This window comes from Peromyscus maniculatus, chromosome 17 (assembly GCF_049852395.1).
Source record: "Peromyscus maniculatus bairdii isolate BWxNUB_F1_BW_parent chromosome 17, HU_Pman_BW_mat_3.1, whole genome shotgun sequence".
NCBI lineage: Eukaryota > Metazoa > Chordata > Mammalia > Rodentia > Cricetidae > Peromyscus > Peromyscus maniculatus.
The window spans coordinates 45,518,227-45,588,581 of NC_134868.1; the positions used below are offsets into that span (position 1 = coordinate 45,518,227).

General features: G+C 50.4%; 2 protein-coding genes across 3 annotated transcripts; one reads left to right on the top strand and one right to left on the bottom strand.

The window, feature by feature from the left end:
* Window positions 1–8,991: 8,991 nt before the first annotated feature.
* Brf2 (BRF2 general transcription factor IIIB subunit) lies at window positions 8,992–13,679 on the top strand. Its single transcript, XM_006982921.4, has 4 exons — window positions 8,992–9,241; window positions 10,158–10,217; window positions 11,141–11,462; window positions 12,416–13,679. The coding sequence occupies exons 1-4, from the start codon at window positions 9,088–9,090 to the stop codon at window positions 13,161–13,163; spliced, it is 1,284 nt and encodes a 427-aa protein (XP_006982983.1). The 5' UTR covers window positions 8,992–9,087; the 3' UTR covers window positions 13,164–13,679.
* Window positions 13,582–58,288, bottom strand: Adgra2 (adhesion G protein-coupled receptor A2). 2 transcript variants are annotated; one of them, XM_042263028.2, is made up of 20 exons: window positions 57,615–58,288; window positions 41,575–41,646; window positions 28,741–28,812; window positions 28,373–28,444; window positions 28,082–28,153; window positions 27,518–27,681; window positions 26,777–26,990; window positions 25,812–25,976; window positions 25,035–25,233; window positions 23,988–24,137; window positions 23,669–23,830; window positions 22,642–22,869; window positions 22,211–22,427; window positions 19,863–20,062; window positions 18,389–18,516; window positions 17,735–17,858; window positions 17,056–17,201; window positions 16,500–16,589; window positions 16,138–16,271; window positions 13,582–16,032 (listed from the first exon to the last, which is right to left on the bottom strand). In XM_042263028.2, exons 1-20 carry the CDS (start codon window positions 57,887–57,889, stop codon window positions 14,999–15,001), a joined length of 3,918 nt encoding a protein of 1,305 aa, XP_042118962.1. In that variant the 5' UTR covers window positions 57,890–58,288; the 3' UTR covers window positions 13,582–14,998. The 2 variants fall into 2 exon arrangements, with proteins under 2 accessions (XP_042118962.1, XP_006982984.1); XM_006982922.3 differs by having other exon boundaries at window positions 13,582–16,271.
* Between the last annotated feature and the right edge of the window lie 12,067 nt (window positions 58,289–70,355).

Sequence of the window (70,355 nt, forward strand, 5' to 3'; positions counted from 1 at the left end):
TTCTCTGGTCTCCACATCTAAAATGTGGCTCATGTGTGCCTGTATGTACAGACACTAATAAATAATTTGTAAACAAATGCTTGATTGTCAGCTGTGGCACTCTTGAGAGGTGGTGGAAGTGTTAGGAGGATGATAGAGTGAAAATAATTTAGGTCATTGAGGATGTAGGGAACTCTACCCCTTCTGAGGTCTCTTTCCTGGCCACCATGAAGGATCAGCAAATCTCTATCATGTGTCCCAGCCATATATGCTGCTGCAACATAAACCCAGAGCAGAAGAGCCAACCAGCCTTGCATGAAAACCTGAGATGGGAAACCCAAATAAACCCACCTTTTCAGTTGATCCCACTGGGTTCTTTGCTCCCGTGGTGGGAATATAACAAAACCACCCAGTACCTGTTTGAACAAAATGTACCTCGTGAACATGACCATGATTTGCAATAATTTGCAACATGCACTGATAAGGATTCAGAGGGAGACACCCCCCACCCACTGCCAACTAACAACCAACCACTCACCAAGAGCCTGGTCCTTTCTGACACAGCTTATGACTGCCACCTATGGGCTAAAAAGGGGACCTGCTGGGGGAGGGCCCCTGGCCTCAGCCCACCTTGAAAAACATTTGCAGAGTTGCCCATCCTTCAAACCCAAAGTGTCAACACACAGCCTTCCATAGTCCTTGAGCTTAATGACCAGGCAAATGGATCTTGTGTTTGGGGCTTCCTTTTTGGTGCCATCTTGAGGATCCCCGAGATCTCTCCTCCTGGAGCATCCTGACCATCATTCAGTTCTGACCTAAAACTGGCTTATTTGGCCCAGCATCTCCCACAATCAAAATCTGTGGTGATATATTGTGTACCCTAATAAAGTTATCTGGGGATCACAGGACAGAGCCAGCCACTAGATTAGACATAGAGGCCAGACAGTGGTGGCACACACCCTTAATCCTGTCACTGGAGAGGCAGAGATCCTGGATCTCTGTAAATTCAAGGCCACCCTGGAAACAAAGCCAGGCAGTGGTGACACACACCTTTAATCCCAGGACTTGAGATCTGCCTTTGTTTGGGAAGGACATAAACCTTTAATCCCAGGAAGTAAAATGGCAGGACACAGAAAGGTATATAAGGAATGAGGAAACAGGAACTTGCTGTCTTGAGGCTGAGGATTTTGGAGAGGTAAGAACGTGACTGACTTGTTCTGTTTCTCTGGTCTTATAGCTTTGACCCCAATATCTGGCTCTGGATTTTTTGTTTGTTTTGTTTTAATAAGACCTCAAGGGTACATGTTCTCAGCTTTTTAATTCTCTGTTCTGTCACACAGAAACATGTATCCTGAGCTCTGGAAAGGGTCACATTGGTGACAGAGTTGTGCCCCCCCCCCCCAGAGTTAGTTGAGGAGAGAAAGCTGCATTTGCCCTTGCGTGGGATGAGTGCTGGGTGAGGTAGCATGTACCTATAGTCGCAACTACTCGAGAACGTTCCAGGACTTCTGCAGGGATTGCTGCAGCCAGGGCTCTTGAGACCTCCTAACCTATCTGACTTTGTGGATTAGAAAGGGAGTCAGCAAACTGGCTTGACGCCTGTGTGTATACAGCTTTTAAGCCATGAGAGACTTGTACGTTGATATGATGAATGAAAGAAAAATCAAAATGATAGTATTCCATAATACAGAAATGACGTGAAATTCAAACTGTAGTGTTCCTAGATGGGAGATTCATGAGGTAGAGCCAAACTTATTTATGTCCATGGTTATTTATGTCTTTGGTATTTTCACTTTATAATAGCAGGGTCAGGTAGTTTCAGCACAGTCCAATTTATTTGTCTTTGAAAACCAAAATATTTGCTCTCTGGCCTTTTATAGGACACGCTTGTCACCCTCTGTTCGAGAATCACTGTGGGGCAAGGAGATAACGTTCTTTGATTCTAGGAGAATTAGGGAAAGAGCTCAAACCGGGGAAGTGGGGTGCACATAACATCAGTCCTCTCAGAGACTTTGCATAAGACCAGATAATCCATAGTTTCCAGGAAGCGAAGATCCTGAGGAGTGTCTAGTACTCCTGCAGAGTGCAGCAAAGTGAGTCGGAATGACCACTTCATATCCATCACATGTCATCGGGGAGTGGGGGCACACTGATAACTCCAGCAGAGGCAGACGGATGATGAATTAGAGATCAGCTTGGGCTATAAGGGTTTGTCTCAAAATAATAAAAGAAATTTTCAAAAAAGATAAGAAAAGATGTCTTTGGTCTTGGATGTTCAAGAAGTTGGGCATATTATTCTTCAGCCCAGTACAGTCTGTGTGTGTGTGTGTGTGTGTGTGTGTGTGTGTGTGTGTGTGTGTGTGTGCGCGCGCGCGCGCGCGCGCGCGCGCGCGCACATACAGAAAGGTGACTAAGACCCAGGAGAGTTGTGCCCATACTCTGCACTATGGCTGCCTTGTCAGTGAGTATTGGAGAATGAATGTTCACTAAAGAACTCGGGTGACGGAAAAGGAAATCCAGTCAGAATGGCTCTGAAGCCTGATGGAACGGCTAGGCTTGGGGTGACAGTGAGAATCCTCAGAGTGAAACCGGCCCAGCCACAACGTTGCAGTCCAGAGAGCTGAGAGGAGTTAGTCCAGCTGGGGTTGAGTTACAAACCTCACTGGTGACTCACGCTAGATTAGAAGGGTCTAAAAATGATATGATCTGAGGAATTCCATCTATTTAGTGCTTCTCCCGGGCCCACCCAGCACAACTATTCACAGCAATTGAACCTTCATACCCAGTGTTAGCCCTCCCCAAGACGATCCAGCCTCAGAAATCTGCCGTCAAGGGGAGGTCAGCCAGACTAACAGTGTGCTAGAATGGATGGTTCTAGCCTGGGCTTGGGGTGTGGGGGTGGAGGGGATTCCTTGTCTCTAAACCAGCCTCTCCTTGAGCCTTTTCCTCTTCAGTCTCCCTTCCGGAAAAAGCCCAAAGTCAAAATTGGCATTGCACACATGGACCATGCCCGGAATGTCTTCTCAGCAGTCTCTCTGGGCTGTGCCTGGAGCTACCTCTCCACGTCTCCCTCGCCAGTAGCTCTAAACCAGCCCGTGTGGCATTCTACCCAGGAGTGCCTCAGATAAAACAGGGCACTGGGTGGCCAGTCGCTCTCCAAGGAGTCTGTGAGAGAAAGCACGGAGAATGCTGTGCCCCGAGCCCTTATGACGCAAATAGTTCCAAACACATCAACTCCTGAGGAAATGGAGAATCACTAGGCATACTCCACTGGGCAGAGTACGACCTGGATCTGTCTGAGAAGTCTATCCTGTCAATGCAGGTGTCCTTTATCTGTGTCCATTCTTCCGGCTCTACAGTTGTAAAGGGAGGCTTTATTATAACACTGCGCTTCCTCCTTGCATTATGGAGGAAGTGGAACATCCAGGTCCTGTAAAAGTTTTCCTCTCCTCTTTAAATGCACTGAAGTTCAAGAGCTGTGTACACTAAAGGGTGCGAGCAACCTGATATGGTTCTGTATAGTAATTCAAGAATGCCTTCTTAGCAGAAGCAGTGGCACATGCCTGTAATCCAGCACTCCAGAAACTGAGGCAGGAAGATTAAGAGCTGGAAGTCAGCCTGGGCTACACAATAAGACCCTGTCTCAAAATTTAAAAAACAGGAGGCTGAATAGATGGCTCAGTGGTTAAGAGCACTGGCTGCTCTTCGAGAGAACCCAGATTCAATTCCCAGCACCCACATGGCAGCTCACAGCTATCTGTAACTCCAGTCCAGTTCCAAGGGATCCAACATCCTCAGGCAGGCAAACCAATATACATGAAATAAAAATAAATCATTAAATTTTTTTGTTGTTGTTTTGTTTTTCAAGACAGGGTTTCTCTGTAGCTTTTGGAGCCTATCCTGGAACTTGCTCTGTAGACCAGGCTGGCCTTGAACTCACAGAGATTCACTTGCCTCTGCCTCCCAAGTGCTGGGATTAAAGGTGTGTGCCACCATTGCCCAGCTAGAGTGTATTTTCTTTAAGATTTATTTATTATTTACATTTTAAGGTTTATTATGTATACAGTGTTCTGTCTGCATGTACGCCTGCAGGCCAGAAGAGGGCACCAGATCTCATTCTAGATGGTTTGAGCCACAATGTGGTTGCTAGGAATTGAACTCGAGAATCTCTTTTTTTTTTTTTTTTTTTTTTTTTTAAAGACTTGTTTACTTATTATATATACAGTGTTCTGCCTGCATGTACGCCTGCAGGCCAGAAGAGGGCACCAGATCTCATTCCAGATGGTTGTGAGCCACCATGTGAATGCTGGGAATTGAACTCAGGACCTTTGGAAGAACAGCCAGTGCTCTTAACCTCTGAGCCATCTCTCCAGCCTAAAAGATTTTCAAAGCCATTCTTTGCCAGGCGGTGGTGGTACACACCTTTAACCCTAGCACTTAGGAGGAGGAAGCAGGTGCATCTCTGAGTTCGAGGCCAGCCTGGTCTACAGAGGGAGTTCCAGGACAGCCAGGGCTACACAGGGAAACCCTGTCTTGAAAAACCAACAACAACAACAAACAAAAACCTACAATTATTTCTAATGTTAATTGTGTTGCTCTTAGAGATCTGAATAAAAGTGTCAACTGTACTGTCTGAAACTGGTAGATGTCCTGAGGTGTATGAATGTGTACACGTGCCAGGGTGTTGGACAACCGGAAATAAGTCCTCACTCCATAATTGACACACGTGAAGACAGGAGGGGACTTCGAATGCTAAGGCCATCAGTGACTATTATGCAGGAGTCCTCTTCTTTTATGGGCTGGAGCCCCCAGGAAAAGAAGCATGCCTTTTGCTGGGCAGTGGTGGCACACACCTTTAATCCCAGCACTCGGGAGACAGAGCCAGGCAGATCTCTGTGAGTTTGAGGCCAGCCTGGTCTACAGAATGAGATCCAGGACAGGCACCAAAACTACATGGAAAAATCCTATCTCAAAAAACAAAACAAACAACAACTGGATGTGGGCCAGGCAGTGGTGGCACACAAGGGTCACACGCCTTTAATCCCAGCACTCAGGAGGAGGCAGGTGGATCTCTGTGAGTTTGAGGACAGTCTGATCTACAGAGAAAGTTCCACGACAGCTTCACACACATGTGCATGCACACCAGCATGACCACAAATAAGTAAATAAAGTTGTGCTAAACACAGGTTGTTTAAAAATAAAATAAAAGGAGCCAAGCCGGGTGTGATGGCATAAGACTGTGATCCCAGGACTTGAGAGGTGGAGGCAGAAGTATCAGAAGTTCAGGGTCATGTTCAGCCACAAGGTTTAGACCTAGTCTAGACTCCATGAGACCCTGTCTCAAAAATAAAATAATGGGGCCAGTGAATGGCTCAGCAGGCAAAGATACTTTCACACCAAGCCAAATGACCTAAATTCAATCCCTAAATCTCCCACCAGGTGGTGGCACACGCCTTTAATCCCAGCATTTGGGAGGCAGAGACAGGTGGATCTCTGTGAGTTTGAGGCCAGTCTGGTCTACAGATGGAGTTCCAGGACAGGCTCCAAAGTTACAGAGAAACCCTGTCTCAAAAAAACAAAACAAAACAAAAACAAAATCCCTGAATCTCACATGGGAACCAACACCCACAATTTGTCCTCTGACCTCCACGTTTATGCATTGGCATGCATGTACACACACACACACACACACACACACACACACACACACACACACACACACGGCAGTTTTTTTTTTTAGAAGACAGGATCTATCTATGATGCCCAAGATAGTATCTAAGTGTGTGTGTGTGTGTGTGTGTGTGTGTGTGTGTGTGTGTGTGTTATAAAGGAGCAAACCCAGGTTGCTGACAGGCAAGTATTCCATCACTGAGCTAGCCCTGAAAGTCTTTACTTTGAGTGAGTGCAATTAAGACTTATTTATAAGCTAGTATGTAATCTCAGAGATGGGAGATATGGCTCAGCAGTGAAGAGCACATACTGTTCTTGCAAAAGATCAGAGTCCCAGCACTGACATCAAGTAGCTCCCAACTACCTGTAACTCCAGTTACAGAGGATCAGATACCCTCTTCTGCATTCCAGGCAGTTGCACGAACATGCACCTGCACACACATGTGCACGAACCTACTTGAACACACACAAATACATGTGCATAATTTAAAAATCAAATCTTAAAAAAGAAAACACTCTCAACCAGGTGTGGTGACATATGCCTGTAATCCCTGCACTTTGGAGCTAGTGGCAGCAGGGTCCAAAATTCAAGGTCATCCTTGGCTACACAGTTCATTTGAGGTCATGCTGTAATACATAGGATCCTGTATTTTTCAAGTTTTATTTTATTTTTATTTATGTGTGTGTGTGTGTGTGTGTGTGTGAGAGAGAGAGAGAGAGAGAGAGAGAGAGAGACAGAGACAGAGAGAGACAGAGAGAGAGAGAGACAGAGAGAGAGAGAGAGAGAGACTGACTATGGGTGCCCTTGGAGGCCAGCTAGAGTTACAAGCAGTTGTGAGATGCCCAATGTGGGTGCTAGGAAGCCAACTCAGATCCTCTGGAGTAGTGTCAATTACTCCTAACCACTGAGCCAGTTCTCCAGCCCTATGGGAATCCTACTTTAAAATAAAAAGTTTGGAGAGATGTCTCAGTGGTTAAGAATGCTTGCTGCATTTACCAAGGACCTGAATTTAATTCCCAGAGCCCATGTCTGGCAGTTCACAACTGCCGGCAACTCCAGCTCCAAGGGGTGTGAAACCCTCTTCTGGCCTCCAAGGGTACCCACATAGGTTGCAAATATATACACACAGATACATTTGTATGGTTAATTTGTATGGTTAATTAATTGCATCAATCCATTCTGAAGTGCAGAGCCGTCATGGCCCAAACTTCCCAAAGACCTCACCTGCCAGCACTATTTCAATGGGGACTAAGTTCCCTGCACAGATGTGTGGAACAATGGCACCAACACACTAAGCACACTTAATTTGTAATTCAGTTTCTATGATGGTATCGCTGGGAGCATTATTTTACTCAGGATTCTTTGATCTATATGAAACTATGAAGTCTGGAGTCCAAATCTTAGGGGATCTAAATGCTCAAGGTTTTATTTTATCTTTTTATTGGTTTATTTTGATTGTTTTTTTTGAGACAAGTTTTCATGTAGGCCAGGCTTGTTTCTAACTCTTGATCCTCCTGCCTCCACTTCCCAAGTTCTGCGACTGCAAGCATGTGCCACTCTTAGCTTAAAGTTCAAGATTTTTTTCCCCTTTTCTTTCTTTAAAAATTTTTTTTTGCCAGACGGTGGTGGCACACGCCTTTAATCCCAGCACTCAAGAGGCAGAGCCAAGCGGATCTCTGTGAGTTCGAGGCCAGCCTGGTCTACAAAGCATGTTCCAGGAAAGGCACCAAAAAACTACACAGAGAAACCCTGTCTCCAAAAACAAAACAAACAAAAAAATTTTTAGAGAGGGTCTATCTAGCCCTAGTGGGCCTGGAACTCACTATTGTACATCCAGTTGCCCTTGGACTCACAGAGCTCTGCCTGCCTTTGCCTCCTGAGTGCTAGAATTAAAGGTGTGTGCCACCAGGACAGCTCAAAGTTCAAGGTTTTAAACAGATCTGAATCTGCCTGTATCCTCCAGTTTGCCAAAAGCCTCACGACTCCATATTACTTCATCCAAAGATACCTGATGAGCGCTGAAGTTGAAAGAAGAGAGGAGCAGGAGAAGGGCAGAGAGGAGAGAGAAAACATGCCTACCAACGAGTGTATTTTCTTCCCTTAAAAAAGAAATGTAGGCCAAATGTGGTGGCACATGCCTTTAATTCCAGCACTCAGGCAGTAGAGAGAGGCAAGCAGATTTCTGTGAGTTTGAGGCCAACCTGGCCTAGATAGTGAATTCCAGGACAGCCAGAGCTAAGTAGAGACCCTGTCTCAAAACAAACAAACAACAAACAAAACAAAACCCTAACAACTTAAAATGTATTCTTACCCAGCTGCTAGCTTCTACCATTCCAGAATCTAGAATGTCAGATAGCATCTGAAACCCATAGGAGAGGTTTACCCATTACCCCCTAGCATGCCCACCTGTGGCCCCCACCTTTGTATCTGGTGAATAATTTGATATATGGCTTTGTTTGTACTTGAATTTGTTCCTGGGTGCTAATCCTCCTTTTTGGCTCTAGAATAAACTTTGGCTTATCCTCTTTAAGGTGAGAACTATGGGAGGGGGGTGTTTGTTTGTTGTATATTACTCTCTAAAGACATCTAAGTCTACCACTCAAGATTTTAATTCAACGATCTCATTTTTTATTTATTTAGAGACAGGTTCTTACTATGTTGTTCTGGCTGAGCTGAACTGATATGTAGACCAGGCTGGCCTCAAACTCTTTGTCTCCCAAAAGCTAGGATTAAAGGAGTATGCCACCACACCCTTTTCATTTATTTGTGACAAAGCCTCTTGTAGCCCAGACTGGTCTCCAGCTTGTTGTATAGAAGAGGATGACCTTGAACTCCTCATCCTCCCGCCTCCATCTCCCAAGCACTAGAATTATAGGTGTGTGTACCACCCTGTCCGGCCCAATTCCCTTATTTTATAGTTGAAAACAAACAAAACAAACAAAAAATAGAGTTTAAAAGACAGAAGACTCTGGGTAGCCTTTAATCCCAGCACTCGGAGGCAGACCCAGGCATATCTATGTGAGTTCGAGGCCAGCCTGGTCTACAGCGCGAGCTCCAGGACAGGCGCCAAAACTACACAGAGAAACTCTGTCTCGAAAAACCAAAAACAGAAAATAAATTAAATAATATAAATAAAATAGTGTTTCGCAGACAGCGATTCCTTATCTCTGGCATGTGTCAACTCCCAACGCGGCTCAATCTCAAGACACCAGAGAACCCGAGACACAGTTAAGGCCAGGAACCTTCCTTTCTCACTCATGTTTCTACCCGGGTCCACCAACGAGATCGGAAGGGGCGTGCCGCCACGGGGGCGGAGCCAACCACTAGCCGGTGGTCCAGCTGACCGGAAGAGGAAGGTGCAGTCGGAATCAGGGCCCCTCCAGTTAGTTATACCTTCTTAGGGGTGGGTGTCCCGGCGGTGTGTGGCCGATGGTGAGATGCCGAGCGGCAGCCGCTGCCCGGACTGCGGCTCCTCTGAGCTCGTGGAAGACTCACATTATTCTCAGAGCCAGCTGGTGTGCTGCGACTGCGGCTGTGTGGTCACCGAAGGGGTCCTTACGACCACCTTCAGCGACGAGGGCAACCTCAGAGGTACTGGTGGAGCCTGCCCTGGGGATAGCCTGGGGCGGGGGAGTGCTTAAACCCACATTCCCAGCTCCCTCCCCCACCCCGCGCGCCTTTTTTTTATTTATTTATTTATTTATTTTTTTTTGGTCATGTGCACAGTTAAATGTGGGAGAAGCTCGCTCCAAGTAAATTAGCTGGAGGAGGTTGCTAGTCATCTGTGTTCCCCAATACCTACTGTGGTGTCTGGCGTTTAGTGGGTATACTGGATTGTGGATGAGTGAGACCTAATCAGTGTTGAAGGCTGGCTGGTAAATTATTTGGAAATACAACACGAACCATTACCCCATGGTAGTTTGTAGCACCAACTGGCAAAATGCACCTCCGTTCCTACCGCGCCATTGCTTAGTAGTTCTCAACCTATGGGTCTCGACCTTTTTGGGAGCTCGAAGGACCCTTTCACGGGTCTTGTAGCCGAAGACCATCCTGCATCTCAGTTATTTGCATTATAATTCATAAAACTAGCAAAATTACAGTTATGACGTAGCAACGAAACTAATTTTAGCGTTAGGGGTCACTACAGTGTGAGGAACTGTATTAAAAAGGGTCACAGCATTAGGAGGTTGGGAACCACTGGGCTAGTCCTTGACTAGTGCAGCCCGCGAAATGGGATGTACCAGAGAAATAACTTGGAAAATTGGAATCACCAGCGCTGCTTTATATAGTTCTGTACTGTCTGTCGCTGGATTTGGTGCTACTGAAGACATAAAAAGCCTTTACTTTTACATGGATGGGTATCTTCTCTGAGATGAGAAGTAGATACATAATAATTTGAAATCTCCCTGGTCTGATGTGGTCAGGGGGCAAGGAGATGAATGAATGGAGGCCAGCTGTGCTATTTGTTTTTCTTTGTTGTTGTTGTTGTTTTTGTTTTTTTTTACAGAAGTGACATATTCTCGAAGCACAGGGGAAAATGAACAAGTTAGTCGCAGCCAGCAACGAGGTGAGAAGCAACCTTTTTCCTTAAATTTCAGCTTTGCTTTTATTTACGCGACTCTTCAATGTTTGGTTTTCATATTTGTATGGGTGTTCTAATTGCATGTATGTGTGTGCAGCATGTGCATGCCTGGTGCCCATCGAGTCAGAAGAGGGTGTTGGATCACATGGAACTGGAGTTATAGGTGGTTGTGAACTGCCATGTGGGTGCTGGGAACTGAACCCCAGGACCTCTGCTAGAGCGGCCAGTGCTCTTAACGGCTGTGCCATCTCTCCAGCCCAGAGAATCAGCTTTTTATGATACGGTGGCTTTAAGGAAAATTGTCTTGATGTCTGAGTCCATCTGTGTGTTCTTGTTTTCGGCATTACTGGTCTAAGATAGGCTAGAAGAGAGCAATAGCTGATGTGGTGTAGGCCTACACTCCCAGCACTCAGGACACGTGAGGCAGGAGGATAGACTTGGAGGTCAGCCCAGCTACATCGTGTGTCTTAAAAACTAAAAGGAATTGTGGTAGATGAAAGTTTGGGTCTGCACAGGGCTTAATGTAGCCTCAAGGAGCCTGGGTAAAGCTTGGCTTTGGAGCTAAGGGGTAGGTTGGTGATAGAGTATGCACCTATCATATGTAAGGCTTGGGGTTCAATCCCTGGTACCAAAACAAATGAGAAACTGCCCTGTCCATAAGTCAAAATAACTCATAGAAGGTGGTGGGTTGAGTGTGACCTTTCCACAGATGTTCTCTAGGGATAAAGAGCTTGCCCAGTATGCCTGAGGATCTCGAGTCTAGCTCCAGCACCATAAAACACATGGCCACATCAAGTGTTCTGTTAGTACAGGAGGGCGTATTATTTGTGCATCTGCTATATAGGGCAAGTTTAACAGACCTGAATTAAGCCCTAGCTGACCTCTCTGCTTGCTGTGTGTTTTCCTAGACCTCCGTCGGGTGAGAGACCTGTGCCGGATTCTGAAGCTGCCCCCCACGTTCGAGGATACAGCAGTCTCCTACTATCAAAAGGCCTATAAGCTGTCTGGCATCCGCGCTGCGAGGCTACAGAAGAAGGAAGTGTTAGTCGGATGCTGTGTTCTAATCACCTGCCGGCAACATAACTGGCCCCTCACCATGGGAACCATCTGCACCCTATTGTACGCAGATCTGGATATGTTTTCCGGCACCTACATGCAGATCGTGAAGCTTTTGGGGCTGGATGTGCCATCTCTGTGCCTGGCAGACCTGGTGAAGTCCTATTGCAGCAGGTACTTGTTTGTCTAGGAGGAAAGGCTGGGTAGGGAGGTGCCCTGGCAGATGCATGCCTTCACCAGAGCCTGTCTCAAAGGGGGTGGGGGGTCTTTCCTTCCCATTTCACGCTTACCACCGAGATCAATACCATTTGTACTTTTCTAGAACGCTGTAATCTTCCAGTCTCCTTTCCATCACAGGATTGGGATAATGTTTTTTAAAAAAATCCTTAGCCAGCCTTGGCATAGGGCCACTGAGTTGCCTGACTCCTGCTTTATGAATGGCGATCGTTCGAGTTACGTGCAGGGGCCATGTGTCACTGTATGTAGTGGCAGGGTCACCTCTATATCGAGTCCAAAGATACTAGTCAATAGTAGAACAAGGTTCGAAGCTGAGGTTTTAGTAAGATTCTTAGCTGTTTGGTTTTAGACAGTCTCGCACAGCCCAGGCTGGCCTAACAAGCATACTTTAAAACAAAACCAAACCACAAAATGGCTGACCAAGTATGGTAGCACATACCCTTAATCCCAGCACTTGGGTGGCTGAAGCAAGAGTTATCTGGAGTTCTAGACCAGCCTGGATTTCATGATGAGACCCTGTGTTAAAAAAAACCAAACCAACCAACCCCAAACAGTAATGGTTGAAACTTGGTCATATCCTGAGTAGATGCATATAATGGTACACTTTCTATGTAATGGTACACATTCTATGTAATGGTACACTTTCTATGTAATGGTACACGTTCCATGGAGTAAATGAGGACACTGGAATTGTGCCCTAGGAAGGTGCTCAGCTATGTTAGCGCCCTTTACCTGGCACGTTTCCCGCCCCTCTTTCTCAGTGCCTCTCTCCCCAGTGACCTTGACTGTCCCTAGGACAGAACAGCTTCCCCATCCACCTTGGGTAGACTGCCCTTCTCTCCCTGGAAGAACACCCGTCATTCCCTTGACCTTCCTTCTGGTTCTTCCAGCTTCAAACTGTTCCAGGCTAACCCATCCATGCCAGCCAAGTATGTGGAGGACAAAGACAAGATGCTGTCTCGAACCTTGCAGCTGGTGGAGCTGGCAAATGAGACGTGGCTCGTGACGGGGCGGCACCCCTTGCCTATCATCACTGCAGCCACCTTCCTGGCGTGGCAGTCTCTGCGGCCCTCGGGCCGACTGACATGTTCTCTTGCCCAGTTTTGTAAGTTGGCAAATGTGGATCTGCCCTACCCGGCTGCCTCCCGCCTGCAGGAGCTCCTGGCTGTGCTGCTCCGGATGGCCAGCCAGCTGGCCTGGCTGCAAGTGCTGAAGCTCGATAAGCGGACCGTGGTGAAACACATCGGCGACCTTCTCCAGCACCGCCACATGCTGGTCCGCATGGCCTTTCGAGATGGACCATCGGAAGTGGAGACCCACAAGCAAGAGCAGCGGGGGCAGGCACAGCGAGAGGAGGCGGGGGATGGTACCTGTGATTTGCCCAAGAGGAAACGCCCTGCCAGCCCCGCGCCTCTCCTCCCACCCTGTATGTTGAAGCCTCCCAAACGGACCCACCCCCCGCCCCCCGTTTCTGTAGTGACCGGAGACGAGAACATTTCCGACAGCGAAATCGAGCAATATTTGCGCACCCCTCAGGAAGTCAGAGACTTTGAGAGAGCCCAAGCTGCTGGCCAGGGAGCCACGAGTGTCCTTACCCGCACTGATGCACATTCTTCAAGGCGCATTCAAAAATTCTGACTACAGTTTGTTAATAGGCCTGCCGTGCTGCCAGAAGTAAATGTAGATGCCCTTGGGATATTCCTTTCTTATTTAAAGGAACCAAGAGGAGCAGTTAATTGGACCCAACGCCCTAGAGAAGTTGGGAGGCTTGTGGAATGTCTATAGGTGGGAAAGCCTGTCCTTGGTGCAGGCAGGCAAGCTGGCCGTCTCCAGTCTGGGATGGATCCCTCCTAAGACTGCTGAAGATCCGCCCAGCTCTCTTCTGCCTCGATGTGAAGTAAACATTGCTGTTAAAGAGCTGGCAATCCTCATGGTGTCAACCGTCACATGAGCAGGAGCCGCGACTCCTGGCCCAGGCTCAGTTAGGTTCTAGTGGTCTCACACTTTCATAAGCTCTGCTACATCATTAACAAAAGGACCATGGGTGGACTAAGGCTGTCGCTCAAAGGGCTTTGCAAGACTTTAATATATTAAAACAGAGAGGCATCTGCTAGAAAACATTCTGTTGTATAAAACCAGAACTTTTAAAACAGATTTTCTTTGGCACTTTGTCGTCTCCCCCCCCCCCTCCCCGGCATATTGCAAAAAGCTCTCCAGTGCTAAGGCGTCGGCAGGGTATGTAAACAGCAGCCAGCATGTGTGGTAGAGTAATACAAAGCTTCCCTCTAATATTGTCTGTGCAGCAAGCATAAATAATGGGACCCATCTCAAGGAGTGTGGATTCTCCCCCACTGTGTTCTCCCACCTGACCAGACCTGGGTACCCTACTGCTTCAAAAGGCCCAAGGTTTCCTCTCCTTCCATGTGATTCTAGTAGAAGGCATTTTAAGCTGGGGGAAAATGGTTGCTGGGGTTTTTATCGAGTAGTGAAAGCAGACTCTTGGGCAGCCAGGACCCAGGTACTGCCTCCGAGTCTGGTCAGGTTTCAGTGAGTTGGGAGATGGTTTGGCATTTTAGGCTTCTAACTGGAGTTAGAAATCGGATTATCACCATGGCTTGGCCACAGAAGCCTCATGGAGGCATTTTTTCCTCAGTCCCTTGGAGATGGACAGCTGAGAGCAGGCAGTGGGTGTTGTAATTGAGCAGCTAAGTGGACCCACTCTTGAGACAGGTGGTGCCCGGATCCAAATAGCAGCTCCCTCGCCTTGAGGCTTTAGGCACCTGGCGGCATCACTTTCTCAGGTGCTCAGGGTTCAGGTTTTGTTCTGGAAGACTTGTGTACCACCCCCTAGGGATCATGTCTCCCTAACTGGGCACCTCTCTCCCACCTGCCCCCTGTCCCACGGGACTTAGCTGACCTCTAGAGTTGCCTACACACTGCCCCTCCCCCTTGCATAGTTGATCTGAAAAGGCAGCACCTGTTACTCCCCCGGCAGGGCACCTGGCTCACCTGCTAGGATGGTTTCCCAGGCCAAAACTGGGCGAGAGGCCTGGGATCTTGGCAGTCACACGGTGCCTCCTGAGGCTGGTGAGGAAAAGGCAGTTCCCAGGTTTCCTGCGCCTACCTGGGCTGTGCTTTTCCACTCCGTTTGCGGGTCACCCCACAGACCGACGGAACTTTTACCCCCTACCTGGAAGGGCACACCAAAAACTTTGACCATCAAAACTGGTCTAAACTGATGTCTGGGATTGTCTGTCGCTACTGCCGAGGGGATAGTCCACCAGACAACCGGCAAGCATCTGCCTCTCCCTTCCCCAGCCCCGGTAACTAAAGATGGTGAGCCCAGGAGCAGCCACGGGCACGGCCACCTCAAACCTGCACATAGGTAGACAGCTTGGACCGCCCAGGAGGATCTGGGAATAAACAAGCCAGCCGGTGTGGCCGGCCCATCCTAAATCTGGCCCGCCTCTGCCCTAGACAGTGGTCTCGCTCTTCCAGAGGCCGGTCTTCATGCAGCCTCCCGCCATGGCCTCTGCACCGGTCACACTGGAATCCTCGTACTTGCCCCCCTTGGGGGCGCCGTTCAGACTGCTGGTGTTGAGCGGGTACGAGCGGCGCTTGCTCTCCCGCTCCAGTGCGCTGCCGCTGCCCTTGAGGTTGTCCCGGCTGGCGCAGCGGCGCTGCCCGGGGCGCCCCGTCTCCGAGGTCGGCGCTGCGCTGGTGTCGCTGCCCTCCGACGGCGTGAGCATGGGCTCACCCTCGAGTGGGAGGCCGTCGCCGGGGCTATTGCGGCTGCTGCCGGGGTAGCTGTCGGAGGGGCTGTTGTGCAAGCTGCCGCTCTCACTGGACAGCAGCTCGGGAGCTCCCGGGGACGCGCCCGCGCGCAGCGCCTTGAGCCGGCTCTTGCCGCCAGTCTCTCCGGCTCGGTGCCCCTTGGCCCGACTCTTGTGTACTCGGCGTCCGTGGTGCAGGTTGTTATGGTGCCGGGGAGCTAGGCTGCCACGGGCGCCCGTGGGCTCTGGCTCTCCATCCCCGCGGGCAGCCACGCCGGCCTCGCACACCTGACTCTGGGCTACCTGCAGGTTGGTGAGTTTGCACGGGGGCGGCGGCGCGCGGCCACTGCTGCCACTTGGGGAGGACTTGAGGGAGGCTGGTCCCTCCCCCAGCACTGGGGATCCCTCGTCCGCAGCCGTCGGCAGGGCCCGGGGTGGGGCGTGGGAGGCCGAGGGTGAAGCAGGAGGGCAGCAGGCGCGCCAGGAAGCCCGGACATCCCTACGCCTGGCACAGTGGTGCGTGAAGACAAAGAGGCCCAGAGCCGAAGCTGCCACACCATAGAGACAGCTACACACCACTCCGGGCAGCCAGCGCTGAGACACGGCCAAGGCGCCACAGGCCCACATAGCCAGGTACAGGAAATGCGTGGTCATCAGCGCCCCCAGCTGGACTCCCGGAGAATAGACGCCATCACCAACCTCGGGGGGCGCAGGTGTCCCTCCCCCTGCGCTAACTGTAGCCAAAAGGGAACCAGAGTCACTCAGGAGGACGCCACTGCTCCTGAGCCTGGTGGAACCCCTCAGGTCTTCCCCTGGCTCCGGAGAGAGCCTACTGTTACCCTGCTTAGGATTCTGGGCCACGTGACCCCGTAAGTGCAGGCCCGCACACAAGAAGTAGATCCAGGTGACGGGCAGAATCAACGCCACCGGTATGTAGAAGGCACCAAGGCTCGGACGCCACACCAGCCAGCAACTAGGGGGAGACAGAGGTATAGTGGATGAAGGGTTTGGAGAGCCCTGGAGGCGGGGCCCAGGCTGGGTGGTTGATGAGGTAGGACGTGGGAAGTAGAGAGGTGAGGCAGGACCTGGCTTAGTCGGCATGCAGGGGGCGCTCTGGCTGGGTGGAACAGCGGGCCGGGGGCTGGTGTGGAGGTTGGGGCAGGCAGATGGGGATGATGGGGCAGGAGGGAGAGGCGCTCACTAGGGACTGTGGTCCCGGTAGTTGTGGATGTTGACCGCAGCGGTGATGCCGCAGATTATGAGGGGGATCCCTCCAGCAATCAAATAGAACCTGGGGGAGGGCGGGGTTTGAAGGTCAGAGAAATGGAGCGCTGGAGGTAAGAGAACCAGGTGCTCGGAGCCCTTGAATTGAATGTCTCTATCATCTCCTCTGTCCTCTTAAAATCTGTGTGACTTGGGGAGGTGGGGGGAGGGCAGGGATGTAAGGCCTCCTAAGGGAAGGGCAGCTTCTTCAGAACTTGGCCAAGAACTGTGCTCTGAGGGGCAAGAGCCGAAATTGTTCTCTCCAACCTTAAACAGTCCAAGGGAGGGATGTCACGAAGGTTTTTAGGATTCCCACCCAATGCCCTTTGGTGTCAACTCCTTTCCCTATCCTTATCACGCCTGAGAAGCTTGTCTCTAGCCTCTGGAGAGAGATCTCCGGGGATCCTGTACCCGCCCCCAGACACCCCAGCTTTGCTACGCCTATTATTGGGTCTTGAGGCCCCTCCCCATAGCCGAGAGCTGAGCGCACTCACCGGAGCATGGGGCGAGGACCAGGCGGGGCCGCATCCCCTTCTTCTGGAGGGGGTGCCCTCCAAGTGAGCTCCTTGTGGAGGACACGAGCCTTTACCCCCATCCAGAGCAGCGTGGACAAGGACGAGTAGTGCAGAGTGATGCCCACCTACAAGGTCAAGGCACTGAGGCTTGGGACCTGAGCTGCTGACTGGGCTACACCCTGGAACGTCAATGGCCGTGTATGTTCCCACTCTGCCCATGTCTCCAGCATCCCACCCAGGTACTCATCATTCTGGTCCCTGCTGGCGCCCTCTCTGCTTCCAGCAGGGGCTTGCGCTCTCTCTCTCTCTCTCTCTCTCTCTCTCTCTCTCTCTCTCTCTCTCTCTCTCTCTCTCTCTCTCCTCTCTCTCTCTCACCCCAGGGGTTCTCCAGGACCCAGACACAGCAGTCTGGCTGACACATGACCGCTCCTCCACTAGGATGCCCCCCGCTCTCCACTTTGAAACTCCATCTCCAGCGTTTTTGGAGCTAGTCTGACCATTCATTCCTGTGACTCTACACATCACCCCCTTCCCAACCCTACAAGGCTCGCGCAGAGAACAGAGGAGCTGGGGGCTGTGTCCATAAACCTTATTCTTCTTGCTCTGCCCCCTCTTCCTCTGAAGTCACTCAGTTTGGAGTGCCCCATCCCCTTCTTACCGCTTGGCACACCATTTGGTAGTTGGTGAGAGTGATGCCCCCCACGAAGACAGCAGAGGTCATGGCCATGTGGAAACACAGATTCAACAGCATGTGCCAACCCTTCCGGGACACGTGGATGGAGCTGCCCCAGAAAGAGTCTTTATTAATGAGCTGTCCAACCCCCCCCCCTACAGCAGCAGTTCTCAACCTGTGGGTCCAGACCCCTGACCCTTTCACAGGGGTTATTTATCAAAGATTCTGCCTATCAGGTATTTACATTATGATTCGTATCAGTACAGTTATGAAGTAGCAATGAAGTAATTTTATGGTTGGGGAGGGGTCACCATAACATGAGGAACTGTATTAAAGAGTCTCAGCATTAGGGTGGTTGAAAACCGCTACCCTACAGTGTCTTAAGACCACTGGGAGAGCCAAAAAAGAGAACGCAAATGATCTATGGGTATGTGCATAAATGTGCTCCAGGCCATGGGAAAGACGTCCTTAATCCCCCCCACTTCCACTTCCTCACCCCCAAAATGTGCTCTTCAACCCCAGAGCCTAGCCAGGTCATGTGGACCTGCCTGAAGAAGAAACTTCTGCCAGCCTGTGGGGAGCCTCCCCCCACCCCCACCCCCCGGCCCCACACTCCCTCCTCCCTGGAGCAGTGCTCACCTGTGGTTAAGGATGTAGGTGATGATGGTGGAGAAAAGGCAGAGCAGCAGCAAGGCCGTGCAGGGGTAGACAACGGGATGCAACCCAGCTCCAGAACCTCCTACCTCCCGAGGGAATGCACTCAGCTCCTGGGAAGGGGTGTGTGTGAGAGGGCTGAGCAGACCCTGTCTGTCCCTAAGCCACTGTCCCTTATATTGACAACTGCCTGTCTTGGACCTGCATACCTGGATGCTTTAGTCCATTTGGTAGATAGAATACAAGTATGAAGACAGTCACTCAAGAAGCTGGCCTCAAGAAACACTGACGGCTTCCCTTCTAGCGTTCTGCTTTTCTAGGGAAATTCTTTTTAGATGCCCAGTGGAAAACTCAAAGACGGGGGCTAGAGAGATGGCTCCGCGGTTAAGAACACTGGCTGCTCTTCCAGAGGACCCAGGTTCAATTCCCAGCACCCACATGGCAGCTCACAACCACCTGTAACTCCAGTTCCAGGGGATGTGACACCCTGACACAGATATACATACAGGCGAAACACCAATGCACATAAGATAAAAAGAAATAAATCACTTTCTAAAAGTTCAGATGAGCTAAGAGGAAGACGGCTGTCTGCGATGAACGTCTGCTCAGTATCAACAAAAGCTGGATGAGGAATGGGATAAGGGAGCGGATGACTACACATGTTCCCAGGTTGCTTTTCTTGATTTTTTTTTGGGGGGGGGGGTATTCAAGACAGGGTTTCTGTGTGTAGCCCTGGCTACTCCTGGAACTCCCTTTATAGACCAGACTGGCCTTGAACTCACAGAGATCCACCTGCCTCTGCCTCCTGGGTGCTGGGATTAAAGGCGTGCATCACCACCGCCTGGCACCAGGTTGCTTTTTAAGTACAATTCAGGTCAAAATAGGTATGGTGATGCATGCCTATTATCTCAGCACTTGGCTGCTTGGAGGCAAGAAGATAAGCAATTCGAGGCAGGTCATTGTCAGCTTGGGCTGGGCTACAAGAAACCCTGTCTCAAAAAACCAAACCAACCAAACAAAATAGGCCCTGAGGGCCAAGCTAGATGGCCCCAGATCCATCCTGAAAGATGGAAGAGGCAGGAACGAGGGTCATTTCCCATGAACTTTGCCATCAACAAAGGACAAGGCTGCTGTCCTTCCTGTATTTTCTTGTAGCTCCAAGTGATCAAAGTACCACAGTCCCTATCTCCTACGCATGTTCCCTTGCCTCCCTGCATCTCTGCGCGCGCGCACGCGTGCACACACACACACACACACACACACACTCTCACACACACACCCACACACTCATACTCCCCACATACACACTCCCCCTTCCTCTCTCTCACACAGACTCACATACACTCACTCCCCCCCAACACACTCATATCCCCCCCCTCTCTCTCTCTCACACACACACACACACACACACACACACAAATACACACACACACACTCACACACACACCATTATACACACCATGAGCACAGCCACGTTGCCCAAATGCTGGCAGTACAGCGAGCTGACATTGGGCTGGCTGAAGCGGAGCTTGCAGCCTTCGGAACTCCAGCCCCCGGGCCCCTCCTGGTTCCACCAAGCTGCCATGGGGTCAGCGCCTTCAGCCCAGTGCCGCAGTGAAACAGCCACCGGCTCGGTCAGGTTTCCCACGCCGCAGCCACCTGCAGGGGACAGGGAAGTCCACACAGACACACGAGGCTGTGAGGAAGGCTGCCGAGAGAGTGGCGAAGCAGAGCAATTGTCGCGGTGATCAGAGCATGCAGGGATCCTGCTGACCTGGGGACAGAGCTAGATATGGTGTAGGTGACAGTCTACCCAGGGAGTGGGGTCGGGGACGGGACAGGTGAAACCATTTGCCAGGTCTCCCCACCCTAGGTGCCCAGTGAGGTGTGACATTGGCTGCACTGCTAACCCAGAGGGCAGGACAAGCCAAGTGAGGAGGGATCCCTGGAAGGAACAGTTGGCATCTGGAAAGAGGGGTGGATGAGGTCAGGAGAAAGCCTGAGGAAGGAATTAAGCAGAGCTACTACGTGGGAGAAAGTGCCTGTGACGTGGATCATACAGCCCCCACCCTACTTCCACATCGCTCCATCAAAACAGTTATTAACCCATGGGGTTGACAAAGTGGAGTGAACCCTTCCTCTGATGACGTATCATCCAGGTCTCAGAGACACTTGAGTTTTCCAGGCAGGCCTCCCTGGCCCCTAACTAGGTTCAAAAGAGCACCGTGACTCCACAGTCCAGGCACCTTGCCCTGCCTCGCACGTCTAATGACTTGGTCAGCGCCTGTCAGCTGAGGTGCGCACTCTTCTTAAGGGCGAGGACCCAACTGCCTGGTGTTCAAGCATATCTCGGCCCAGCAGAGACTGACACACGCTAAGTCCTTAACAAGCGTTCCCACCCAGACTGGAAAGAGCCCATTTTAGGAACAGGAGAGGAGCCCAGGGTAGTGACGGCAACAGCTTCATGGCACACAGGACCCCGCATGGCGTGTAAAAGAAGGTAGATATTATAAACCCGTGATGCTCGAAGGGGCTCTGGTGGGGTGCACAGTGGTATTTTCAGAAGGTAAACTGGGTGTGTTCTGTGTCTAGGATATACAGTGTGGGTCCTACAGTAGATGGAGATTGCCTGGTGAGCAAGCCCAGAGTTTGGAAGGTGGAAGGAAAGAGAGATTCAGAAAGATACGTGTGGGCAGGTAGTAGAAGAAGAACTGTTCCGGATGGGACGGACCAACCAAGGACAGGGTTACAGTGATCCGCTCAGCTCCCGGGGACCAGACCGCAAACAAGGCAGTGTATCCTCCTCTCCTGCTCGGGTCTCTACCCTCGATGCTGTGTCTGGAAGTCCTGACTACCTCTTGGGATTTATTGGGCCAGTCCCACCTCTGACCCCGACGCCACAGCTGTCTTGTCTTTTAGGACACTTCTCTCCAGAGCTGCTGGCCTCGCAGTCTTAGGAGCCTCTGGCTGGGGTAGCTCTGGGGGTGTTATTCGAGTATTCCACTACTCGAGAAGCAGCAGCCATTGTGGGGGGCAGGCCATGGCCTTCATGTTTTCCTCCTTTTTTTTTTTTTTTTAGATTTATTTATTTATTTATTTATTTTTTTTTTTTTTTTTTTTTTTGGTTTTTCGAGACAGGGTTTCTCTGTGTAGCTTTGCGCCTTTCCTGGAGCTCACTTGGTAGCCCAGGCTGGCCTCGAACTCACAGAGATCCACCTGGCTCTGCCTCCCGAGTGCTGGGATTAAAGGCGTGCGCCACCAACGCCCGGCGTAGATTTATTTATTAAGTATACAGTGTTCTGCCTGCTTGTATCCCTGCAGGCCAAACGAGTGCACCAGATCTCATTACAGATGGTTGTGAGCCACCATGTGGTTGCTGGGACTTGAACTCGGGACCTCTGGAAGAACAACCAGTGCTCTTAACCTCTGAGCCATCTTTCCAGCCCCCATGTCTTCCTCCTTATAACAGCAAAGGTAGTGCTCATGTAGTATGGCTGACCCAGCCTGGGGCCCATGGGTGCAGTAGGTCTGGGGTTTGGCGTGAAGGGAAGGAATTGAGGCCTTGTGCTCACAAGCTTTCTGATTTGTCATATGCTTAGGATATAAAAGTGTCCTATGTCTGGGATATAAAACCATGTACCCCAAATCCTGTTCTCCACCAACCCCTTCCTTTACAGGCCATCTCCACTCCCACCCTCCTTGAGGCACTCTTGAGGTTTCTGCTATCCTCTGCCGACTGTACCAGGGCAGGAGGGAGCCACGAATACAGAAGGAGCCAGACAGACATACAGGAAGGGAGTCCCTTACTGGTTCCTGCAAATAGGACCGGGGTGGCCACACCACGCCTCTTGCCAGGCCCAGCTGCTCCAGGACGGGAAGCGTTGCCACGGCTGCGGAAAAGACGGCCATTTCTGAAGACCAGCAGTTGCAGGGTGCAATCTGGAGGGACTGGGGGAGCCAGGGCAGCCGGAAGGGTTGAGAACAGGCTGGGGGGCAGCTGGATGGAGGCCAGGGCCACGCTATTCTGAGGGGACATAGGAGGTCCTCAGAGATACTCAGCACCCCTGGGTTTTGATGTCTCCCAGTCCCTTCCTGTCTCCTGCCTTGTCCCTCTTCCCACCTTTTATTACCCCTCCTTCACAGCCCCCTCCACCGGGAGACACCTGTATATCTCAGCACCACCCTCCTCAGCTTCTGGCCCCCGCCCCCACCCCCCCTTCCCTTCCCCTGGTGCCCACCTTGATGTGGAAGGATGACAGAGAAATGTTGGGTCTCCCCGTGGTGCAGCGGAAGCGGAGCTGTTGATCCTCCGCTAAGGGCTCCGGCTCCAGCGGGACATCCTGGCCAGGGCCACCGGGCTGTGCAGCCAACATGCCTCCCTCCCTCCTCTGGAAGGCCGTGCAGGTCAGGCCCACATAGCTGTGAGGCTTGATGAGGTAGGCCTCTAAGGCCACGTTCCTTGAGTTCTGGGGACAGAGAACTCCGTCACCCGATATTTGAGACATAGTGGTCCTCTGCCCAAGACCACACAGGTCCGCGCTTCAGGTCTGCTTCAGCCACGCCCCTTACCCTGTATGGCTCACTGTCTTTTCAAAGCATGGAAAGTCTTACATATGCCATGGAGTCACCCACATGCGCATGCACGCACACACACACACACACACACACACGCACGCACACACCTCGCAGACACAGGCCTGCTCCTTCCCTTGGAGATATTATTGCTCTCACCCACTCCCTAGCTTCCACCTGCTGATTATGCCGCCCCACCTCAGCTGTCAAGCAGGGTCCATGTCTATGACTGCCCCTCCCATATGTCCCCGAGTATCTAGCACAATGTCTTACCCATAATGCTCTACTATGGGGCTGTACATTCTACCAGCTTAGAAAGGTCACCGGCCCCTCGGTGACCTTTCCAACACCCCCCATCCCCCTGAAAGTGCTGTCCACACTGAGACAAAGCCTCCCTTTTCCCTGCACTCAATCCCAGTCAGCTCCTCTTTACTTCCATCCGCTTAACCCCCCCCCCAACTCAGTTCCCAACCAGAAAGGCTCACACCACAGTGTGGATCTCAGCTACCTTTGCGCCTCCCTGACAGTTCACAGCTGAGTTGTGCTTGCCACCATGTTACCAGAGCCTGATGTATGTCCCGGCAAGCACTTTCTGTCTGAGGGTCACAAAAACTGGCCCCAGTCCACTCTCAGGCCCCTCCCCCGAGGGCTAGCCCCTGAAGAATTCCCCCCCCCCATGCCAAGCTACGGTACCACAGAGATGTGCTGGGCATGGGGGCTGAGGGCAGCTCCTCCGATGCGCTCCAGGGCACCCACAATGCCGCTGCAGGCTTTATCTTCTCGCTGCGCCAGCCACAAAAGGTGCTCATCCACCAGCATCAGGTTGCTGGCCATGTCCACCATCACCTCCACCAGCTGAGGGAGGGAGGGAGGGAGGCAGGACAGTCGTCACTGAGGGCAGCAGTGGTATTTAGGACCCAGGGCTGGTGTGTATGTGAAGCCTGAGATGAGGGGAGGATGGCTGGGGGCGGGGGTGGGGGCGGGGGGTGGCAGAGGAGAAGTTGAATCTCACCTCTTTGATCTGGTCAACATAACCCAAAAATTTCTGGATCATCTGAGCCACGTAGACTACGTCCATCATGTCTGAAAAGCTGGCAGCCTCAGCTGTGTACACCCGGAGCTGGTGGGCCAGGGTCAACGCATTGGAGGCGTTGATGGGCATCTGGGGGACATTGGGGGGAAAAGAAGGTCAGTCTGGCTTCCTTCTGTCTCAGAACCTAGGGCTGCAGGGCAGGAGAGGAGCCAATACCATCTACGGAGACCACGAGGATCAAAAGTGCACAGGAGTTCCTCTCCTACTCATACCACAACTCTAGGCTACTCAAGCCTAAGCATCATTCTATCCCAAGGGTGATGAAGGTGTACATGACTGTGATGGTGGATAGAGCAGATAGAGTAAGGTACAGGCCTGGCCCCTGGAAAAGACAAGCTGGAGGACACCCAGGGGAAAGGGTGCCAGCCCATGGGCCTTGTTGTACCCACTTCTCTCTCTCTCTCTCTCTCTCTCTCTCTCTCTCTCTCTCTCTCTCTCTCTATCTCTATCTCTATCTCTATCTCTATCTCTCTATCTCTCTATCTCTCTATCTCTATCTATCTACCTACCTATCTATCATCTATCTGTCTATCTGTCTGTATCTATCATCTATCTATCAATCTATCTATCCATCCCATCCATCCATCCATCCCATCCATCCATCCACCCACCCACCCACCCACTCTCCCACCCACCTATCTACCTACCTACCTACCTACCCACCTATCTATCTACCTACCTACCTATCTATCTATTTTTGAGACAGGGTCTCACTATGTAACTCTGGCTGTCCTGGAACTCACTACATAGACCAGACTGGCCTTGAACTCACAGACACCCACCTGCCTCTGCTTCCTAAAAGGTGTGCACAACCATGCCTGACAGCTGTACCCCCCCCCCCTTTTAATGCACCTCTGAGAACAGAGGTGCAGCCTCCCCCCCCCCATGAGGTATCAGGCTCCATCCCAGCCAATTCCAGGAATCAAAGTTAGGGGCGGGGGGGGGGGGGGTTTGCCCCAGCCTCACCAGCACAAAGGTGTAGAGCACCCGAGTGATGTCATTGGTGTACAGGCAGTGGGAGTAATCCCCGGGCTCCCAGCGGCCAGCTCGGTCACACCTGCGTGAGGCTCGGGTACCTGGGGCTCCCCCACTCAAGGGCACAGAGGTGAAGGGGTACTGTAAGCAGGACTGGTAAGCCGTGATGCCGGCCAAGGTTCGTGGCCACCTAGAAGTAGATGGAGGAAGCTGCCATGACCAAGCCTCCTTGAGACCAATGCCATCCCCTCCCAACCTCAACCCAGGACTATGACACCAGACCCCCCCCCCCCCCGGGGCTTGGTGAAGGGTTCAGTCAAGACTGTCCTGGCAGCCATCGTGGGGCTCTCAACTTCTGCTTTCTCTGTTTGTTCTCACAACGATACTGCAGACAATATATGGGGGTGCCACGCAGGGATCTGGGTTCACAGATGAGCTCTGCTGTTTATGGGACCAGTCGCTGATCTTCTCTGGGCTCTGGCATTCCCAGCTCTACACTATGGGGAAGAATACCTGCCCTTCATACAGAGAGGGCCTTTGGAGCGTTAAGATGTGACACTGTTTGGAGGAACCTTCTGCATACTAAAGTGGGAGGAAGCAATTAAAAGATGTTCGTCCTCTTGAGGGCTAACAGCAAGGCTGTGAGCTAAATAAGAAAAGGCAGTCATTGGGACTCGGAAGAAGGCCAATGGGAGTCACTTGTGCTCTCCGAGGGAGGGTGCAGATGCCGGGGTGGGGTCCGGGGCAGCCATTTATAAAGCAGACAACCTGAAGTCCCCGCGGTTGTTGGTCACACGCTCAGCGGGGCAGTAGGAGGCGGAGGTCTCCAGCACCACAATCTCCACCTTCTTGCTGGTGTTGCCTTGGCCCGTGGACACGGAGCACTCCCACTCCCCTGAGGCCCACACGCCGATGTGGGACAGGGTCAGCTCACTGCGGGTGGGGGATGGAGGGGGGGAAGCGGCTTGGTGCACTGGTTAGTTTTTCTCCTCATCAACTTGACTCAACAAGCTAGGGTCAACCGGGAAGATGGAGCCTCAACTGAGAAAACGCCTCTGTCAATCACAGTGGCCTGTGAGCAAGGCGCTGGGAGCATTTTCTTGATTTCTGCGGGGTGTGAGAGAGCCCCGCCCACTGTGGGCGGGGCCACTCCTGAGCGGAATGCTCCAGGATTGCGCATAGGGTGCAAGTCAGTTAATAGCACTGTTCCTCTCTGCTTCAGCTCCTGACTCCAGGTTCCTACCCTGCTTGAGTTCCTGCCCTGGCTTCCCCTCCTTTCCTCCCCAAGTTGCTTTTGGACACGGTGTTTAGCGCAGCAATAGGAAGCAAACTGCGACCCTTGCTGAGCACTCAGGCTCAGCCCAGCCCTCCACTCCATGCCTCCAACCCCCTATGCCCTGCTCTGGGACGCTAGCTCAGGTTCTTCCTTTAACGGAGTAAGAAATAGATGTGCATACATACTCTTTCTCCTGATTGGAGGGGCGCTGTAGGCATTGTAGAAGCATTAGCAAATGTCAAACGCCACCCAGCCTCGTTTTAACAAGCATATGCTATCTTTTTTTGAGGAGGGGGGGGTGCTTTAATTCTAAGCTCTATTCAGACCATTTATGACTGTATCTTAGCTCTTTATTCTCTCCCCCCCATCCCCCTGCCCTCCCTGTCTCCCAGGACCATGTCCACCATGGCTACCCCTCCCCCAAGCCCTAGACTGAAAAAGGACAATAGAGCTGTACCTGGTGATGAAGGTGCAGTCGTGGATGAGGTTTTCTGCCAGGACGATGCCTGCCTGCTCATCGCCCTCCATAGGGGCCCCGTTGTGGTACCAGTGGATGCGGGTATCATTGCCCAAGTAGCTGGCAGAGCACTGGAAAGGCAGGCGGTCGCCCTGGAACACCACTTGGCGCAGGGACGGGATGAGGTAGTGCGTATGAAGTTCCAGAGCCCCTTCTGTGGATGAGAGACATCAGGGATGAGGCCTGAGTGCATGTGCACGTGAGCCCACGTCTAAGAGTGGTCGAGTAGTGCAACGCATTATTAGCTCGATGTACTTAAAGGGCAGCACACGGCGAAGGTGGAATCCCACAGGGCAGGTCCAGACCCTCTGCCTCTAGTCATCTCTGGTTGGGAGTGAAAAGGACCATAAAAAAATCCTTTTAGATAAGAGGAAAACAGAGGAGTATACAAACGGAGACCAGATGAAAATATAAAACAAGCAGGAGGGAGGGGAAACTGTGTTGGGGATGTGAAATAAATAAGTAAACATACTGGAAAAAAAAAAGAAAATATAGACAAGCAAGTAGTCCTACAAGAGATCTAGGCATGCCGGTGGAGGACCACCCCGTCGAACTAGGGGAAAGAGAGAGGCCTGGAAAACACGTCCATCATCTAATACACGGGGCCCAGAGAGGTCTGACCTAGCAAGCTGTGTGTGGCCGAGGGGCTGGCTCGTTGGGGGCCTGGGACAGGTTCCTCACCACAGCGGAGCTGGGGCTCCTGGAGGCTGCTCAGGGCCCGGGCATGCAGGACACTGGGGTAGGCACACAGCGTGCGCTCTGACAGCTGCAGGGAGTGATTCCGGGCCCAGGGCAGCAGCCAGCGCAGGTGGCAGTCACAGGTCAGAAACTCGGTGCCGAAGTCCCTGCAGGGTGGGTACAAGGAACAGCGTGGGCTCGTGGGCTCGTGGTGAAACTAAGGAGGAAAGGGGTGGAGAAGACAACCTCGGGCACATGCGTGCCCCGCTACTCCGGACATGATTAACTCGGGGGCATTTCTGGCCGTCTGCCCACGCAGCAGGCGTGACGCATGCCCCCCAGGGCTAGGAATGGCCCCAGTCAATGTGCTGAGTGGAAAATGGGAGTTTGAGGCAGGACAGTGTGGGGTGTCAGGTAGGTAAGGTGGCTCAGAGGATCTGGGAGTTTCTCTCGGGCTGAGGGGAGGGCTGAGGTCTGGGCTTCAGAGTCCCCTGGGGTCCAGGTGTCTCCCTCCTGGGCAGAGGAAGGGACCCAGGGGATTGTTCCTGTGCTGGGAAAGATACTCACACAACCTTAAGAGCTGGCAGCTCATCAAAGACCCCAGGTTGCAGACTGGAGAAGATGTTCCCAGATATGTTTCTGCAGAGGGCAGGGAAGAGTGAGATGAGATCTTAGGGTCTCCCTGGGCCGGGAGGGTAGAACCCTGGAAGGAGAAAATGCAGGTACCAGAAGGGTCTGGCTCAGCCTTCTTCCTCCCAAGCCTTCCCCCTTCCCACCTCTCTCTCTCTCTCTCTCTCTCTCTCTCTCTCTCTCTCTCTCTCTCTCTCTCTCTCTCTCAGAAACCTATCTATTACTCACAGTCTCAGAAGTCTGGGGAGGCCTTGAAATGTCTCAGAGGTAAGACAGCCGATCCGGTTGTTGGAGAGATCTCTAGAGAGAGAGAGAGAGACACTCAGCACGTCCGCTATACAACAGGACGAAGATTCACTTCTGAGAGAGACATTGAACTGGAGATTATGTGGGCAGTAGGCTTGGCCCCTCTACCACAGCAAGCTGGAAACACCCCCAGCAACTGGCCCCAGCCGATGGACTGAGGAGAGGCTTGGGGTCTGAGAAGGGACAAGGCAGGGTGACTACTAGGGGTAGTTGCTCACGGTATCTGGGAAATTTGGGGGGGGGCAGGTAAAGAGAGGGCTGGGGTGGGGTGGGCAGGACATGCCACTCACAAGCGTTTCAGCTCCCCCAGACCTAGGAAGGCTCCAGGCTGCACAGTGCTGATGACATTGTTCCTCAGGTCCCTGTGGGAAGCAGTGGGGTGACCTTCACACTTCTGTCTGAGGGCTACCCTGCTCCTTGGGCAGGGCATCCTGTCACTCGGGAGGGGGGGCTGGTTTTCTGTGGAGCTTGATTCCCTTCTAAGTCGGCTTTCCCACACACCCACCCAACAGGTCTCTTCAGCTTCTCTGGCCACCGACAAGGAGCACTGGTCAGAGAAATGTGTGTAAGCTCAAGTCCTGTGAGAAGGAACACATCTGGGTTGAAGATGCAGTGGACTAACTCAGGGTTCACTTGCCCAATGATACGGAGAGTTGTCCTTGTTGCAAGTGGAAAGCCAAGCCACAATTATCTCAGGCTATCTTTAGTTCGCTTAATAGCCACTTAGCCCCTACCTTTGTATCCAGCCTAACATCCTCCGGACTATCAGCTAAGACCTTTGTAACTTAGCAGATAACCAGCTTCCTCAACCCCAAAGCTAAGAATGTCCTCAGATAGCACGTCTCCAGGACAGCTGATTTCTCCACTTCACTGTAATGCCTGCCTACTCTTTTCGTAGATTTGGTAAATATTTGCACTGATTTATGGATTTCTTTGTTCTGGAGCTATCAGGTTCACGTCGCCTCTTCCGTGGTGGAACATGTAATGCGGAGCAAGCTGAATCTGTTCCGAGGTCACGGTCACTCACCTGTGGCTCAGAACGAACTACCTTTAACTCCCTTGGGGACCAGAGCTGTGTTTTACGTCAACTTATCTAAAATGGTACAGGAGGCTTTGGATGGCCAGACAGGGACAAGGAGTGGAGAAAGCTTCCGGTTACGAGTTAGGAGACTAGGTTTCCCGTGTTCCGTTCACCTGAACCACTCTAGGACCTTACATGTAGGGCTGTTCAGGGAAGCCACTGAAAATAGCTGTACCTAGCCATCAGAGGGAATTTTATAGTTTTTGTATCCCTACAGATCTCTCTCGGGAGCTTGTGAGGAAACCCGCAGGGAGGCTGGTGGGCCAGCAACACACTATGCCCTGGTACAGCTCCAAGCTGAGGTTGCCAATCACAGGTACAGATGAGGCCCAGGGCTAATAAAACCTGTGCAAGGTCTCCAGCCCTGCCCCCTCGAGAGGATAGCCGATCCACCCACTGCTGTCAGGAGGTGGCAAAGAAGCTACCTCCAGGCTGAGCAGATCACAGCAGGATGGACAATGGCTTCTGGGGGCCATTCCACGCCACATGGTGTAGCATACCACTGGTGAGTCACACAGCAGCCTCTGTCTGACCTCTCATTTCAGTGGCTCAAACACCACCGAGGCAGGAGTTCAAATCTTGGCCCTCCCTCCCCTCCCCAGAGGCGACAGCTAGTTCCCCAACTAAGGGGACATGCTTGTGCCTAGCTAATGGCACCAGCCCAATACCTACCACACCGGCCTCTGCTCTAAGGGCCAAACTAGATACTGGCCCACTCATCTTCTGCATCATCCTCTATGTAGGGAGGGCTACAGATCTTGACCCACCTACCCAAGGCTCCATCAAAGCCCGTCTTCCATAAGCCAACACAGATTAGAACCAAGGCTGTGTCATCATGTCTGGTCCTACCTAAAAGAGCTCAGGGGAGGGAGCAGGGAGTGAAGCAGGGCCACTCCTGGGGAAAGAAGACCGAACTCTAACAAAGGTATCTGGAGTCAAACTGGTTTCCCATGCTCTACCTTCCCAGCCAGTTTCAAAGAGAGGCTTGGGTCTGCATAGGAAAAGCCCTGGAGACAGCTCTGAATTATGGACAGGAGAGGGTTAACTGGAGCTGGGTGAGAGGAAATGGGTGTCCAGGATAGGGAGGTGCTGTCCTATCCCACCAGGGGGCCCGTTTGTGCAGTCCCTGTTGGGGGAAAGAAACAGAGACAAGAGGCAGAGATAAAACGTCAGTGTAACTGGGCTCTATCTCAGCCCCCTCTCACACCAGACTCTGTCTGGAGGTGAGTCCCCTCCACACAGAAAGGAAAGCCAGCCTCGGGACTCTGCTTTGGAGAAAGGTAGAGTTCTGGGAAGGTGCCTCCGTGCTGGGCACATGCAGGGAATGCGGTAGGGCCTGGCCTAGCCCTAGGTTCCCTGCATGGCAAGACCAGAGGGCAGAGTTAAGTCCCCCTGCCCAGGACTGCCCTTCCTGCCCAGCCCCCTTTCGGCTGTCAGGCTCCACCCTTTCATCCCACCCTCCTCTGTGGATCCAGCCTGTGCCCCCTGGCCTCTGCTGGGGTCTGGCCATTCTCAGAGCTCTGCCTCCCACCCCCATGCGCAGGGGCGGGCCGAGGGAAACACATTTCTCATTGTGTCATTTCCCTTCATGGGCTGCCAAGGGGCTGAGGCGGCAGCCCCCCCACCCCACCCCTTCCCTCTCTGCTCACTTGTGTTTATTCTCATTTCCTCCCCACACACCCCCCTCCCTCCGTGAACCCCACCCGCCTGCCCCCCTGATGCTCTGCAGATGGGAGGAAGGCAGCCCGTGGGGCCCCAGCCCCTCTCTGGGCCCTGCTTCCAGCAGCTGAGACACTAGAGGCCCCCTCTCTCTCTCTAGGGCAGCTTCCACAGGAATAGGCATTCATTCCTCCGCCTTTCCTCAAGGGAGGCTCAGGGGTGACCAGGATGGTCTCTTGGGAGTGAGTTTTCTAGGGGGTGGGCCAGCCCTGGGGTACCAGGTCTGGGGGGGGAGGGACAGGCCAAGGACTGCTCCTAGGGTCGGACCCTGATAACTCTTTGCGCCTAGGGATGGCCCGGTCCCCGAATAATGAAAAGTGGCTCAGGGCTGTACTCCCCAGGGACAGGAGGAAATGCCACCCTAGGACCCGCATAGTCTAGAACTCCAAGGCTTTTGTCAAATGACCGTTTGGAACCCTTCCTGTTTAGCATATTCCTGGGAAAAAGCTGGTGAAGGCCTGGACTCCCACCCCAGAAGAATGTTCTACACCTAACATTTGGATGCAGAGTCTTGGTGGGCTGTGGAATCCCAGCTAAGAACCCTTGCTCCAAAGAACTTAGGGCTGGGGCTTTAGTGGGAGAGCACTTGCCTTAATGTGGGCAAGGCCCTGAGTTCCTTTCCACAAAGGTGGGGGAGGGGCCAGACACACAGACAGACTGTTCCAGGTATGGCCAGTGCATGCCTTTAATCCCAGCCCTCAGGAGCTATAGACAAGTGAGTTCAAGGCTAGTCTGAACTAAATAGTGAGGCCCTATTTTAAAAAAAAAGAAGAAAAGAAAGGAAAGAAAAGAAAAAAGATCCTTGCTCCAGATGAATCTAAACTGGTTCTCCATTAATTAGCCGAGGTCACAAAAGCAAAGTCATCTGTCTAAGGTCATAAAGCTGTTTCTAGAATATGGACTCTATGACTCCCTTCTGCTTCCACAGAGCTCTGCTGTTGTATGGAACCTGGGGAAGAGGCACTGTGTCGATGGAGTGTCCACATCCCCATTGCCTTTGGCCCAACCTTGCTCATACCGAGTTCCCTTGGCTCTAGGCACACCCTTCTCCCGCTGTGGGTGCCAGCATGAAAGAAGGGTCTCCTGAGAGAAGAAACGGAGGGAGACTTCCCAGGGCAGTCACGGCCTGTGCCAACCTTGGGAGAACAGAACCCCCGGACCTGCGCGCATGAGAATACGGCAGGAAGAGAAGATCAAGGCTGGCCATGGCAGTGAGGTACTCAGGAGGCTGAAGCAGGGGGCTTGGTGCTGGAGGCCAGCCTGGGCTACAGATCCAGAACCTGCCTCAAAGAAATAAACAGCAGCAGAAGCCAAAGCGAAACAAAAAGCCCACAGGGCGAAGGTTCCCAAAAGAATTCAATCACAGCAGCCTCAAAGAGAAAAGTACCTAAACCTCCATCAATGCACACATGAGTAGAAGACTTAAAACACAGTGTGTTCAGTCCATGAGCGATCTTCTATTTGCCCACAAAGAGGAATGAAGTGCTGATGCATGCTGAAGCATGGATGACCCTGGAAAAATGTTACCCTGGCTGGAAGGACCTAGTTATAGAAGACTACATATTATATAATTCTATTTATATGAAATGTTCCGAACAGGCAAATCCATCAAGTCAGGAAGCAGATTAGCGGTGGCTTAGGGCTGCTAGAGGAACGGGGAGTGACAGCTAATGATTCAAGGTTTCTTTCGTGGGTGATGAAAATGTTCTAAAATTAGAGCGTGGTGATCACACAGGTTTCTGAAATATAGCAAAGCCCTCGCTGGACGGTGCCCTTTCAATGGGTGGTATAAATTACGTCATGTTAGATTTGTTAAGAGTGTGAGTGACTCTTAACTTAGCTGACGTGACTGTGTGTGTGTGTGTGTGTGTGTGTGTGCGCGCGCGCGCGCGCTCACACACAGGCCGAGCAGGGTTTTGCAGAACTGGCTCCTCCTATCCCCCACAGACCTCCCTGCTTGTAGGTCTGAAAACCAAATTATAGGTTTGCTGGCCACACAGCAACTTGCCCTCAGCCCTTCAAGGTTTCCAGAGTTCAACTGGAAAGTGCAGGCTGGCTGCAAAACTGGCCAGAACACCCCTGTAGGTAGAGAAGCTGGAAGAAAAGAAGGGGTCCTGTGGCCAAGGAAATCCTTTATGGCCCCGGACGCTCACCTTCCCACCTCCCAGGCCTTCTACCCCAGACACCATTCTACAGATATTTATTGAGCACCTACACTGTGCCAGGCACTTAGGCTGACCAGGGCAAACAAGAGGGGGCTGTCCCTGAACTTGGAAGCCACCCCGGCAAGGCTTCAGCTGTCTTGGGAGTCCAGGACAGCTTCGAAGTGTCCTTCCTCCCCGGTGGGGTGGCGTTAGTGGGAACGAGAATGGAAAGGAGAGACAAGAGCCCCGGGCCTCACCCTGGGCCCCGCCCACAGATTAATGGAAACCACCTGGCCAGTGAACAGCCCATTCCCATGAGCATCTGCTTCTAATGAGTGCCCCAGCACCCGCTGCATACCAGCCCCTAGGGCTCATTAATCTCATTAGGCAATGACAAATCATCCGGGGCTCAGCGAGCTCCCCTCCTTGGGCCCTCGGCTCCAGCTTCACACACACAAGCTGCGGAGGGCCCATATCCACCCGGAGACTCACACCCCCACACGTACTAAGTCCCTCCCCCTTGACCTCTTCTGGGGGCTGTCTGAGTGGTGGTCTCATGGGTGGGCAGGGAGGCACCTCACCGAGCCCTGAAGGATTTTCTAGCAACCTGTTCGTCGTCGCCCGTGACTGGTGGGGGAGCTGGACAAACATACAAGGCACCCGAGGAATGAGTCCTCCACACAGGGGTGGGGGTGGGTTGGGGGTGGCTCTGTGGTACACGGCTTGTCCAACATGTGCTGGGCCCTAAGCAGCAGCAGCAGCACCATAAAAACAGCCAAAGCTGGCCCTACAGACACACAGCTGATTGCATCTGTAAGCCTCAGCCCTCCAGAGGGCAAAGCGAGGTGCACTTGGAGTTCTAGCCCTCAGGAAAAAAAAATAAAAATAAAAAAGGCCTGCAGTACGGCTCTGCAGGTGAGGGGTACTTGGCACTCAGCCTGACAACTTGCATTTTATCCTCAAAACCCATGTGGTGGAAAGAAAGGGTAGACTCCAGGACGAGGTCCTCCGATCTTCATCCGCGTACCACGGCATAAACGTAAAATATTAAGACAAGAAAGGGACATCATTACATTTCAAACACGTAACTGCCTGAGTAAGCCTGGGAAGTCTGGACAGCTACCAAGAACGGGAGACCAGGCTAACCCCTTCGGTAGAACTCTTCAGAAGAGAAAGGCACGGACGGCACTGTCTTCACTGAGGAAGCCTGTGCTCCAGTGCTCCAGAGATGAGCTCAGCTATCCCCATAACAACTTCTCCGAGAAGGACCCCTAACCCCACTCTCCACATGCGAGGCTCGTGGAAGCATCCAGAAACAAATGCAAGGCGCAGGATTTGATCCCAGGCCTCTTTATACCAGACTAAGGTCTTGCTTTATTTCTGTTTGTTTTGAGAGGGTCTGGGGTATAGCTCTACAGAGCTTGCCCTGGCTAGCCAGGTCCACATGGTGAATTCTAAGCCTGCTGGGATTACAGGTGTCCCACTATGGCTAGCTAAGACACCTGGCCCTGACTTCTGCCACCTACCCTGCCCCAAATGTCTTTCCTTTACGTCACAAACAGGCTTGATCAGAGGGACCTTAGGGAAAGAGCACTTGAGGCATGTCTGGGCCCTTCTGTACACTCCCTGGGCTGGCCATGAATTGCCTGCGCCGGACAGGATTTCTGGCTCATCATACCCAGTTGATAGAGATGGGTCCCCCTAGATCCTAGATCCACCACTAAGGTCCTCCTCACCACAATCACTCTCCATCTATTCTGCTTCCCTTCCTCTGCCCTTCCACCCCACATTCACACAGATACCCTCCCTGTCCACCTGCTTGTACCCTTCCCAGCCTCACTCAGCATCGCCCTGAATTCCAAAGCATGCGTATAGATCTATATAGATGGCCTGCGTATCTACTGCCCGACACACTGAGACACACACACAGAGACATACACATAGTACCCTTGCATCCATTAGCAAAGACCTGAAGGGCTCTCAGCAGTGGGGGTGGGAGTCGGGTGGGGGTTGGTGAGGGCACATTCTGTGGCCTCACCACCGCAGTTGCTAGACCAGATCCCAGCCCTCCCCTAGGTCTTGCTGTCTACAGACTGTGGGATATCGAACGGACATGGCCATGCCTAGACATCCGAGTCCCACTGGACAGAGAGATCAGTGTTTCCTGGGCACCAACTACACACTAGGCTACAATGTCACAATTGTGATGAATAGGCCCCCAGTCTAGGGGTCATCTGGCACGTTGGCTTCCAACTTCAGATGAGCCTGAGAATCGCCTTCCTGCTTGATAAAATTCCCAGGCCCCATCTGACCCAGTGACTTACCATCTCCAGGAATGAGACACAGGGCTTACATGACTTATGGGCCCTCTCCCTAGCCTAGTACAATGGTTAGTCCTAGACATTCATCCAGCTGGGTGCCATGGCATGTGCGGATAGGCCGAGCTACTCATGGGGAGAATCGTTGGAGCTCAGCATTTCAAGGCCATCCTGGGCCACACACGGAGACGCCCATATCAAAACAACAAGCAAACCACTCCTGTTAGACCCTGCCGGGGAAGTGTTCTGCAGATGTGGAAAGCTAATCAGCTGACCTTCAGGAGATGTCTTCAGTAATGCAGTTGGACATCCTGTAATCGGACGAAGGCTCAGGAGGAAAAAAAAAGAAAAAAACTGTGGAGAGGAAATTCTGTCTCAAGATAGCAGCATCTTTTTTCCTGTCTGACTTCCCAGGCTGCCCTAGGAGTTTGGACTTGACAGTCCCCACAATCACGAGAACCTGATTTCGACTGCAACCCACAGAACCAAAGAGGCTACCTAGCAGGGGGGACCCTAGGATGACTGGGGTTCAGAATAAGTTTTGGTTTTACTCAATCACTGGACAAGCCTCAATGAAACATTTCACTATTAGGATAAGAATTTGTACTGTATCAAGCTGATAATAGAGATAGATAGATAGATAGATAGATAGATAGATAGATAGATAGATAGATAGATAGATAGATAGATAGATAGATAGATAGATAAGAAAAAGAGAGAGAGAACCTGATTTCTTAGAACACACACTCATCTATCAGCAAGGAGTGACCAAATAAATAAATAAATAGATACATAAATAAATAAATACATAAGAGAGAGAGAGACAGAGACAGAGACAGAGAGAGAGAGACAGAGAGAGAACCTGATTTCTTAGAACACACACTCATCTATCAGCAGGGAGTGACCAGCAAGCTAGAAAGCCTGAGGTCCCCAGCCCTGCCAGGTGCCCTCCTTACTGGGGTGTGCACAGCCTTTGCCCCAAAGGCTCTCTCTCCACTTCACTTAAGTTCCGATCTCTTCAGGCAACAACCTGATCTCCCAGGAGAACAAGATGTTAAGTCCATGACTAGCCTCGCTCTATCCCCTCCCTATTTTGACAATGGGTACCCCATACTTAACAGCAATTATTGATCACTTCAACAGTGGGTCTCAACTTGTGGGTTAAACGACCCTTTCACAGGGGTTACCTAAGACCATCGGAAAGCACTGATATTTACATTACAATTCATAATAGTACCCAAATTACAGTTGTGAAGTAGCAACAAAATAATTTTATAGTTGCAGGGGTCACCCCCACATGAGGAGCTGTATTAAAGGTTTGAAGCATTAGGAAGGTTGAGAACCACTGCCCTAGAAGGTTGTGATGTTGGGTTTCACCACTTCAAAAGAGAAGAGGCAAATGACTACTGAGTAGGAAGAGAACAGGGGGATGTAATGGTGTGTGTGTGTGTGTGTGTGTGTGTGTGTGTGTGTGTGTGTGTGTGTGTGTGTGGAGATGAGGGCTTACTGAGTTGCTCATCCTGGCCTAGAACTTCTGGTCTCAAAGAATTTCTTTGCATATACGTCTCCCAACACATCACACATCATTTGTTATTTCCTGGGTCCTGTCAGTAGAGAGAAAGTAAATAAATGGCCTGAAGGCAGGCACTAGGTCTGCTGGCTATAACCAAACCATCACTGGGATCAGGGCCCAACATATGGAGGGCTCCATACATAGCTGTCACATGAATAGAGTGATTCATAGCAGCAGAGCTCCCAGCTCAGATTGGGAATTTTATTTAATTTTTTAAATTTTTATTAGTTTTGAGACAAAGTTTCACTGTTTGCCCTGGCTAGCCCAAAACTCACTATGTAGACCAGGCTAGCCTCAAACTCACAGAAATTTAATTCTCCTGAGAATTAAAGGCATGTGCTATCATGTACAGCATTTTTTTAATAAAAAAAAAAACAAGGTTTTATATAATCCATATAATCTAGAATGGCTGCAAATTCATTTATGGGCATTTATCACCACACCCAGTTTACAGGTGCTGAGGACTGAATCTAAGGTTATGTGCTTTGTTTGTTTGTTTGTTGTTGTTGTTTTTTTGTTTTTTTGGAGACAGGGTTTCTTTGTGTAGGCTTGGCTGTCCTGGAACTCGATCTGTAGACCAGGCTGGCCCCGAACTCACAGAGATCTGCCTGCCTCTTCTTCCCCAGTGCTGGAATTAAAGGTGTGTGCCACCACTGCCCAGCCTTGTTCATTCTTTCTGACCAATTGGGCCATACTTGAGGTCTCAGAGCTGAGAATTCTTGCCTTTCTGTCTTTTCTCGTGGCACATTCCTCCAATACCCACCAGGCTGTCAATCAAGACATCCTTCCCAGTGCTTTGAAAGACCCACTATGCATGTTCCCTGTCCGTGGTGCTGGGGAGAGGCGGTCAATTTGGTACTTGCGTGGGTAGGAGGGCGAGTAGTCAGTCCTTGTATCTCCGCAGGAAGAGGAAACAAAATGAAGCAAGAAGACAGCTGGAAGATGCCAGAGGGGCGCCACTTGAGGTTCAGAAAAGTGCTCAACCACAGTGCCAGGAAGGAAAACGTAGATTTGCCTTTCTCCCAAGAGACTCCTGAAGAAATGTTTGGTTTCCTGCCCTCTTAAGATCAAGACATAAAATTGGGCAGTGGTGGTGCATGCCTTTAATCCCAACATGTGGGAGGCAGAGGCAGGTGGATCTCTGTGAGTTTGAGGCCAGCCTGGTCTACAGAGGGAGTTCCAGGACAGCCAGGATTACACAGAAAAATGCTGTCTGGAAAAACAAAATAACAACAACAACAATCAAGACATAATGTCAGGGGTTAAGAGCATTGGCTGCCCTTCCAGAGGATCCAAATTCAATTCCCAGCACCCACATGGCAGCTCACAACTGTATGTTAGCTCCAGTTTCAAGGGACCTGACACCCTCACATAGACATGCATGCAAGCAAAACACCAGTACACATAAAAATAAAACAAATAAAAAAATCTATTCTCAAATGCTCAATCACATATGGAAGAATGAACATGTTCCTTCACCTGTAATCCCAGCACTTAGTGAAACTGGAGAGTCCAAGGCCAGCCTGAGCTACATTACAAGTCTCTCTCTCTCTCTCTCTCTCTCTCTCTCTCTCTCTCTCTCTCTCTCTCTCTCTCTCTAGCCCTACCTGTCCTAGAACTTGCTCTGTAGACCAGGCTAGCCTCAAACTCAAGAGAGCTGCCTGCTTCTGCCTCACAGGCACTGGGACTAAAGGTGTGTGCCACTACACCTGGCCATAAGGCTATCGTAAAGAAAAAAAAGAAAGAAAAAGAAAAAGAAAGAAAAAAGAAGCCTCAACAGAAGATGCCATTAGAAGCCAAAAGGTGCAGACTGTAGATGGAATGAGGACCCAGGTTTCCATTAGGACCATGCCACACTCTATATAAATGCAACACCTCAGGAGAGCATTTCTCTGAGCCTCAGGTATGAGCTTAAAGATAGCCTTTGGTCCATATGAAGTTGAGTATTGTTCTTTCCAAGTCTGTGAAGAATTGCGTTGGAATTTTGATGGAGATTGCATTGAATCTGTAGATTGCCATTTTTACTATGTTAATCCTATCTATCCATGAGCATGGGAAATCCTTCCATTTTCTGATATCTTCTTCAATTTCTTTCTTTAGAGATTTAAAGTTCTTATCAAAAAGGTCCTTCACTTGTTTAGTTAGTGTTATCCCAAGGTATTTTATATTATTTGTGGCTATTGTAAAGGGTGATATTTCTCTGACTTCTTTCTCAGCCCTTTTATCATTTGTGTATAAGAGGGCTACTGATTTTTTTGAGTTGATCTTGTATCCTGCCACTTTACTGAAGGAGTTTATCAGCTGTAGGAGTTCCCTGGTAGAGTTTTTGGGGTCACTTATGTATACTATCATATCATCTGCAAATAGTGAAAGTTTGACTTCTTCCTTTCCAATTTGTATCCCCTTGATCTCCTTTTGTTGTCTTATTGCTCTAGCCAGAAGTTCAAGTACTATATTGAATAAATATGGGGAGAGTGGACAGCCTTGTCTTGTTCCTGATTTTAGTGGAATCACTTTGAGTTTCTCCCCATTTCATTTGATGGTGGCTGTTGGCTTGCTGTAATTGCCTTTATTATGTTTAGGTATGTTCCTTGTATTCCTGATCTCTGCTAGACCTTTACCATGAAAGGGTGTTGGATTTTGTCAAAGGCTTTTTCAGCATCTAATGAAATGATCATGTGGGTTTTTTTTTTCTTTCAGTTTGTTTATATAGTATATTTCATTGACAGATTTTCATATGTTGAACCATCCTTGCATCTCTGGGATGAAACCTGCTTGGTCATGGTGGATAATTGTTTTGATGTGTTCTTGGATTTGGTTTGCCAATATTTTGTTGAGTATTTTTGCATCAGTGTTCATGAGGGAGATTGGTCTGTAGTTCTCTTTCTTTGTTGCATCTTGGTCATTATCACAGCTATGAGCTGCAGTTAGAGGACCCTGAGCACAGAGCTGTGACCCTACACCATACCACCCTCACCTTCCTCCCAGGAACCTCTCCTGTCTCCAGCCTGCCCCAGAACACTTTTCTGACCCCACGTGGACTTGGTCACTTTTGTCTCCCACCAAGGTCACACTCAGTCTCCCTCTTCACCTTGGTGGGTTTGGCAAACTCTTTCCCTTCCACTGTGAAGTAGGTAGGGGGAGAAGGCCTTGTAAGAAAGCTGAACACAGTTAAGTGGACATCTCATCTCTGCTGCCCTGGAACTCTCGAGTCTTGATGACGCCTCCTTTGAATATGTCTGAAAGAAGCCCCCAAACTCCTTTGTGGTCACGGGTACAGAGACATCTGTGATCTCCACCACACTCAAGCCACACCTTCTTCATTTACATTTTCCAACACACGGATCCAAGGCTGGGGAATACAATGGTACAAGAGGGACTAAGAGTCCTACTGAATGAATTAGGAATGCCTCGGAGAGGGAGACGAGAGGTTGCAGAGGTGGGTATGGGTGGAAAGGAGAGCAAGAATCAGTCCCCAGGAGAGAAGAGAGCCCAGGACAAGCGCCCAAAGTGATGGCGCAGGCTGGGTTCTGGAAGCATGGCTGTGGCTTGATGCAAGCCCTCCTGTGGCAGGTCACATGACTTAGTCCCTGAGTCAGGTGTCCTATCCAGGCCTTATCTCTCCGTCCCCAAGCCCTCAGCCTTCTTTATTCTCACTTTCTTAAGGCCTGTGGCCCCCAGCTCCTGCTCAGTAACTGTCCCACACACCGCCCCCACCCAGCCCCAGGGCTCATCAGCCGGAGAGGAGGGCCTCCAGGAGAGAGTAAGGACCCTGCGCCCCAAAATGCAGCTTTACACTGGCAGGGGTCGGGGGAGGAGAGTCAGAAATGACTGAGCTCCGGCCGCCCTCTCAGTCCAGCGCTCCGCGCCCCCTCCAGGCTTTGTTGATTTGTTTTTTTCTGGAAGGAGGAAAAGAGGGCTCAGTCACATTAAGTCTCCCTCAGCCATTTCATGCTGGGCCCCCAGCTGGGAGGAGGAGGAGGAGGCTGGCTCACTCAGCCCTCTCAGCTAATTGCTCATTAAAGAGCATTAATGAGCTGCCTTTCACCTCACCTCCGCCTAGAACAGCACAGCGTCCCTACTTTTGCCTAGTTCGCCGCCCGGCAGTCGCTACTGAAAAGCCAGTTGCTCCCAGCTCACCTTCTTCTACCAAGTCCTGTACGGGGCTTGGCTCCGAAGGTTCTAGCCTCACCTGGCGACCCAAGTCCCTCATCCTTCCCAGAGGGACACTCCCACCCTTGGCTAGCACGCCCCGCCCCCACCTTGCCCACGCACTTCTGGGGACTTACAACTTCTCCAGCAAGTAGAGTCCCAAGAAGGATCCATTTCGGAGCGCAGTAATCTTGTTGTTGCTCAAGAGCCTGAAGAGACAGGAAGGACATTGAGATGTGCTGTTAGAAGCTAGACAGTGGTGCAAAATGCAGATTGAGAGGGACCCGGGTTCCCAAGAGGGCCACGCTGCATCCTGTAAATGCCACTCACTGTCTGCAGTTAGGCAGCAGGCGCCCCACCTACCACTCTCTAGGGGGTGGTGCAGGGAGAAGCTGGTGAATAGTCCCGCCCTAGAAAGAGCTTCAAGTCATGGATGTCAAGCAATGATGCAGTGAAGGACCCATAGACTGGATCTGATTTGAGATGGGGCTCAGTGGATGTTAAGATGTGACAGCCAGGCCAGGCGGTGGTAGCACACGCCTTTAATCCCAGCACTTGGGAGGCAGAGGCAGGTGGATCTCTGTGAGTTCGAGGCCAGCCTGGTCTGCAGAGTGAGATCCAGGAAAGGCACAAAACTACACGGAGAAACCCTGTCTCGAAAAACCAAAAAAAAAAAAAAAAAGATGTGACTGGCTACTTCCACTATGGAGCCTCAGCGTCAACTCCCCTGAGCTTCTGTGCCGAGCCCACCGCAGGGTTTCTGTCCTTGCCCTCCCTCCCTCAATCCAAAATCCAGAGCAGAGCGATGGGGAAGACCTGCCTCCTCTGGGTCAGGTAGAAAAGAGGAGCCCCGAAGCCCCTCATGGAGGCACACTCCTTTAATGCCAGTGCTTGGGAAGTAGAGGCAAAAAGAGCAAGAGCTTATTGAGGCCAGCCTGGGCTACCTGGGACCCAGCCTCAAAAACAAACAAACAAAACACAGAAGGGAAGGAAGGGGAGGGGGAGGAGGAAGCCCTGGTGGAAGAGAGGTTTCCAACACTCTTCTTGGAGCCAAGGACTCTACAGAAAGGTGACCATTCTGGGCCATCAAGGTCTGCAGTCCAGAGGGGCTGAACCGTCACTGTGTCCTTGCCTCCCCAACCTGTGGAAAGACTGACGGAGCCCTGGATCGATCTGACAGAAGGCTAGGTCTCCCCTTTGCAATGCTTGCTCGGACAGGACGTTCTGTTTGTTTACCGTTTCTGTTCTGGGGGGGGGGGGAGGCCCCCAGTCTCATCTTTGCCCACCCACTTGGCCTTTTTCTCCCAGACTTCTTATTGGGGGGAGGGAGTTCCAGACCAGCCAAAGGGTTCAACCCTCCAGTTAATTGCTTATTAGAAAGTTTTAATGAGGCCTCTCAACCCAAACTCCTGGCAGCCCGGGCCCGAAGCAAAGGGTTTCCCTCTTCTTTGCTCTGCTCTTACTAGTGGAAAAACTCACTGGAAGGCCCAAAGTACAAACCTTAAGCTGTCTCTGGAGTAGACAGCCTCAGTGCGCTACCGTATACAGAAGGGAGAGGCTAGGAACCTAAGATAGAGCTGTCAGAGATCTGTGCCCCCCACCCACGCCTCATGGGAGTGAGTGAGTAAGTGAGTGAGTGAGTGAGTGAGTGAGTGAGTGAGTGAGTGAGTGAGGAATGACCCCATGAAGCAGGCAAGGAGCCCCAGGCCCCGACTGGGGGCCTTTGGAATTCTAGGTAAATGCTCCACGGCTAGGCTACATCCCAGGTCCAACACTGGCGAGGATGGAGGTGAGTGGGAGGGGGTGCCGCTGGATCAGTGAATGGGTTAGACACCTCATCTTTCTTCTCCCTCCAGATAGAGCTCCCCCAACTTCCAGTAAAGTCTAATAGTCCTTCCAAAGGTGACAAGGGGTGGTTTCCAGGAGAATGACTTAGGGGAAATTACTGGGCGTCCAAAAGGCTACACACACACGCACGCACGCACGCACGCACGCACGCACGCACGCACACGCGCACACGCACATGCATGCACGCACGCATATGCGGTGATATATTATGTCCCCCAGTATACTGGGTCCCCCATTAAAATTTATCTGAGTATCAGAGGAAAAAGCCAACCACTGTAAGTAAACATGGAAGTCAGGCAATGATAGCACACGCTGTTAATCCTGTCACTTGGGAGGCAGGGATCTGTCTGGATCTCTGAGTTCAAAGCCACGCTAGGAACAGAGCCAAGTGTGGTGACACATGCCTTTAATCCCAGCACTAACCATAGAGGTCTGGAGGTCTGTACAGACAGACAGGAAGTGACAGAGCTGGGCAGGAAGGGGAAGTGATGTAGCTGGGCTGAGAGAGCAAATGAGTCTCTTTGGAGACGGAGGTGTCAGGGAGGTGAGGTTAGCTTGTGACTTTCCCTATTTCCCTGATCTCTCAGGTCTCAAGCCCGATATCTGGCTCTGGGTTTTTATTTAATAAGGCCATTTAACAATTTGTACACACACACACACACACACACACACACACACACACTTCATCTTAATATTCCAAAAAGCACATCACTGATGGTACCACCTGTGTACTGCATACTTGTAACTAGCATCCAGGAAGCTGAGACAGAAGGCTCAAGAACTGAGGGATAGCCTCCACTACAAAGTAAAACATCTATCTCAGAAAAAAAAAAAAAAAAAAGCATACCATGGCAGAACTGAGCTACAGTTCAGAGGAAGGACATAGAGAGAGCATGTACTTAATGTGCGTGAGGCACTGAGTTCAATCCTAACACACACAGCAAAAACAAAACAAAAACCAAAAGGTCCCTCAGACATGGGAAAACTGAGAGCTTTTTAGCAAACTCCCTTTTTCTTGTGTTTTGGATCCAGGATGCCAGCAAAGGGCTCCTATTCACAAGTGGAGAAGCCACAGAGAACATTAGCACTCAGGCTTGGAAAACGGATGTGATCTTGGAGTGGGAAACAGGTCTGAGTTCTGGGCAATGTCTGAGGATTGGGGATTCCAGTCTGAAAAACACTGACATTAAAAATCCTACACTAGCTGGTGTGGAGGCCCACGCCTGTAATCCCAGCACTCAAGTGCGGAGGCAGGCGGATCTCTGTGAGTTTGAGGCCTCAGGCCATTGAAGGGATACATAATGGAGCACTCTCTTAAGATAGATAGATAGATGAGAGACAGATAGATAGGGACGGATGGATAGATAGATAGATAGATAGATAGATAGATAGATAGATAGATAGATAGATAGATGATAGATAGATAGATAGATAGAAACAGATCTTGGGCTGGAGAGATGGCTTAGTAGTTAAGAGGACTTTTTGCTTTTGCAGTGGGCCTAGATTTAATTCCCAGCACCCAGAAGTGCACACCCATCCATAACTCCAGTTCCAAGGGGACCCAATGCCTGCACTCTGTGGGCAGCAGGCACCCACGTGGTATATATATATATATATCACATGTAGGCAAAACACAACCATAACGTATTTTTTTTATCTTAAAAAAAAAGGCATAGTATTTGTTTTTGTTTTTTTGTTTTTGTTTTTTTTTTTTTTAAGGTAAATCTTTAGGCCAGGTATGATGGTGTACACCTTTAATCCCAGCACTTGGGAGGCAGAGGCAGGTGAATCTCTATGAATTCCAAGTCATCCAGGGCTAAGACTATCTCAAAATAAGTAAGTAAATAAATAAATCTTTTAAGAAAAGTGGTTTTTTTTCCTTATTCCTATACTAGGGGACAGTAAGATGGTTCAGTGACAGGAAGCACTTGCTGCCAAGAGGAATGACCTGACTTTGGTCCCCAGAATCAACCCAGTGGGAGGAGAGGACGGATCCTGCAAGTTGTCCTCTGACCTCCACATGCACATGCACACCCACACAAATAAATGTAGGGGGAAGTCCTGAACTAACAAACGTTCTTATTCCCTCTTTTCCTGTTTTTCCTCCCTTTTCCTCTCTCTCTTCCCCCCTCTCCTTGCATTCTCCTTAAAAAAAAAAAAATGTGAGTGTGTGCACACGGAACACATCACAGTGCTCATGTCAGAGGTCAGCTTGCAGAAGTTGGTTTTCTGCTTCTGTCACGTGGGTTCTGGGACCAGGCATGGTAGGAAGTGCCCTTACCCTTTGGGCTATCTTGACAGCCCTGCTTTCCTCCCCTTTTTCTATTTATTCCTCTTAATTATGTGTATTTGTGGTGTGGGTGTGTGCAGCAGGTCAGAGGAGTTGGGTCTCCTGGAGTTGGAGTTACAGGTAAGCCACCTGATGTGGGTACCAGCAATGGAACTCTGGAAGGGCAGTGCATGCTGTTAACCGCTGGGAATCCCTCCAGTCTCTGCTCTCTCTTCTCTCTTGAGACAGGCTCTTGCTCCATAGTCTAAACTGTCCTGGAATGCACGATCTTTGTGACTCTACCTACCTATCACGTGCCAGGATTATAGGCATGAGACATCTCGCCAGGCAGAAAATGCTTTCTAGGGCCAGATGGTGGTGGCGCACGCCTTTAATCCCAGCACTTGGGAGGCAGAGCCAGGTGGATCTCTGTGAGTTCGAGGAAAGACTCCAAAGCTACACAGAGAAACCCTGTCTCAAAAAACAAACAAACAAAAAAAAAAAAAAAAAAAAGAAAAGAAAAGAAAAAGAAAAAAGAAAGAAAAGAAAAAAAGGAAAAGAAAATGCTTTCTAATAAATAATTCTTTTATATACTCCCAAATATATATTCATATCCCCAAATTTCCAAAATGAGAACCTGAGTTCCCAGGTAAAGAATCCTATTCAGAGGAACACATAAGTGGTAATGGGGTCCCCATATTTCCATGCCCTTCAGCCATCAGTCCTGACCCCTCTCATATATCCCAAACCTTTAACTTACAGCTGGCCCATAGAAATACAATGTGAACCACGTGTGTAATTTAAAATTTACTATCAGTCACATTTTTAAAGCGTGAAACTAATTTTAATAGAATCTGATTTAACCCAACATACCCAGAGTGTTTTCATTTCAATGCGTAATCTATTTACATTTTTAATTAGGTATTTTATTTCTTTCAAAACTTGGTAATCTAGAGTGTACTGTACTCCAACAGCATATCTCATTTCAGGCCAGCCACGCTCTAAATGTGTGTGACTAACATTGTAGGGTTCAGGAGCATTGCAAAAGGTGGGGACCAGCCTGCGAGGCAGTCCAGGATGAAACTCAGGACCACACCAACACATCTCTTAGCTTGGCCAGCTCCCGGACACATCCCACCCTATTCTACGGAGACCCCCTGCAGTTGGACCCCTTCTCTATATGCCTCTGTGCTGGGGACAGCTGCAATCCACGATTTGGGCTTGACCAGCACAAATGCCATCCCCTAATGTCTTAAAACTCACACTTTTTTTTTTCTAGATGCAAAAACTGTGATCCCGATCTCCACACACACAAAGGCGGGCATCAGGCAAACAGCTCTTTATCCTTTTCCAATGGGCCCCCTCCAGGTGGCAGTGCCCACTTTTGACAGACTCCGGCTGCATGGTTTGAGCCCCCAAATACCCAGAATTGGATTTTTTTTTTTTTTTTTTTTTTTTTGCTTTAAATCCCCTGAGCAGGCAAGGAATTTTACTTTAAACCTGTATCATCCAGAGAATGTTCATGGGTTGTTGTTGTTGTTTTGTATGGATCTAGGAATTTATTTTTTACTGGTGCAGGGGATGGATCCTTGGGTCTTGTGTATACTATACTCTCAAGTCTGGAGATGTTATGGGCAGGTGGAAATCTGGACGTTGCAGAGCTGATAGTGGGGTGGCTGAACATAAATATGCACACGCACACGCGCACACACACACAGAGAGAGAGAGAGAGAGAGAGAGAGAGAGAGAGAGAGAGAGAGAGAGAGAGAGAGAGAGAGAGAGCGCCTCCATCCAATGGGAAGGAAAAAATGTTCCCACCATTGTTGACTGTGTCGTGGGAAGAAGGCCGGGAAGCAGCCCGGTGGAGGAGGGAGCCATGTCCCCTACAGCTCCATCCAGCTGTTCTAGACACAGTGCCAGCGTGGGCTTTCTTTAAACTCCCCGGTCAGACCGCTCCTCCTCAGGCTATACTTCTCTCACACTACTTACTGCCTTGCAGGGAGCCAGCCTGGCAAATCCCTTCCAACCGCACTAACCCTACAGGCCCCCCAGAGACCTGGCTAAGCATCTTTGACTTCTGGCCCCACCCACCCCTCCTGCCCTCAGCTCATACTTTCAATGGGAAGGAGGACCAGTCCCCCGGGGTTGGTCCCCTCTTCTCTATTCCAGAGTTTGAAATCTGGCCAAATACGGGGTACACCAAGGCCATTCCAGAATCCTCTCTGGGTTGGGGGTCCTATTTTTAGGGAGGAGAGTGAACACAGGAACTGCCAATGGAGGAGGCCAGTGGAGCGGGTGGCTGGCGTCTCGGAGAGTCCCTGCGGCCTCTGGGTAGCCACAGGAACTCACCAGATACCACTCCCACATCAAAAGTGACCCTAAAGGACTCATGTAGGCCCTGCTCTATGGGGCGTGGAACCAACATGTGCCGGCACCAAAAGTTTCTCACGTGCCCAAGAGAGTCAGTCAATGTATGTGTCTGCCTCCCTCCTCAGATCCAACAGACTGGATAGTGAGGACCCACTCTCCCTAGGGTCCAGCGTGCCAGTGGTTTAGGCCTTCACCAGCTTTGCAGAGTGTGGGAAAGGCCTGGCACCAGTGCCCGCTGCTGCTGGTATGTGGTAACGGGGAGCTGAGCACTGAGAGGGAGCGGGGCTGTCTGCTTGCTGATAAGCTCCGAGGTACCATTCAGGCCAAACCCGAGCTCCCGGATTGTCCTGTAGGATGGAGCTCAGGGCCTCTGGGTGTTTCCAGTGCCTAGTAAAGTGCCTGAAACCTAAAATATAAATCAGCGCCTCTAGGACACAAACACTATGCTGGGTGTGTAACTCAGTGATCAAACGCTTGCCCAGAATGTGAAAGGCCCTGCATTTGATTCCCCAGCATAAACAAGCAAACAAACAAACAAATAAATGCTATGGATTAGAAGTTAACAAATGCCTAATATGCATGACTACCAAACATCACACTTTATCAATGAGTAATGAGTACTGTGTTTAATGAAGGATTATAGGTAAGGGGCTGGAGAGATGGCTCAGCAGTTGGGAGCACTGGCTGCTCTTCCAGAGGACCCAGGGTTCGATTCCCAGTACCCACATGGCAGCTCACAACTGCCTGCAACTCCAGTTCCGGGGAATCTGACATCTTCACACCAATGCACGTAAGATAAAGTTAAATAAATTTTTTTTTTTAAAAAAAAAAATGAAGACTGCCCTTCTGCGGCTCCCTTTCTCTTTCTCTAGGACAAGTAAGGTGCCGTGCCCATTCCCGGAACTGCTTCCCCCACCGCTTTGCTTGGCTGGAAGCCTGTCCAGGCAGCCCTGAATGACTTCAGGCAACAGGAGAGCCAGGTGGATCTTCCTCTTCCAGTCTCAGCACTGTCCAGACACTGCCCTAGACACAGAGCCAGCCAAAGACAGCCATGGGTCAAGGCCAAGACCAAAGAGACGCTGCCTCATCCTGACCCTGCTTATTGGCTTTCCTCTCACTTTTTCTAACAGGTCTTGTCTCCTTCCTCTACAGGACTTGGTAAAGAGTGGGCAAAACCAAGGCATTTGGGCTTAGATGGAAAACTTTACAAACTGGTCAGGACAATTTCGAGAGGACTAGCTGAGATGATCCAGCCTGACAGACTACTTGAACAAGGACTTGAAACAAGCCCTGAACTTTCCTATTATCCAGAGACTGGACAAACGATACAGGACTTGATGATTAACCCCAAAATTTTCTTTTCAAGGTTCCCTAAAGATATCTTCACCCCTAGAAAGCAAAAAGAAAAAGAGAATATAGATATGAGATAGATCATTGAATCTACTCTGAGAAAAAAGATAAAGAAATAATAGGATAAATAGGTAGATCATTGAATCTACACTGAAGAAAAAGGGGAAGATATAAAAATGACAAAAGGTAGACTACTGAATGTATTATGAAAAGAAAAAAGAGAGAATATGGCTATGATAAGATAAAAAGGGAGATTATGGAATCTACTTTTAAAAAGAAACTACTTTTTTTTAAATAAGATAAGTAATGAAAAATTTTTGGTCTGAGTTTATCAGATGTTACTGGACTGGACATTGTTAATATATATAATGGAGTTTTTTATCTGAATCTGTCAAATGTTAATGGACTAGACATTGTTAATGTAATCTTGACTGTATATTGCATATACTTATTGGATAGTTTTTCTTGTATTAGTTATAAGCTTTTTTAATTTTAGACAAAAAGAGAGGAGATGTGGTGGTATTGTGTTCACCAAAATATTGTGTACCTTAATAAACTTACCAGTTAATAAACTTAATAAACTGACCAGTTGTAAAGTTTTGAGCTTTAGAACTGAATCTACAGGCCGAAACCACAGACAAAGTGCTACAGGTGTTTGTGGAAGCTGATGAGGGAGACTTGGGGATTTTGTGGCCCCGGAACTCTTGCTGGGACACAAGAAATGGTGTCTGCTGTAGCAATCTACACTTAGACTTTCAGAGAAACATGCTACAGTGGAGGTGGAGATGGGAGGGAGGGACTTTCAATCTACCTTAAGGACTACCAACCACTGCCACTATTTAAAATCCTATCGGTGAGATCCAAGCAAGCTCGTGGATCCTTCAAAATGTAAATAGAGCTGGGGGAAGAAAGGGTCTTGGGTTTGAGACTCAAAGAGTCCATAAAACACATAAATCCCAACGGATTCATCTGCTATTACCTTTTCATTGATCTCTGAAATAGGGTTTCACTGTGCAGCCCAGGATGATCTTGGTCCAGACTGGAGCAGCACCACACTGGCTGACCCATCGTTCACACTTACCCGTAAGTTAGTCCCCCAGTCTCTCCTCCCCAGTGTTAATTTGGAGCCCAGACCTGCCCAGCACTGTACAGCTGGATCCTCTCCGTCTCCAAGGCTGTAAAGTCCCTGGGACAAAAAGCATGTCTCTCAGCTCCTTCAGGGGCGTGGATGTGAGTCGACACTGGCTGAGTGAATAGGGGCAAGCAGAGTACCCAGGAAGGGAATGCCCATCGGGAAGGAGTTCAGTGCAGAGCCAGTGGTCCCAAGTCAGGGACGGTTCCCTTCTTCCTCCCATTCCTATCCCACTATGCTACCCGACCCCGCCTACAGGACTGAACATCCATCTTTTCCCCAGCTACCTGGAGCCCCTGCTCCCCGATCCATAGGTGCAGCAGACAGCTGGGAGATGGTTCAGGAAAGGCGATGGAAGACCTGGAGAATCGATTTAGAGACCAGAGGTCTTCCAGTTCCTGGACCAGAGTGTCTTCACATGCTCTGTGGGGTATTGTACACTTGTACTGGTTAAGCCATTACTGGGGGGGGGAGGGGTTCGAGCCCCCTTCCCTGAATGATGAAGGACAGAGTAGATGGATCTGCCTTGCCGCCAAGACACCTAACTCCAGGGCATGCCCACTCTGCCTGCCTGTCCTTTGGAGGTGCCTGAGAGGCAGCTGTCCATCCCAGAGCAGGAGTGTGCTGAGGATGCCTGCTAGGGAGCCAACTCTGACTCTCTTAGCTGGGGCTTCTTATCTGGCTTTTTTCTCCTTCCAGTTTGGTTTGAGATTTTTTTCATTTTTTTTTTATGTTTTTTTTTTTTTTTCATTTTTTTTTCTCTTTTTCCAAGACAGGGTTTCTCTGTGTAGTTTTGGTGCCTGTCCTGGATCGCGCTCTGTAGGCCAGACTGGCCTCAAACTCCCTCTGCCTCCAGAGTGCTAGGATTAAAGGCCACCACCACTGGGTGCCTTGTTTTGTTTTTAAGGCGCATACCTTTAATTCCAGCACCCTGGAGGCAGAGGGAGTTAGAGGCCAACCTGGTGTATGCACCAGGCCTTGGAAGCCACCTGGGGTGGGAGTTACAGGCATTTGTAAACTGTAGGGTGTGAGTGCTGGAAACCAAACTCAGGTCCTCTGCAAGAGCAGCAAGTGCTCTTTACGGCCAGCCTCTCTGCTTTGCGTTTTTTTTTTTTTTTTTTTTTTTTTTGAGATAAGGTCTCACTCTATAGCCCAGGCTGGCCTTGAACTGGCAATCCTCCTACCTCCGCCTCCTGGGTGCTGGGATTACAAGTGTGGCACACCACATCCAGCTACTACTGTAGCTTTTGGCAGTGATAAGACATTTGCTCTGGGTGTGGTGGCACACACTTTTAATCTCAATCCTGGAGAGGCAGAGGCAGAGGCAGAGGCAGGCAGATCTCTGTGAGTTCAAGGCCAGGCCAGTCTACATAGCCAGTTTAGGTCAGCCAGGGCTATGCCAGACAGTGCTATGTAGTAAGACCCTGTCTCGCAAAACAAAACAAATAACAAACAAAAGAAAACAAAAGTTCGTCTTTAAATTTCCTTCTGTCTACTAACTTTTTTCTATTTCAGCAACCCAACTCAAGTGAAGAAAGGGAGAGCTATGTTTTGGTGCCCCTTCAGTCATTCAAACCCTAGGGCTCGATGCTTCTGGGTCATGCCATCGGGGTGGGTTACCTCCAGAGAGCGGGAAGCCTCCCAGAGGCCTGGGAAGCTTCACAGTTCCCAGTCTCTGTCCTGATTGCTCTTGAAGTCACCTGCAGAGGTGACAAGGGAGCCAGAAGCCGGCGGAGGAGGGCTTGGTGAGCTAGGGAGGGGCAGAGTTCTGCACAGGGGACCCCAGCCCTTGCCAGCCTTTCCCACCCTGGGGCTGGCGTTTTTCTCCCGTCTAAAGCACACGGTTGGACCTCCCCACACAATTCCCAGCACGGCAGGAGCCCTGATCGCCGTGGGGGCTGGGGGGGGGGGGAGAAGGGCGCCCATTCCTCCCCTTTCCTTTCCAGCTGGGAGATGTCTGGCTCCTCTACTCTGGCTACAACTCCCTCCTCGGGGTCACACCATCGCTTGCCCTCACCTGGGCCCATCCATCTTGCATACCACCACCCCGTGGTGCCCCATCCCGCCTCCCCTGCCTCCCAGGGGAACATGAAGGAGTGGGCTGGGGGAGTAAGACCTCTGTGTCAGCTCACTCCGGTTTCTCCCCCCCACCCCACTTCGCCCTCCCCCTCCCTCCGTGGTCCAGTCCTGAAAGCAAAGGAATGTTCTGGAGTTTGGGAAGGATGGGGGCCCCTCGGAGGAGGGAGGAAGGGGAGGGGAGGAGGCAACTCCGTCCTGTCAGTGTCTGGGCCCTAAATAGAACACAGCAGCCAGGCTGGGGGAATGAAAATAAACAGCCCCTCTCAGCGGCCCTTCCTGATGGTCCCTCAGCTCGGGGGCCATTTCCCTTCTCTCTTCCCCCTCTGCTCCCTGGCCCGCCTCTCCCTCGGGGGTGATGGGAGAGTCACTGCTTCTGGGCGAACTGTGTGACCATGGGGAGCTCCCCCACCCTCTCTGGGCTCTGGCGATTGAAGCAGACCGAGGCTGAGTTGAGAGGAAAGACCCGGACCCACTTAGGAGCGGCAGAAGAGGGTCTTATCCCAATGACACATGTGTGTGGTGGGGTACGTTTACAAACAGAAAAATGTGACCCCAAATGTAAGAATCAAGCAACAGTAGTTTCATGCTACACTAGTTTGCCTGCACGTGGTGGGTAGATTCTCAGAGTCGCCATCAAGGACTAGGCTGTCGCACCCTTCACCAGTTCCACGAGACCCCACAAAACGGGACCTTAGGGTTCAGAGTCCATGCACATGTCTTGATTAATCCAAGCAAATGACCCCGTCTAGTGACTTCCCTAGCCATGTCCTGGTACCATTTGGGGCTGAAGGATATGTATGTCTTTGGGACCCAGCCTTAAGGGGCCTCAATCTCTTAAGTGCAGTAAATAATGCCATCCAAATCCTGCGGGGGTGGGGGGGGTTCTGCTTTCCTCACAGGGCTCCCCTGAAACAGGGCCATGCATTGCACCCTAAGATCTGGCACCAGGAGTCTGAAGGATAGGCATTTCTCAAGGCCACAGAGCAGGGGCAGTCAAAATCTCTGGCACCTGGGCTGGCCATCGACAGCCCCTCACGAAGGTGGATGGGAGGAGTCAGGGAGGCCCTGGGGTTCCTCCTCTCTCCTCACTTGGGATAGGCAAGGGGGTCTAGGGGTTCGTGAGGTGTGAATAAGACCTTCACCCCAGAGGGCTTGGGAGTGTGCTAGACTCAAACCTCCCGCATCTCTCCATCTCGGGGGGCCTCTTCCCTCCTTTCTTTCCTTCTTTCTCTCCACTCTCCCCCTCCCCCTCCCCTGCTCACAAAAGCTCTCTGTACACAGCCACTTCCTCTGGCCGCTGTCTCGGAGCCCAGACCTTATGAGAACCATATGGGGGAAAGAGGGTAGAAGGGAAGGGGGTGGGGAGGCAGGCTGGGCCCGCCCCTCCAGCCAGCATCTTTCCACTGCCCTCAGGCTGTGTGCCTGGTGGTTGGCACACTTTGCCCCACACTCTCCTAACTAGATTCTGGTGGTTGCATTGCCTGAGTCCCAAGCCAGAGCTGAGAGTCCCCAAGGGAGATCTTTGCGGAAGAGCCACCTCCCTGAGGCAGGAGGATCATTGGCAGGGTCCATCCATGAGGGGCTTCCCCCTACCTCTCCCTACCCAGGACCATCACATGAGCACCCCAGCTAGGGTTGGGCACATGTGTGCAGACAGTCCCTTCTGCCCTTTACAGGGGCGTCTGTGGTAGGCTGAGCAGGTTGCTATTCTGGGGGGATGAGCAGTGACTTATCCGAAGCCTGCCCCGTCCTCACTCAGCCTGAAATGGTTCCAGGTTAAGAGGGCTTTGGTTCTGCTGGAGAAAAAAAAAAATTAAATAGGTTTTAAAGGTAGAGTTTGGGTCCACTGGATCCCAAATAGCAAGACCCTCATCTGGTAGAAACATTTAGACTCAGTTAATCCCACACTGATCCACCTAGCGATTCCTCTAATCTCTCCAGCCTTAGCTACAAAGCCTCGAGATGTGGGCCCGGGCTTGCTGATTCCTAAGACCCTTGTCAGTGCAGACGAAGTGGGAATTTATGGCACTGGCTGGTGTCCTCTGAGGTCCTCCTGGGGAGATTTCCTTCGGCAGATATCTATTATCAGTCCTTCCTGGAATCCCTTATTCTCAAGCCTGCTCCCCCTCTAACTCTCAGAGCTAAGGACCAGGAAGCAGACCTTCAGCCACTGCCCAGGTTGGAGAGGTTCCCACTCCCCAGCAAAATCCTCCCCGCCATAAGCCACCTACCCTAGGACCTTTCTCCTCAGAGAGAGGGCTCATAAGGGCTCCCGCTTGCTCGGGGCATTTGTACCCACAGCTGCCCAGCAGACAGGGCTGTGAGGCTGGGGGGGTGGGGTGAGAAATGGATCAGGAAGGAAGCCAAGAGCTCTGCTTTCCTGGAAAACTGCAAATGAAAGTCCACCATGGAGGACACAAAGCAAAGGGTGGGGGAGAGGGGACCTGTGGTCTGCAAAAACAGAAGGCAGGAGTTGAGATAACGGGCGGGCGGGCGGGCGGGCAGAGGAAGGATTTTTTTCAATGAGGTAAACAGGACTGCTCAAGGGAGGCCCCCCTAGCAGACAGGGACCTTATCTGGCACTTGGAGTCCTAGCCTTAAGTGTCTGCCAGGCTTCTATCTTGAGGGTTCCTGTGACTGGGAGCTGGGGGGACCCATTCTGGAGAGGAGAAGAAGGTCCTCAGTGGGACTGCAGCAAATGTCTGTGAGGGAGGACACAGCCGCAATGCAAAAACAGCTGGCTCAAGTCTGGCCGCTCAACCCGGTTGACAAGCTTAAAAAAAAAAGGGAAAAATCTGTGTGGAAAAAAAAAAAGAACACAGAGGAGTTAGAGAGGACGAAATGAATGTCCTGTTTTGTCTGAGACAGGGTCTCCCTATGTAGCTCAGAATGGCTTGGAACTCACCGCCCTCCGGGATTACAAGCACGACCCCGCACCTACCATGACTCCCCACTTATAAGGGGGTTTCCACCCCGTTGGCATGGAAAGGGCAAGCAGCACCCCGCTGACAGCCTTTCTTTCTCATCTCAAGATGCATTTTGGGGTGCGACAGTGTGCCTGGACTGAGGAATGCTCGCCTACCTTCTGCAGAGAAGACCCCTGGGTCTTTTCCCTTCAGAGGCTGCTGGCCCGGGTGGGGGGTGGGGTGGGGGGGACCATCAGGATCATAAATGTGGAAAGCTAAGAAAAACATCTGGAGAGAGATGCAGAGTCCACCCCACTCCAGACTGATGGATGAGTGGGCTTCCCTGGTCTGTCCTTTGCACTGTTCAGTCAGGTGGGGACCAGTCTCTTCAGAAGGTATTGTGAGCCAGCTAGGTGAATGGCCTGAGAGGAGAGGGGAGCCTTTCCTTAAGGGTGGGCTTGAGGCTGGGGCAGGAAAGTAAGTTACGTCGAGTCTGCTTGCTACTTTGTCATGATATATTCTCACCAAGAGCTGGTCTCACTCCTTTGAGTGGCGTCGATGGGAATTAGCCATGGCTGGAACGCATTAGTTGCCAAATCATTCTAAGATGTACTGCAAAATCACTTTTCTATTTTTTTTTCTTCCCCTCCCTTCCTTCTGCCTTGACCATGTTAGGATTCCCTAATCCCCACCAACAGACATACAAGAGACAGCTCCCACACATGTGAGTGTGCTGAGCCTCAGGAGCATGTGCCGTTACACAAACCACCTCCACCCCCAGCTGAAACATCACTGTGCATCTGTGTGACCCAAACATCAGCCCAGCTAGTACTCACGGCAAAGCATTTTGCGCCTCCCTAACGAAGTAGGCTGGGAATGCCCAAGCCTTCTACGACCCTTAGCATTACTGGACACGCAGACCTACTGTGAAAAAGTCTTAGTTAGCAGCCACTGCCATCCCCCAGAGCTTGCATGGAGGCTGAACAGGGGAGAAATGCCGCCTCCACTCAAAGGCACACAGGCGTGTGCATGCACACACCCCAGCTGGAGAAAATGCAGGCCAGCTGGCTAACATCACAGGCTGACCAGTTGTGTCCTGTCAGGAAGCCGGCCGCCTCTGAACCCACCAGAGGACTTACTGTATTGTTCTGGGGACAATCGAATAGATGAAGCCAGCCTCAGCTCTGGGCTAGGGGTGGTTGGAGAAACGGTTGCCTCCGCTCCCGGGGTCAGGCTGACAGGGAAGGCGAGGCGGTTTTTAGGCTGGATCTTGAACGGGAAAGCAAGGAGTCACCGCTAGGGCGCGACCCTCAACTCCACGTCGTGCGTGGAGCTTGGAGCACATGGCCAGCACAGGAAGCCGCTGGGGTGCGGGGGGCTCTCCTCGTGCGGTTGCCGGAACTTGAGACCAGTAAAGCAAGGGCTGAATCGGGCCCCAGAAGAAAGGAGAACGCTGGAGGGAGCCGGGAGGCACGTGTCTCCCTTCAACTGGGTTGCTCTACCAAATCTTTGAGCAATGAAGTCAATCGATAAACAGTCAAGGCCTGTATTATTTCCACGGAGGAGAAAAGGAACAGACCAGAACCCGTTTGCCCAACCCGAGTTCACTTCCCAAATGTGGACAGTGGGAGAGAGCCCAAGAGGGAACTGGGACGCGGAGGGGGGAGCAGGAGGGTTCATTCAGACCAGAAGCTCCAGCATTCCAAGGACAGGCTTAGCGGAGCTCACTCTCCTCCAGCCCAATGAAGCCCGGCTGGGAGCAGAGCTCCGCAGGCCCGGGGCGGGGCACCGCAGACTCTGTTATCCCAGTTAGCGTCCAGGCTCGCCAGCTGAGTCCAGGAGGATGCCCCCCCCTCCCCGCCCTCGTGGGGGTTCCGAAGCCTCAGTAAGAACCACAGCCATCTAGAGGGCCCCTGGCCCGGATCAGCCTTCCCACTCCCACCCAGCTCAGGGCCCCTTAAGGCTGCAATGCTAGCCCACCTGGGACAAGGGACACGGATGTCCTTCCAGCGCCCACTCGCACTTCACCTGTGCAGGTGAGAGGACTCTGTGGGTGCCTCTCTCTCTGGGGCACACCCTGGTTCCCGAAACCCCTATCCTTCCCCTAACTCAAGTTTCCCGGCTGATGCCTGGACTCAAACTTTGCCCAGTCTCTCAAGTGGCAAGATCGCCCCGCTGCTTTTAGGTTCCCCTCGTTGTCCTGATCGGGCATAGGGTACTCACAGGGTGATGGTGCCGTTTGGCAGAAGGCCGGGGTCCGGAGGTTCGGGGAGGTCCCCGCCGCCGCACACCACCCTCCTTCGAGCCGGGTTGTGGGCGCCGCCACTTAGTCCCTTGGGCCGCTCCCCAGAGCACTTGCAGCCGCGGATGGGGACCGGGCAGCCAGGCGCACCCCGAGTTCCGGGAGCCAGGAGCAGAAGACACAGCAGCAGCAGCGGCGGCGGCAGCAGCAGCAGGCGCACGGGCGGCACCGGCATCCTGCGTCCCCCGGCGCCCATCAACCCATCGCCCCGCGGGGACCTACAGCTCAGGAGCCAGACGGCGCGCCGGCCGGAGGGACCCGGGCGTGCTGGAGGCGTGCTCAGCGGGAGCCCCGGGCGCCCGAGGGCGGGGCGGGGGGCCCTGGGCGGAGGCAAGCCTCGGGGTCCCCGCTGCGGCGCCCCGGGGGCATGGCTTACGAGCACCGGGGCCCGGCGGGACGCGGGCGCCACTGACAGCGCAGCGCGGGTGGCCCCCGGCGGAGCGGCCCGAGTCTCAGCGCAGCGCTCCGAGCCGATGACGGGAGCCCGGCCCCTGCGCGTCGCCGGCTCGCGGTGCGCGCGGCTGAGACCTAGCGGATCGCGCCTGGCCCCGGCCGCTGCTGTCGCCGCAGCTCCGTGCCATGGATGGGGGCAGCTCGGCGCCGCGCCGCTCCAGCCGCCAGCCCCCGCCCGCCTCCCTCACCGCCTCGTCACTCTGCGAGGCCCTAGCGCCGCCCGATGCGCAGCTAGGCGGCTGCCCTCCTTCAAGTGCAAGCCTGGAAGCCGGCTTGGACAGCCACCCACTCCCATTCTCCCTGCACCAAGGCTGTTTTTCCATCCCGACTCTTTCTACGGGCCAGGACCCTTTCTCGCCACAACCCAGCTCAGACCTCCAAGGCAACCATTACTTTTTTAACAAAACCCTCTCATCCGCCTACACCCTTGTTCCTGCTAGGACTTTTGGTGAAGTTCGGGACTGGTCTCGGTTGTCTGGGTGCTTCATGTTAGGGGGTTGAGCTTTGCTCAGAATTAAGGTCATTCTTGGCCCCTGACACGATGGGCCGATCTAAAGCTGACTCTCACAGTACTGTTCCCACCCCCAAATTTCGACCGAGACCACAGCAGGAGGACGCAAGTCCGAGACAAGGAGGCCATAGACCTTACCCTGTGAGCAGTGACCTTGCCCAGCAGGAGGTGCATGTCATTAGGCCAAGGAGAGGTCAAAGGCTAAGGCAGCCGCTGCCAGAGTTAGCCCCCTGTTAGGGAAGGTTGGTGTGGTATGGTGTGTGTGTGTGTGTGTGTGTGTGTGTGTGTGTGTGTGTGTGTGTTTGGGGGGTGGGAGGCAGTAAATGCAAAGGTAAAAATAAGAGAAGGCCCAGGGGCCTGTAATAGGGTATGGGCAGAGCCCTGGACCAGGAGTCAGGGCATCCCAGCCTAGGTTTGGAGGCCCAGCGATGCCTTTTCTTAGCTGTTTGACTTTGGACACAGCACATAACACCGAGGGGATTGTAATCTATTGGGTCCTGCTCGTCTCGTCGTGTATGAGTGTAGACTGTGGTATGAGAAAGAGAAAGTGTCCAGTCGCGGGTAGGATCTGACTCTGACAGTTGGGCAGGGGAATCAAAGTGCCCGGTGAACACAACAGGAACAACCACCAACAGCTGGTGACAGATGTGCTGCAGTGCCAACGGAAAAGAAGGCCCGGGTCAGAGGACCCGGGTGCCACCTTCTCCGTTTCCCCACAAAAGATGAACTTTTTGTCTCTTCCCCTCACTGCTAGGTAGCAGCTTCAGGGCTGGGGCAGAACTGCACCCCCACCCTTCTGAACCAGCAGAGTGACCCCACTTTGGACCTGCTGGGGTGTCCAGTGCCTTGTCTGCCACGGTGGTCTGTGAGCCAAGTCTCCCATCTCCTTTGCAGGGAAGCGGCTTCTCTCCCTGGCCCGATGGCAGCAGACACACTAGCTCGCTTTCTCAGCTTTCCCTCGCTAGAGTCCCTGGTCAGTCCCCGTGGCCGGCTCTGTTTCCTTCAGCTTCCAAAGATAAATAAATAGTGATTGCAAATGGAGGAAATGAGAAGTGGAATGGACGCTCCCAGCAGGGGCCTCGGGCCGGCCTAATGGAGACCGCATTCCTCAGGAAAGGGGCCAGAGATGGGCAGAGACCAGGCACGTATACCACACTGCCTATCTTCTAACCCGTGTGGGTCAGAGATACACAGAGAAGAGCTGTGGGGCCCCTGACCTGTCACAGCTTCTCTGTGGCTTCCCTTTGCTAAAAGACAAAGTCTCAGGAGGAAGTCTCTTGTCCCATGAACCCTCTGGGGCTCACAAATTACAGATGACATTGGAGGCTATAGAGAGAAGGTACATTGTGATAGGCATGAGATGCCCGGTGGGGGGACATCTCCACAGCACTCCCACCCTGATGGGCATCATTTTTGACTTCTGCACAATGCACAGAGTGTGGGGTGCATCCCCATTTGTATATATGGAGGGAGAAACCCAAGTCTCGAAGAGCAGGAGTGAGCACTTCCCTTTGAAATCCTAAGTGCCCCCTCAGCCATTCAATGCTTTTCCCCATAAGTTGCATTCTCCTGCCTGTGCTCAGGGACAGGTTTGGTGTGTGTGTGTGTGTGTGTGTGTGTGTGTGTGTGTGTGTGTGTGTGTGTGTTAGAAGACTGCTACCTGGTACTTACCTATAGTCCCACTACTTGGGAGGCTGAGGCATGATACTCACCTTAACCCAGGAGTTAATGGTCAACATTCTGTGATTGTCTTAAAAGGAAAACAACCCAACCCAACCAGGGGCTCGTGCAGCCCAGGTTGGCCTGAAACTCACTGCACAGCCAAGGATGATTTTGAATTCCCGGTCCTGCTAGCCATACCTCCCAGGTGCTGGGATTACAGGAAGATGTGTCTTTGCCCAGTTATGTGGTTCTAGGGATAGACAGTACCCAGGGCTCCATGCATGCGAGGCAAGCAAGCACTGTATCAACTGAGTCACATCCCTACCTGCCCCCCTCCAAATGTCTTGTTTTGAGGCTTCGTTTTTGAAAGAGAAAAGAAACTCACATTTCATTCCCATTCTGAGGCAATCTAGTTAAGGAGCCCAACCAATTAAATAAATGTTATTGGCAGGAGGATTAAGAATTGGCCTTGACTGACCTTGGCTACGTATCGTGTTTGAGACCAGCCTGGGATATCTAAATTCCTATCTCAAGGAATGTAAACAAATAAAAATTATATATCTATATAACTATATATAATAAAATTATATAAATAATCCACATATATACATGCACTTAAGTATTCAATGTATATATATAATATATATTAATGTTAAATTCTTACCATGGTACATCTCCTCTCAACAGCATGCAAATACTATTTGTATTCTAGTCAGCCTCAGATGTTTTATGGGGCAAGAGACTTCCTTAACAGACTTTGTCCAAATTTACACACACACACACACACACACACACACGTTGAACCCAGGGCCTTATAAATTCTATAAAAGTGCTCTACCACTGAATCACACCCTTCTCCTTAACTATACTTGAGAGACCTTGCAGTGAAAGTTGGGATTAAGTACAAGATAACAGGGTAGAGGGGCTTACCAAGAGCAGAAGATACCCGACCCGTTTCTAGTAAAGTGAATTCCATAAATGTCAGGGAGTTCACAAACACTAGCATACTGCCCCGCCCACCCACCTACCTACTTTCTTTCTCCTCTTCTTCCTCCTCCTCCTCTTTTTCCTTTTTGATAGTCTCTTGTTGTGTAGCCTAGGCTGGCCTTGAACACTCAAAACCCTCCAGTCTCTACATCATGAGGGCTTGTATTACAGGCATATGTCGCCATGCCCACCTCCTGCCTTACTCGTAAAAGGAGTTGGTGGGACTTACTAACTTCCATGCCTGGCTTGTTTCACTAATGCAATGACCATGCTGCTGCAAATGATATAATTTTGCTTTTTTTTTCTTTAAGCCAATTAATATTCCATTGTGTATATATATATCATATTTATCCAATGATAGGCACCTTGGTTCTGGTTTTCTGGAGCACAGCAGGATAACTGTTGCTTCTAATAGTCTATGGTATAGTTCTGTCTTTTCTTCCTTTGCAGTGCTGGGAGTCAAACCCAAGGCCTATATATGATGGGTAGAACTCTTCCATTGAGCTATGTGCTCAGCCTATGTGATATATTTCAGAATAGCTGTAAAAGTACCAGTACATAGGAATTATTAATATTAATGTCTAAGGAGAACAGAAGTACTTTTAGTTTTCTGAAACAGGATCTTATGTAGCCCAGGCTGGCCTCAAATGACCTCAGATGCCTGATCCCCCTGCCTCCATCTCCTATGTGCTGAGATAATAGGCATGTCTCATACCCAGCTTGGGAACTGCTTATTATACTAATTTGAGAATTACATATTGAATACATAAACTAAATTGTTGCTCTGTCCTGCATACCCATGTACAAATACTATACCTAAAAAGTTCTGAGTGTAGTGTGGTGGTACATGACTGCAATCCCAGCACTTGGAAGATCCAGACAGGAGGACTTTGAGTTAGAGCCCAGCCCAGAGTATGTGCTAGGAGCTTGTCTCGAAGGAGGAAGAGGAAATAAGATTTGGTTCTTTAGTTCTCACAGCAGAGGGAGGTCTATCGACCTATCTATCTATCTATCTATCTATCTATCTATCTATCTATCTATCTATCTATCGTCTACCTGCCCTCTCTTACCTACCTATCTGTGTGGATGCATGTGTCTGCGTGACGTGTGTGTGTGTGTGTGTGTGTGTGTGTGTGTGTGTGTGTGTGTATGACTGTGGGGCCCAGGAGAGGGTGTTATATACATTGTCCTGGTTAGTTTGTTTTGTCAACCTGACACAAGTTAGACTCATATGGGAAGAGAAACTTCACTTGAGAAAATACATTCAGCCAAGCAAAGTGGTGCTTGTCTTTAATCCCAGCACTTTGGAGGCAGAGGCAGGAGGGTTTCTTGAATTCAAAGCCAGCTTGGTCTACAGAGTGAGTTCCAGGACAGCCAGGACTATGAAGAGAGTCCCTGGAGAGAGAGACAGAGACAGACAGAGACACACAGACAGAGAGAGACAGAGACAGAGAGACAGAGAAAGAATACCTTCGTCACATTTTCTCTGTATGGTTTTCTAGACCCCTTCTGCACTTTGTCTTTCAGAGGCGGGATTCTGGCAACACCACAGGGGAGTTAATGGCAGGCCATTGGTTTGATCTGTAATGTGTCATTGGACCACTGTTTATGATTAGCCCTGAGCCACAGTGAGGCACAGGGCTGATATGCCCAGCCCTATTTCCGGAAGGCTTTAGAGCAGTGGTTCTCAACCTTCTAATGCAGGGGGACCACACCATGAAGGCTGAGGCTGAAGCTGGAGTCTGGTCTTGCATCTGTCTCTGTTGTACTTTGCCCTCTGTGAATGAGGACAAAATGAAATGTCAAAAGGCCGTAATTAGGCTGGGGCTGTAGGTCAGGTAGTAGAGTACTTGCCTAGCATGCACAAAGCCTTGGGTCGGCTCTACAAAACCGCGTTTAAAAACTGTAATTCCAATACTCCAGAGGTAGAGGCAGGAGGATCAGGAGATCAAGGTCGCCCTTGGATAGATGGCCATCCTGGGATATAAGAGATGCTGTCTCAAAGCAAACAGTTGAAAAAAGCAACGTAATTACTACATATTTAATTTAAGGAGTTTAATTGGCTTTTGTTCCTTATTCTATTTTTTTTTTTAAATTCCTGCTCTCTTTTATGTGTGTTTATTGTTATTGAATCAGGCCATACTTCAGTCTATAAAATGAGTGTGTCAGTGAGCCAAGCAGAGAACACTGATTTTACAGACCAAAAAGGGCTGAGAAAAGCAGAAGCAGGAAAGAAAAGTGATTGGTGCTTTCAAAGTTATCTTTCCTGACCCCAAAACAAATATAGACTAATGGGTTAGAATAAAACAACAAAAACCAGAAACAAACCCATGTGCCAACACCCATTTGAATTGAGCCAAAGGAGCCAAACATGAAGACTGGAAAAAGCTTAAGCTTCAAGAAGTGATGCTAGGAAAACTGGATACTATGTGCAGAAATATGGAGAACTGGATATTATGCACAGAGATATGGAGAACTGGATACTATATGCAGAGATACAGAGAACTGGATACTATATGCAGAGATACAGAGAACTGGATACTATGTGCAGAGATGTGAAACTAGATCCTATCTCTCACCCTATGCAAAAATAAACTCGGAATGGAGCAAAGACTTTTGGATACAAGACCCAAATAAAAGGTGCAAAACTTTGATGCTTTCAGAAGGAAACACTTCAAGATATAAGTGTGATGGGCTAGAAGATGGCTCAGGCATTAAGAGTACTGGCTCTTGTAGAATTAGAGTTTAGTTCTCAGCACTCCTATTGGGCAGCTCACAACCACCTGTAATGCCTACTCTGAGGGATGTGACATCCTTTTCTGGCTGCCTATGGCACACACACACACACACACACACACACACACACACACACACCTAATAACAGTAACTCATTTTTTTTTTCCAAAACAGGGTTTCTCTGTGTAGCCTTGGCTGTCCTGGAACTCACTTTGTAGACCAGGCTGGCCTCACAGAACTCAGAGATCTGCCTGCCTCTGCCTCCCTAGTACTGGGATTAAAGGCATGCACCACCACTGCCTGGCTAACAATAACTCTTTTTAAAAAGTTCTAAGCATGAGTAAAGACTTTCTGAGTAGTATTCTAACAAGTCAGGAGATCATAAGAATTGACAGATGGAACTGCATCATATTATAAAGCTTTGCACAGCAAAAGAAACAATTACTAGAATGAAGAGACAGCCTACAGACTGGAGAAAAATTTCTGCATGCTATTTATCTGATAAAGGGATTAGCATCCAGCATATATGAAGAACTCAAAAAATTAAACATACAAATCAGAAGATCAAATAATCCAATGAACAAAGAGACAAAGAACTGGACAGTGCTCTTAAAAGGTGCAAATGGTCATTAAATGGATGGGAAGATGTCCAGCATCCTTAGCCATCAATGGAATGCAAATTCAAACTACACTGAGTTGAGGTTGAGCACCATTCATACACAAGCAGTTTGGGAAAGCTGAGGCATCCTAGGTTGCCTGAGACCAGCCTGGGATGGGTGGTAAGACTGTGTTTCAAAAACAAAAGCAAGAAGAAAACCCCCATGACATTGAGACCCCCCCCTCCCCAACTTCAGTCAGAATGGCTACCATCAAGAAAGAAGCAACAAGGTTAGGGATGTAGCTCTGTTGGTAGACTGCCAGCCTAGCGTGCACGAGACCCTGTGCTCAATCCCTAGCACCCCATAATGCAAGTGTGGTGGTTTACACCTGCAATCCCAGTACTCCGGAGGCAGAGGTGGGAGGATTAGAGATCAAGAGTTCAAAGTTATCCTTGGCAACACAGAGTTTTCAGGTGCCTGGGCTACATGAGACCTTGTTTTTACAAGGAAATGAGAGACAGGAGTGGTACATGCTATTAACCCTAGCACTTGAGGCAGAGGCATAGGCAGAGGCAGATGGATCTTTGAGAATATGAAACCAGACTGGTCTACATATGAGTTCCAGGCCAGCCAGAGGTACATAGTAAGACCCTGCAGATAGAGAGAAAGAGGGAGAGAGAATGAGAGAGAGAGAGAGAGAGAGAGAGAGAGAGAGAGAGAGAGAGAGAGAGAGAGAGAGAGAAATGTAGGTGAAGATGGGGCAGGGAAATTCAAGCACCATGTGTGAGCTTAGACCAATGCAAATCAGTATGGAGGTTTGTTTGTTTTAAAAGTAAAACCAGAACCAGCATACCGTCCAGTTAGACCACTCTGTATACACAGCAAAAAGAATCAAGGCAGCAAGACTAAAGCTACCTGTCCACCCATGCTTATAGCAGCACTCATCACAATAGCTGTGCTATGGATGAGAGTAGAAGCCTGCCAATAGATTAGTGGATAAAAAAAAAGCATGGTAGGAGGCAAAAAGATTGTAAGAGCCGGAGGAATGGGGAGTTTCCTTGCTAGACTGTGTCTCCTAGAAATGTCAGAAGTTGCACCCATGAAATCTCACCAACATGGCTCCCTAAACTTGACCTGAACAAGAATGTCACCAATAGACATGCTAACAGGAAAGGAGGAAGCCCACGAGGCCTCAGTCCTAGACAAGGCACAAAAGGCAGCTAAGGAATGCCTAAATAGTCGAAAGGGTCTTCCTTGGGAAAGAGCACAGCAATTGGTTACCCAATACCACATAGTCAGACCTGAAAACATGAGTGACATCATACAGACCGAGCAGGTTGTATTCACGTATTTAGGAGCAATCGCGTGCGCGCGCACACACACGTAACGACAATGAAAGGAAAAGGACACCTTGAATTTGAAAGAGAGCAAGGAATGGTGGTATATGGGAGGATTTGGAGAGAGGAAAGAGAAAGGGGAAGTGCTGTAATTATATTATAATCTCAAAAATTTTTTTCAAATTTAAGACAAGAAAATGCAGTACACATATACACATTCAATCATAAAGAACAAGTGTAAGTCATTTGCAGAAAAGTAGAAGGAGTTGGAGGATGTCCTATAAAGTAAAATAAGTCAGGCTTAGAAAGACAAATACAGCATGCTTTCCTCTCATATATGGAATCAAGTTTTCTTTTCTTTCTTTCTTTCTTTTTTTTTTTTAAAGATTTATTTATTATGTATACAGCATGTATGTCTGCAGGCCAGAAGAGGGCACCAGATCTCATTACAGATGGTTGTGAGCCACCATGTGGTTGCTGGGAACTGAACTCAGGACCTCGGGAAGGGCAGTCAGTGCTCTTAACCACTGAGCCATCGCTCCAGCCCCCTTGGAATCAAGTTTTAAAGAAATAGACATGAAGGGGCTGACAAGACGGCTCAGTGGGTAAAAGTGTTTGCTGTACAAGCCCGACACGTGAGTTCGATCCTCGGAACCCAGAGTAAAATCAGAGACCGGGGAAGTTATCTTCTGACCTCCAGATGTGTGCCGTGGCACACTCACACACACCACACACTTGCACACGTTTACACACAATAATAATAAATAAATAAAAACAAAACAGTGAGGGTAGAACAGGGACGACTACTTGGGGATGTGAGGTTCAGCAGGAGAGGTGTCGGGGAGAGAGAGGCCAGTGTGTGTGCAAACGTACGCCAGCTGGTCTGCCCAGGACTGGGCTGTTGCCTCTAGCTCCCGCCTTCTCAGAAGGTTATATAAAACAGCTTAATTTAGCTTGCGGACATGGAACATAGGCGAGTCCATTTTGTTTTGCTCTATTGGACCTAGTACAGGAGTTCAGTCCAACAGCTCCCACAAAGAACAAATTTCCTTTGTGTCAAACCCAGGCCCTTGTACCTGTGAGGTAAACATAATTCCCCTGAGCGACATTCCCAGCCCGGTCATCTGTAGAGTTGACTTAACAATTGTATTTATCCTGAGGCAATGTGATGATGGTAAGCACTGTGTTGGTGTGAGAGGCTACATCTGACTTGGTCTTTATGTGTGTGTGTGTGTGTGTGTGTGTGTGTGTGACATGGTCTCACTATGTACGGTAGGCTGGTGTCAAATCAAATTCACTGTTAGCCCAAGTTGGCCTCACACTGGGGTTCCCTCCACTCCTGCCCTGTCCCACCCACTGCTGGGATGGCTGGCATTACAGGTATGGTGAGGACAGGCATGCCTGGCATACAGTTCCTGGTTCCTAACAGAGATTCTAAAATGCTTGGAATTTCTCGAGTGGGTGTTTGTTTGTTTTGACACAAGGTCTTGCTATGCAGACCAGGCTGCCTCAGTCTTACAGCTGCTCTCCTGTGTCTAGCTCTTGAGTGCTGGGTTCGCAGGGATGCAGAACCATAGTGGTAGCTTAGTTGATATTTCTCCAGGCAGTACTAGGGATTGAACCCAGGGCCCTGTGAATGCTAGGCAAGTACTCTACCACTAAGCTGTGTACCCAATCTTCTCTCTACTCTGTTTTGAAACTAGGTTTCCTTAAGTTGCTCAGGCTGGCCTTGAACTAACTCTGTAGTCTGGGTAGCTTTTGAATTTGCCAATCTCCTCTTACCTTAGCCTTCGTAATACCTGGAATTCTAGGCCTATACCACCAGTCCCTGCAAATGGTTTGTTTGTTTGATTCATTGATTGATTGAATTTTGGCTTTAGTTTTGGTTTGATTTTTCCAGAATTTATACATTTTAGATATTTAGGTGTTCCTTTTGAATTGTGCTCCTTTTGTGGTTGCTGCTTCTGGGGATGAAAGCTAGGGCCTTGAGCATGTTAACTACACATCTCACAACAAAACTATCTATTGTGTGACTGTTTCCTCAGAGATTAAGCCTTCCAACCAAGGGGAGGGGGACCTCATTAAGACACAGGGTGTTTACAGGGAGGTGAAATAAGAGGATGTTCTAAGCAGAGGTGAAACATCTTCCATCCTGCAAGGAAACTTATTAAGCTCAGGAAGTAAATAGCTCAAGATAGCTTCCAGAAGTTCCTGAAACTGATCAGATTCACTAGGCCCCACCCTCCCCAAGTGCATGTATATGTATGCACTCTCAGAGACACTCTCTCAGACCAACTGAGCTACCTGCAAAGGACACTCTCTAATCAATGATTCTCAGCATTCCCAATGCTGTGGCCTTTTAGTATAGTCCCTTAAGTTGTGGTGACTCCCAACCATAAAATCATTTCATTGCTACTTCATATCTGTAACTTTGCTACTTATGAATTGTAATGTAAATATCTGATATGCAGAATATCTGATGTGTGACCCCCATGAAAAGGTCTTTTGACCCCCAAAGGGATCTCGACCCACAGGTTGAGCACCACTGCACCTACTGAGTTGCCTGCAGGCTGTGTAGTGTGCTCCTGGTAAGCTGTCACCCATGGATGGGTGGGCTTTTGTGATGCAGCTGTCTTTGAGTCATTTCTGCTCCTGTAAGTAACCCCTTCTCCTGTAAATAACCTCTACAGAATTCATTGGCTTCCCAAGTTGGACTTTGGTGGTATCCGTACTTCCGTCTGTTGTCAGTTCCCTATTTGAGGTATGTAGACTTTTGCTCATGTCTTTCCAGGAATAGTGTCACTCAACTGGTGTCCAGCCTAGGGTTCTTTCATTCATTTCTATGTCTTTCAGACTATCTTTGTTGTTATTGTTTTTAAGACAGGGTTTCTCTGTGTGGTCCTGACTGTCCTGGAACTCACTCTGTAGACGAGGCTGGCCTCAAACTCAGGGATCCACCTGCCTCTGCCTCCCAAATGCTGGAATTAAAGGTGTGTGCCACCACCACCTGGCTACTTCAGACTGTCTTAATGTCCAACAAATAATCATAGAAACTTCTTTTATATGATCAGCAAAGCATTACTGAGGCTATCATCATGCATTCAAACAATATTGATTAAGCATCTACAGTGTGCCAGATACTTCAGTAGGCACTGAGGACACAGCAATGAATCAAAGAATGTCGAGTTTCATGCAGCTGATATTACAGAGGAGAGAGAGACAGCATGCGAACAACCGACTAGACATGCACGACCTAGCAGAAGAAGAGACAAATGGAATAAAATCAAGCAGGGTAAGGGATGGCGAAGATGGGGAAGGCCTGTCTGGAAAAGTGCCCTCCAGCTGAGTTCTGAAGAAATGCAGGAGCAGGCTGGACAGGTCTAGGGGGACAGAGCGTTGCCCCCAGAAGGAACAGCTAGTTCGGGAGACATGGTGTGTTCAAGGAAGAGTGGGGGTCAGTGTGGATGGATGGCGCAAGACAGAGAGAAGCAGGAAGAGCAAGGAGAGAAGCGAGAACTGGTCACGGTGACTTTGGGGACACATACAGATAAGGAAAAGACTTTAGACTCTGTTCTGCATGAGAAGAGAGGACTAGAAAGGTGGAGAAAGAGGGATGTATGTATGGTGAGGGAGAGAGAGAGGGAGGGAGAAGGGAGGGAGGGAGGGAGAGAGAGAACAGTATTAGGGACTGAACTACATCCCAGGGCATCCTCCATTCTAGGCAGGTCCTCTACCGCCAAGCTATGCCCCCAGCCCTGTTTCTCTTCAGACAAGTTTTCTCTATGATCGATTTTACTGTGCAGCTCAGGCTGGCCTCCTACTCAGGACTCTTCTGCTCCATTTCTACTGTTAAAGTTATGTTCGTGTGGGGGAGGGATGTGTGTTCCAGAGCGTGTGCGCATGGAGGTCAGAGAAGAACCTTCGGAAGCAGGTTCTCTGTTTACTCCCGGTTTGTTCTGGGTGGTGAGCACGTCTACCCACTGAGCCATTTCCTGGCTCCACTCCAACCTCTGCAGTGATGGAATTACATTCATGTACCACCGCCACTCTGCGCTCGGAAGTAGACTTAAATTGACCCTCTCTTGGGGAACCAACAGGAGGGGAAGAAGTGGGACTCACAGGAGACAGTCAGGAAAGCCGAACAACAGTCCATCTGAGGAACGAGAGTCTTAGACACAGAAGGGGCTGAAAGTGGTCAAGAGAGATTGGAACCTAGCCAGGCAGGCATCTCTGTGAGTTCAAGACCAACCTACTTCTACAGAGAGTACCAGGACAACCAAGGCTACAGAAAGACTCTCTCTCTCTCTCTCTCTCTCTCTCTCTCTCTCTCTCTCTCTCTCTCTCTCTCTCACACACACACACACACACACACACACA

Bases quoted from the DNA above. Each gene is read 5' to 3' on its own strand.
- Adgra2 (XM_006982922.3), bottom strand. From the start codon at position 57,889: ATGGGCGCCGGGGGACGCAGGATGCCGGTGCCGCCCGTGCGCCTGCTG. The intron at 25,977-26,776 runs GTACAGCTCTAT...CCCCACCCGCAG, and splicing joins GACTGCACCTTCATCACCAG to TGAGCTGACCCTGTCCCACA. The intron at 18,517-19,862 runs GTGTGTATAATG...ACCCCTTCCCAG, and splicing joins GCAACGTGGCTGTGCTCATG to GAGCTGAGTGCATTCCCTCG.
- Brf2 (XM_006982921.4), top strand. From the start codon at position 9,088: ATGCCGAGCGGCAGCCGCTGCCCGGACTGCGGCTCCTCTGAGCTCGTG. The intron at 9,242-10,157 runs GTACTGGTGGAG...TTTTTTTTACAG, and splicing joins CGACGAGGGCAACCTCAGAG to AAGTGACATATTCTCGAAGC. The intron at 11,463-12,415 runs GTACTTGTTTGT...TGGTTCTTCCAG, and splicing joins GTGAAGTCCTATTGCAGCAG to CTTCAAACTGTTCCAGGCTA.